At 43.7% G+C, this 67349-nt stretch overlaps 11 protein-coding genes, 1 long non-coding RNA gene and 3 other non-coding genes across 15 annotated transcripts in view; 8 read left to right on the top strand and 7 right to left on the bottom strand.

The window, feature by feature from the left end:
- Positions 1–4294, bottom strand: part of LOC146288050 (uncharacterized) — a 12916-nt gene extending 8622 nt beyond the window's left edge. Inside the window, exons 1-13 of the mRNA XM_084698736.1 lie at positions 4246–4294; positions 3876–4066; positions 3320–3385; positions 3162–3200; positions 2916–3066; positions 2636–2749; positions 2419–2475; positions 2260–2316; positions 2022–2123; positions 1808–1840; positions 1374–1400; positions 1226–1263; positions 990–1035 (exon numbers count right to left, since the gene is read on the bottom strand). Of these exons, the coding sequence (XP_084554862.1) occupies positions 990–1035; positions 1226–1263; positions 1374–1400; positions 1808–1840; positions 2022–2123; positions 2260–2316; positions 2419–2475; positions 2636–2749; positions 2916–3066; positions 3162–3200; positions 3320–3385; positions 3876–4066; positions 4246–4294 (970 nt within the window). The remainder of the gene's footprint in view (positions 1–989; positions 1036–1225; positions 1264–1373; positions 1401–1807; positions 1841–2021; positions 2124–2259; positions 2317–2418; positions 2476–2635; positions 2750–2915; positions 3067–3161; positions 3201–3319; positions 3386–3875; positions 4067–4245) is intronic.
- A 143-nt stretch (positions 4295–4437) lies between these two features.
- Positions 4438–5104, bottom strand: LOC146288049 (uncharacterized). The gene is made up of 3 exons (XR_014755219.1): positions 4872–5104; positions 4725–4757; positions 4438–4608 (listed from the first exon to the last, which is right to left on the bottom strand). It is a non-coding gene; the product is annotated as an uncharacterized LOC146288049 (long non-coding RNA).
- Positions 5105–5232: 128 nt separating this feature from the next.
- On the bottom strand, positions 5233–6757 carry LOC146288048 (uncharacterized; the record flags this gene model as incomplete). The annotated part of the gene is made up of 3 exons (XM_084698735.1): positions 6322–6757; positions 5609–6154; positions 5233–5366 (listed from the first exon to the last, which is right to left on the bottom strand). Coding segments are annotated over exons 1-3 (1116 nt in total), but the record flags the coding sequence as incomplete, so codon positions are not given.
- Positions 6758–8952: 2195 nt separating this feature from the next.
- LOC146288047 (uncharacterized) lies at positions 8953–16127 on the bottom strand. Its single transcript, XM_084698734.1, has 13 exons — positions 16052–16127; positions 13839–14090; positions 11556–11624; positions 11319–11384; positions 10994–11029; positions 10796–10819; positions 10491–10568; positions 10330–10377; positions 10145–10207; positions 10027–10071; positions 9842–9921; positions 9287–9406; positions 8953–9030 (listed from the first exon to the last, which is right to left on the bottom strand). The coding sequence occupies exons 1-13, from the start codon at positions 16125–16127 to the stop codon at positions 8953–8955; spliced, it is 1035 nt and encodes a 344-aa protein (XP_084554860.1).
- A 16604-nt stretch (positions 16128–32731) lies between these two features.
- On the top strand, positions 32732–34096 carry mrps17 (mitochondrial ribosomal protein S17). The gene is made up of 3 exons (XM_084698545.1): positions 32732–32824; positions 33180–33332; positions 33673–34096. The coding sequence occupies exons 2-3, from the start codon at positions 33210–33212 to the stop codon at positions 34012–34014; spliced, it is 465 nt and encodes a 154-aa protein (XP_084554671.1). The 5' UTR covers positions 32732–32824; positions 33180–33209; the 3' UTR covers positions 34015–34096.
- Positions 34097–34342: 246 nt separating this feature from the next.
- On the top strand, positions 34343–39088 carry LOC146288045 (protein NipSnap homolog 2-like). The gene is made up of 10 exons (XM_084698544.1): positions 34343–34490; positions 35312–35451; positions 35654–35699; positions 35814–35908; positions 36445–36515; positions 36795–36935; positions 37044–37075; positions 37629–37723; positions 37889–37972; positions 38095–39088. The coding sequence occupies exons 1-10, from the start codon at positions 34399–34401 to the stop codon at positions 38157–38159; spliced, it is 861 nt and encodes a 286-aa protein (XP_084554670.1). The 5' UTR covers positions 34343–34398; the 3' UTR covers positions 38160–39088.
- Positions 39089–39392: 304 nt separating this feature from the next.
- LOC146288041 (T-complex protein 1 subunit zeta-like) lies at positions 39393–44884 on the top strand. Its single transcript, XM_084698443.1, has 13 exons — positions 39393–39641; positions 40157–40220; positions 40816–40950; positions 41095–41268; positions 41719–41822; positions 41950–42220; positions 42633–42715; positions 43213–43309; positions 43411–43558; positions 43758–43891; positions 44113–44215; positions 44339–44411; positions 44552–44884. The coding sequence occupies exons 1-13, from the start codon at positions 39505–39507 to the stop codon at positions 44622–44624; spliced, it is 1596 nt and encodes a 531-aa protein (XP_084554569.1). The 5' UTR covers positions 39393–39504; the 3' UTR covers positions 44625–44884.
- Positions 40512–40649, top strand: LOC146288044 (small nucleolar RNA SNORA22). Its single transcript, XR_014758189.1, has one exon. It is a non-coding gene; the product is annotated as a small nucleolar RNA SNORA22 (small nucleolar RNA).
- LOC146288043 (small nucleolar RNA SNORA22) lies at positions 42343–42480 on the top strand. The gene has a single exon (XR_014758188.1). It is a non-coding gene; the product is annotated as a small nucleolar RNA SNORA22 (small nucleolar RNA).
- On the top strand, positions 42995–43125 carry LOC146288042 (small nucleolar RNA SNORA15). Its single transcript, XR_014758192.1, has one exon. It is a non-coding gene; the product is annotated as a small nucleolar RNA SNORA15 (small nucleolar RNA).
- Positions 44885–44930: 46 nt separating the features above from the next.
- On the top strand, positions 44931–47467 carry sumf2 (sulfatase modifying factor 2). Its single transcript, XM_084698444.1, has 9 exons — positions 44931–45268; positions 45401–45545; positions 45644–45758; positions 45874–45918; positions 46143–46293; positions 46409–46464; positions 46615–46699; positions 46893–47034; positions 47162–47467. The coding sequence occupies exons 1-9, from the start codon at positions 45052–45054 to the stop codon at positions 47265–47267; spliced, it is 1062 nt and encodes a 353-aa protein (XP_084554570.1). The 5' UTR covers positions 44931–45051; the 3' UTR covers positions 47268–47467.
- Positions 47468–48133: 666 nt separating this feature from the next.
- On the top strand, positions 48134–52342 carry bicdl2l (bicaudal-D-related protein 2-like). The gene is made up of 6 exons (XM_084698667.1): positions 48134–48780; positions 49186–49305; positions 49400–49558; positions 49724–49815; positions 49902–50022; positions 50491–52342. The coding sequence occupies exons 1-6, from the start codon at positions 48181–48183 to the stop codon at positions 50875–50877; spliced, it is 1479 nt and encodes a 492-aa protein (XP_084554793.1). The 5' UTR covers positions 48134–48180; the 3' UTR covers positions 50878–52342.
- Positions 52343–52474: 132 nt separating this feature from the next.
- Positions 52475–56266, bottom strand: abhd11 (abhydrolase domain containing 11). Its single transcript, XM_084698668.1, has 6 exons — positions 56023–56266; positions 55495–55630; positions 55164–55337; positions 54781–54951; positions 54370–54551; positions 52475–54199 (listed from the first exon to the last, which is right to left on the bottom strand). The coding sequence occupies exons 1-6, from the start codon at positions 56148–56150 to the stop codon at positions 54064–54066; spliced, it is 927 nt and encodes a 308-aa protein (XP_084554794.1). The 5' UTR covers positions 56151–56266; the 3' UTR covers positions 52475–54063.
- Positions 56267–59864: 3598 nt separating this feature from the next.
- On the bottom strand, positions 59865–62062 carry LOC146288037 (claudin-3-like). The gene has a single exon (XM_084697517.1). It carries the CDS (start codon positions 61943–61945, stop codon positions 61292–61294), a length of 654 nt encoding a protein of 217 aa, XP_084553643.1. The 5' UTR covers positions 61946–62062; the 3' UTR covers positions 59865–61291.
- A 1946-nt stretch (positions 62063–64008) lies between these two features.
- LOC146288036 (claudin-4-like) lies at positions 64009–65785 on the bottom strand. The gene has a single exon (XM_084697515.1). It carries the CDS (start codon positions 65490–65492, stop codon positions 64821–64823), a length of 672 nt encoding a protein of 223 aa, XP_084553641.1. The 5' UTR covers positions 65493–65785; the 3' UTR covers positions 64009–64820.
- Positions 65786–67349: the final 1564 nt, after the last annotated feature.

Genomic DNA, 67349 nt, shown 5'->3' with positions numbered 1-67349 from the left:
TATGTATTTTGTTATTCTGGTAAAGTGTTATAGTTTCTTTCTGAACAATCCGTCAGGGGCAGCATATGGTTAGTTTGGTCTTCATCATTGAAATTATTGATTAGTTTCTTGGTGCCAGCGGAAATAAGTCCCAATTTCACCAATATGTCTGAGACATTCAAACCACATGACCAGACTAATGTAATCAAATCAAAACATAGACCTTTTCACAGGGTTAGAGCACTGTTAGGACATTTTAGGATTCAATTAGAACTTTTAATGGTCCATATGCACTTTAGACAGGATAATGTTATCTTCGGAGTAATTTGTCTTAACACTTGCTCAAAATCATAATTAGTAAAAACCGTGCACCAAAGCAGACCATCAGCAAACCCAGCAGCAGTTTTTTTCACCACAAGGCCATTAGTAGAAGTCACTGCCCAGCCATACCACTATCATTTTATAGACTGGTCAGTCACACACTGTACCAGCGAATATTTTACCTCCTCCTCCATCTTTACCACCGGAACCGATACCGATACCGAGACCGACCCCGGTACCCCCGGAGTTTCCACCGGAGCCGTACCCAATACCAATGCCAATACCAGTACCCTCACCAACACCCGTACCAGATCCAAACCCCACACCAATCCCAATACCAGAGGAACCAGCAGAACCTGATGAAGAGACCAAATGTTTTATATCACTCAGGGATTCCATGTTATGTAGGTCTTAACTTTAGGCAGTTCAGTATCCAGATTTCAGTTGACATGTCTCTTGGCTATATAGTTATTTCATGCCAATATTAGTCTGTAGTCTCCGGTAATGTAACATGTCTACCCAACACTCCCCAGCACCAGACTGGCTTTGACCTGAGTTTGTTGCAAAAACACCATGGTCACAAGTCACACCACCAGATTATGTATCGCATAATGTGAAGGAGAGGTAGAGACACTGAACTGGGCATTGACACTGACACAAAACTGTGATGTTTTTATGCTCATTCTCACCTCCAGAGGGCACTCCTGCTCCAGCTGTAGAGCAGAGGAAGATTCCCTCAGGTGAGTAAGAAATATTTTAGAGAAACACACAAAATGTTAGATCACCTTTTGCATGCTCTACAAAATTACAAGTTAAATGTTATGATACTCACCAACACCAGTCCCAGCTGTGTATATTAAAGGGAAGGGAACATAGTTATGAAATAATAAATCAGCTTTTATGAACTCTTAAATCAGTAAACAACTGAAGACTTACCACTGGGTTGGACTACTCCAGCACCAACTAGAATCACACGTACAAAATTCATATTGTAACACAGTAAATATAACTTTAAATGCAGTCATAACATAATATATATTCATTTTACAATTATTATAAAAAACATCACTCACTTTCTGGTACTGGCACTCCAGTTCCACCTGTAAAATAACATTTACTTTTACATTAAACACCTTCAATGCAAAAAAAACGACAATAAATACATACCAACATTTGTACAAACATTTCTTGGTCATAATTTAGAGTCAAATCTTGAACTTGGTTCAACACTAAACTGATGGAGAACCTAAGATGGAAATGCTCCTGTTAAACCTACAGGGAAGTAAAAATGCTGTCAGAATAATTGCAGTACAAATAGTATGCCAGTGAGGGTTGCTTTTGAACAAGCTAACCAGACATAGACTGATGGTCAAGCTTCCTTTGCAGATGAGGTAAGGTGAGAGGTAGGGCCATTGAGATGTGATGGCAAGGAGAATAGAGTGGTGATGGTGAAGCAGAAAGATGTGATTTTCAAAAGATCAGGAATGTCAACCGCATGAAGCCACACCTGGAACAGGGGTCCCCCCAAGGTCGGTTTTGTCTTGAAAGCAAAGCACAAAGAAAATGACATAATGTGGATGATGCAGATGAAAGTGGCAAGGCTAGATACAGAAATAGTGAGCAGTATGAATGAACTAATTTGTTCTATGAGTGCTATTGCATGCCATTAGCTATTGTTCTTTAGACTGCTATGGACCTGAAGAGTTCATTTCCAGTCTTACCTGGTTTCCCACCAATGATGGGGATTCCAGTCCCACCAGGAGTGATTATGTCCAGTCTTCCTTCAATCCCTCCATCTATTGGTCCAGCTGTGATGCCAGTACCTACCATACACAAACCCATCAACAAACCGGACTTGGCCACTCAAAAGTAATGTTAACTGTTAAATCTTAATATACTGTATATATTTAAGTTAAGTTAAACTTATTTATGTTAAGTTAAACTATTTTATAAGCATACCGTCACCTCCGGAACTTCCAGATCCTTCTAGAACTCCCCCAGTGCCACCAGGCTCACCTTTAACAAAGGCAAATGCAGTGGAATGCATGGATACATAAATAATGGACTGTTGATTCAACTGCCATGCCTTCATCTGATGTAACATTTCCACGCCTGTACCTGCAGCTCCATCACCATCCTTGCCCCCTTTTCCAGTTCCAGCACCACCGGGGACACCTGGATGGAGCAGGATGGGAAGAGAGAGACTGGAAGTGAGAACATCTGCCTAAGCAGCAGATGAGATTACCAAAAAGCATCACCCATAGATACATTTGATATGTGGTTGCATCATCTGCTTCTTTTTAAATGTATTTGAAAGGCCCTGGATATGACTAACCTGCTCCTGCCCCGGTGCCTGCAGCTGTTGCTTTACCTCCTGTTACTCCTGGGGCAGGTGTGACTCCTGAACTTCCTGTGCCTCCTGTTCCACTACCCGTTCCACCCGACACTCCTTTGTAAAGACAAACAAAACAAATCCTCCACCTACTTCTTTTAAAATCAACTATATTCTGAAACTTTGCTTGCGGGTGCTCCACCAGGAACACACGAGAATAGTAAAATCATCAATGTTCTCTGTAAAGTCACGTTATTATCCCATGACCTACTCTATGCTGTACCCAAATTTCTTTTCGAGCATCTTACCCCCTGTTCCTGCCCCAGCTCCAGCACCAGCTCCTGTTCCTGCCCCAGCACCTGTTCCTGCCCCTGCACCAGCACCAGGCCCAGTCCCAGGCCCTGTTCCTGTTCCTCCAGTCCCACCTGGTTGACCTGTAGTCAAGAAAAATGAGAAAACATTTTACACATTACATTTAATGCATTTCTCGTAAATGAAAGGACCATCAAAAAAGGTAACCTATTCTTACCATATTTGGCTGCTTTAGATCCAGCTCCAGGGCCATATCCTGAGGATCACAGACTATCAGTGATTAAACAGTGAAAGCAGAATACAAACTTTACCAAGCACGTTGTTACAGCAATTTGTACCTGCTTCTGTCCCCCTCCCATTTCAGTACAGACTTACCCCCAGGTCCAGTTCCATAGCCCCCAGGTCCAGTTCCATAGCCCCCTGGTCTGACACCATATCCTCCTATGTTAGAAAATTAGCAATTGGACCATATTGTTAACATTTAATTTGTTTGTTAGATTTTTTTAATCTCACCTGTTCCATCACCATAGTCCCCTGGTTCCCCACCAATACATGTGTATGTGTTTGTGTGTGAATTAACTCTTAATATTGGACCAGTAACACCAATAAACTTGCCTCCTAGTCCAGCCCCAGCACCACCACCAGGCACCCCCCCAATCCCAAGGACACCGCCGCCACCTGGCACACCCCCTGCTCCACCCAAGGAAGAGGAGAGATGTCAGATGGGTGAGGTGCCAGGTGCACAGGTAAAACATTCGGATAGAGGGCATAATCATCAAGTTGATGGATCATGAATACTCATACCGTATTTAGCAGCTTTTGATCTCGGTCCGTATCCTTGAAATAATAAATAAAAATGTTTCTTTCATTAATAACAGCATTCTGAAAAACAAAGTTACATTGATCAGATCAGTCATTTAGATATTAGTACCTCCTGAGCCAGGTCCATATCCGGCCCCAGGTCCTGCCCCTGCCCCAGCCCCAGCTCCATATCCACCTCCTGGACCATAACCTGCTCCTGGACCTGCTCCAGTTCCATACCCGGCCCCAGGCACCCCTCCTCCGACACCTCCTGCCCCAGGGCCAAAGGGTGAGGCAGCACCTCCTCCAGGGACACCAAACCTGCCACCCAGACCACCACCAGGGGTTCCACCACCTCCACCGGGACCTGTGCGGACCACAATAGAGTGATTTACGTGTATAATGGAAATAAAATATGATTTAGGTTTAGAGATAAATGCTCAATAACAGGTTCACAACAAAATATAGTAACATTTGGAAATGGTGGAAAAATGTCTTACCGTATTTCTGAGACTTTGAACCACCAGGATATCCTATGGGATTGAGCATGCAACTAGTTAGCTAATACAAACACAGCTATCAGTTATTTGCCATTGCTAAATCCGTAGATAATATACCTCCAGCTCCAACACCTTGGCCAGGCACTCCTCCTCCTCCTCCAAGCCCAGACCCAAGTCCCACTCCCTGCCCAAGACCAGTCCCTGCTGCTCCTCCTGATCCATAACCAACACCTAATCCATATATACCATTGCCCTGACTACCAGGCACTCTTCCTTGTCCTAGTCCAGCACCTCCTCCTGGGAGTCCTCCACGTCCAGCACCCTGTCCACCACCTGGTACTCCAAGGGCACCACTAAGCATGCCTACCAGAGGAGGAACCATCATGGATAATCACAGAATACTGTATTATTTACTATCTAATATATATATGTGATGACAAATTCAGAATAGATGATAAAGAGTTTATATAATAACTTACCGTATTTTCTAGCTTTTGCATCTGCATCATATCCTGTGAAATATAACACGTATGTATTGATTGACATCAGTAAACATCTATATGACTGATAACAAATTCGTATTGCCTGCTATAGCTGTTATTTTAAAGTAGTTCCAGCTCCAATACCTGGTCTTGGCCCAGCACCTCCTGGTCCAGTTCCTACCCCACCAGGACCATAGCCAGCACCTGGTCCAGTTCCTGCTCCACCAGGACCATAGCCAGCACCTGGTCCAGTTCCTGCTCCACCAGGTCCATAGCCAGCACCTCCTGGTCCAGTTCCTGCTCCACCAGGACCATAACCAGCACCTCCTGGTCCAGTTCCTGCTCCACCAGGACCATAGCCAACACCTGGTCCAGCTCCTGCTCCACCAGGTCCATAGCCAGCACCTCCTGGTCCAGTTCCTGCTCCACCAGGACCATAGCCAGCACCTCCTGGTCCAGTTCCTGCTCCACCAGGACCATAGCCAGCACCTGGTCCAGTTCCTGCTCCACCAGGACCATAGCCGGTTCCGCCAGACACTCCTCCTTGGCCTAGTCCAGCCCCAGCACCTCCTCCTGGGAGTCCTCCACGTCCAGCACCCTGTCCACCACCTGGGACTCCAAGGGCACCACTAAGCATGCCTACCAGAGGAAGAAACATCAATGATGCCCATTTCAGCTTTATTCTTTTGTGTAATCCATGCTGTAATGTAAAACCTTTGAAGGGGGGTGAATGAGTTTACCATATTTACGAGCTTTGGCATCAGCATCATATCCTGTAACACGGAACATTAATTAGTTGACTGAAACCACCTAACTTTAACATAATTGGTCAGTTTACCATAACCCCTTAACATACCTCTACAGTCATTATGCTAAAGTACCTCCAGCTCCAGTTCCTGGTCTTGGCCCAGCACCTCCTGGTCCAGTTCCTGCTCCACCAGGACCATAGCCAGCACCTGGTCCAGTTCCTGCTCCACCAGGTCCATAGCCAGCACCTGGTCCAGTTCCTGCTCCACCAGGTCCATAGCCAGCACCTCCTGGTCCAGTTCCTGCTCCACCAGGACCATAGCCAGCACCTTGTCCAGCTCCTGCACCACCAGGTCCATAACCAGCACCTCCTGGTCCAGCTCCTGCACCACCAGGTCCATAGCCAGCACCTCCTGGTCTAGCTCCTGCTCCACCAGGACCATAGCCGGCACCTCCTGGTCCAGTTCCTGCTCCACCAGGACCATAGCCAGTTCGACCAGGCACTCCTCCTTGGCCTAGTCCAGCCCCAGCACCTCCTCCTGGGAGTCCTCCGCGTCCAGCACCCTGTCCACCACCTGGGACTCCAAGGGCACCACTAAGCATGCCTACCAGAGAAGGAAACATCAATGATGCCCATTTCAGCTTTATTCTTTGGTGTAATCCATGCTGTGAAGTAAAACCTTTGTAGGGGGATGAATGAGTTTACCATATTTACGAGCTTTGGCGTCTGCATCATATCCTGTAACACAGAACATGAATGAGTTGTGTGAAACCAACTAACTTTCAAATAACTGGTCAATTTAATATCACCCCCTATCATACTTCTACAGTAATTTTACTAAAGTACCTCCAGCTCCAGTTCCTGGTCTTGGGCCACCACCTCCCGGTCCAGTTCCTGCTCCACCAGGGCCATAGCCAACACCTCCTGGTCTGGTTCCTGGCCCACCAGGACCATAACCAGCACCTCCTGGTCCAGCTCCTGCACCACCAGGTCCATAGCCAGCACCTCCTGGTCCAGTTCCTGCTCCACCAGGTCCATAGCCAGCACCTCCTGGTCCAGTTCCTGCTCCACCAGGACCATAGCCAGCACCTCCTGGTCCAGTTCCTGCACCACCAGGTCCATAGCCAGCACCTCCTGGTCCAGTTCCTGCTCCACCAGGACCATAGCCGTTTCCGCCAGGCACTCCTCCTTGGCCTAGTCCAGCCCCAGCACCTCCTCCTGGGAGTCCTCCACGTCCAGCACCCTGTCCACCACCTGGGACTCCAAGGGCACCACTAAGCATGCCTACCAGAGGAAGAAACATCAATGATGCCCATTTCAGCATCATGCCTTGGTGTTGTCCATGCTGTGATGTAAAATCCTTAAAAGGGGATGAATGAGTTTACCATATTTACGAGCTTTGGCATCAGCATCATATCCTGTAACACAGAACATGAATGAGTTGACTGAAACCACCTAACTTCATCTTAATTGGTCAGTTTAACATTAACACCTAACATACCTCTACAGTAATTATGCTAAAGTACCTCCAGCTCCAGTTCCTGGTCTAGGCCCAGCACCTCCTGGTCCAGCTCCTGCTCCACCAGGTCCATAGCCAGCACCTGGTCCAGTTCCTGCTCCACCAGGACCATAGCCAGCACCTGGTCCCGTTCCTGCTCCACCAGGACCATAGCCAGCACCTGGTCCAGTTCCTGCTCCACCAGGTCCATAGCCAGCACCTCCTGGTCCAGCTCCTGCTCCACCAGGTCCATAGCCAGCACCTGGTCCAGTTCCTGCTCCACCAGGACCATAGCCAGCACCTGGTCCCGTTCCTGCTCCACCAGGACCATAGCCAGCACCTGGTCCAGCTCCTGCTCCACCAGGACCATAACCGGCACCTCCTGGTCCAGCTCCTGCTCCACCAGGACCATAGCCAGCACCTGGTCCAGCTCCTGCTCCACCAGGACCATAGCCAGCACCTGGTCCAGCTCCTGCTCCACCAGGACCATAACCGGCACCTCCTGGTCCAGCTCCTGCTCCACCAGGTCCATAGCCGGCACCTCCTGGTCCAGTTCCTGCTCCACCAGGACCATAGCCGGTTCCGCCAGACACTCCTCCTTGGCCTAGTCCAGCCCCAGCACCTCCTCCCGGGAGTCCTCCACGTCCAGCACCCTGTCCACCACCTGGGACTCCAAGGGCACCACTAAGCATGCCTACCAGAGAAGGAAACATCAATGATGCCCACTTCAGCATTATTGTTGGTGTAATCCATGCTGTAATGTAAAACCTTTGAAGGGGGATGAATGAGTTTACCATATTTACGAGCTTTGGCATCAGCATCATATCCTGTAACGCAGAACATTAATTAGTTGACTGAAACCATCTAACTTTAACATAATTGGTCAGTTTAACATAACCCCTTAACCTACCTCTATATTAATTATGCTAAAGTACCTCCAGCTCCAGTTCCTGGTCTTGGCCCACCACCTCCTGGTCCAGTTCCTGCACCACCAGGACCATAGCCAGCACCTCCTGGTCCAGTTCCTGCTCCACCAGGACCATAGCCAGCCCCTCCTGGTCCAGTTCCTGCTCCACCAGGACCATAGCCAGCACCTCCTGGTCCAGTTCCTGCTCCACCAGGACCATAGCCTGCACCTCCTGGTCCAGTTCCTGCTCCACCAGGACCATAGCCAGCACCTGGTCCAGCTCCTGCTCCACCAGGACCATAGCCAGCACCTCCTGGTCCAGTTCCTGCTCCACCAGGACCATAGCCAGTTCCGCCAGACACTCCTCCTTGGCCTAGTCCAGCCCCAGCACCTCCTCCTGGGAGTCCTCCACGTCCAGCACCCTGTCCACCACCTGGGACTCCAAGGGCACCACTAAGCATGCCTAAAAGAGGAAGAACCATCAAAGATGCTCATTTCAGCTTTATATCACAGTCTTATTAATGCAGCATAAGAAGGAGGTACTTACCATATTTACGAGCTTTTGCATCTCTATCATATCCTGTAACATAAAGTAGATTTTTAAAGTAGTGTATTGTTTCCCCAAAAATGACATCCTAATTTCCAATTCAAAATAAGATCTTATAATTCTGATAACCTAAAGTACCTGCACTACCAGCCCCTCCTGGTCCAGTTCCTGCTCCACCAGGACCAAAACCGGCACCTCCTGGTCCAGTTCCTGCTCCACCAGGACCATAGCCAGCACCTTGTCCAGTTCCTGCTCCACCAGGTCCATAGCCAGCACCTCCTGGTCCAGTTCCTGCTCCACCAGGACCATAGCCAGCACCTTGTCCAGTTCCTGCACCACCAGGCCCGTAGCCAGCACCACCAGGCCCAGTACCCACCCCTCCAGGACCATAGCCAACACCTCCAGGCCCAGTACCAGCCCCTCCAGGCCGGAAGCCAGCACCACCAGGCCCAGTACCCACCCCTCCAGGACCATAGCCAGCACCACCAGGACCAGTACCAGCTCCTCCAGGACCATAGCCACCCCCTAGTACTCCTCCAGTTCCAATCCCAGATGCAGGTACAACTCCTTGGCCAAGTCCGGTACCAGCACCTCCAGTTTGACCTGGAGCAATGGGAGGTAGTAAATACAGAACATAATGAATGTAAGTAATGTCAAGCTACTTTTAAAGGTAAAATATGGTAAAATAAATTACCATGTTTACGTGCTTTGGCACCAGCCCCATAGCCTGTAAGATATGAAGTGAAAAACAGTGATTGAAGAAGAATCTATCACATGAAATAAGTCTGGAATCTTTATAAAATGTAATTAAAATGTCATTAAAGATTCCGATAACTCCTGCAGTCACATGCATAGCCACCTGCTCCAGGCCCTCCTCCCGGAACTCCTCCTGCACCCCCAGGTCCTCCCTGTGTGCCGGCCCCAGCTCCAGCACCGGCTCCAAAACCAAGACCGCCTCCAGCTCCCCCAGGAACTCCACCTACACTGCCAAGGACGCCACCGGCTCCAGTCCCGTGACCTGGCCCACCTCCGGCTCCAGCCCCACCCCCACCTGGAAGGAAACGTAATGCTACGTTTATCTTTGAAGTCAGTCGTTTACAAGTTATCTGCTTGGATTTTGGCATTGGATTATATTAAATCTTGAAACTGCTAAGCGAGAGAACTACTAATCAACCTGGATTACTAAAGGTTATCATTGTCTTACTGTATTTAGCAGCAGCTTTGGCTGGAGACTTTGATTTACCCCCAGCTCCTATGGGAATGGATGGCATGAGAAGAGGCAGATAAGAAACGCAGAAGAGCAAAGAGAAAGAGGTCACACTACTGGGACATATATAGAGTATGGCCTTTTCATTACACTCTCTGTGACATAATATGAAATCCGTAGTGTTTAACATTTGATTATCTTGGGTACAGTACCTGACTTGGGTGATATGAGGGGGTATCCACGGAACACTCCTGGGAGCTGCTGTCCACCAAAACCGCCTCGGCCAGCTAAAGGCAAAAATATACATCTTATGAAACCAACACCAAAATTGAATAACCATCAACATTTATGTCAAGAATGTCAAGCAGTCCTTTTGATTTAGGCTCGCTGACCTCCACCTCCATTTCCAACTCCTCCCTGGCCAAGAGCTCCAGATCCTGGGAGGAGGGCAGACAGAGTCAGAGGGGACAAAGACTTGCAGTTGGTTAGTTCAGCCACTAGATGACTTACCAGTTTGGGGTCCAAGTCCAGATCCTGTGGCAACACCAGGCAGGACTCCACGACCTCCAAAACCTGAATAGGAGTCAGGGTGAGAGATTACACACTGCTTTGGCAGATGATGAACATCCCACTGTGTAGAGTAACTGTCACCAAAAAGATTCACCTAAATGCAATGTTTTTATTGTTTGACATACCTTGATCAGGCACAATTCCCCCTTGATAAAGTCCAGGTAATCCAACACCTGTATGAATAACAGACATTGTAGGACGTTCTACAGTGGAATAGCATGCTCTGCATCCTATAATCATGTTTTGTAATTCCATAATGAGTTGATTTCTGGGATTTGTAGTTTACCTGGGACTTTGGAGGCTTTTCCACTGCTTTTCCCTCCAGGTCCTCCCCCTGGCACTCCAGTCTGAGGCAACACTGGTGCTGTAGCAGAATCACAGTTTCTTTAAATGCCCCTTTATTAACAATAAATGTAACCTTAATATTACACTTTACATCATATTTTGAGAAATAGTTGATCGTGAACACCTAAATAAATAGTATTGTGAAGTCAAATGCTAGCAAGTATTTGATGTCACCCCTTTTGTCTTGATTTGTGTATTTACTGTTCACTGTGTGAGGGAATATTTTAACAAGGTTCTACCACTGACCTCCTGCTGGCACAACAGCTCCACCTGGGCCCACTCCACCAGCACCACCAGGTCCAACTCCACCAGCACCACCAGGTCCAATTCCACCAGCACCTCCAGGCCCAACTCCACCAGCACCACCAGGCCCAACTCCACCAGCACCTCCAGGCCCAACTCCACCAGCACCTCCAGGCCCAACTCCTCCAGCACCACCAGGACCTGTTCCAGTGCCTCCAGGCCCATATCCTCCTCCACCTCCAGGCCCATATCCTCCTCCACCTCCAGGCCCATATCCTCCTCCACCTCCAGGCCCAAATCCTCCTCCACCTCCAGGCCCATATCCTCCTCCACCTCCAGGCCCATATCCTGCTCCACCTCCAGGCCCATATCCGGTGCCTCCCAGTGATGTTCCTGCTCCTAATGCAAAAGAGTAAAATAAAATAATAGATACAAAAATACAAATCTAATAGCATTTAAAAATATATATTAGCACCTATATTATATCTATGAGTGTGGTCCCACCTACTGCATCCTAAGCCTGTACCTGTTTTGGGGGGTTTCTGGGCTCCAGGGTACTGACCCCCACCAGGTCCACCATATCCGCCATAACCTCCATAGCCGCCTGAGGTGAGACAGAAATTAACCAACAATTTGCAGAGTGTTTTTTTTATTTTTATCAATACCTCAGATTCAAGGAAAACGTTCTGACCTCCTGGTCCTAGACCTGCACCCTGACCTCCAGATACAACACCACCAGCACCCTGACCTCCAGATCCAACACCACCAGCTCCCAGGCCACCTGCTCCTCGTACTCCTCCACCCACACCCCCTGCTCCGAGGCCTCCATATCCTAATGAGAACATGGCATTTATTTATTGTTCTGAAATGTACTTTTCCTTTTAAACACCTTAAGAACATTTGACCTTCTACAGCATGTGAAGAACATCAGAAGCAATTTTTCAAGACATTAAAAGCTAATGCAGGAGGTTGATCAGCAGGACTGAACTGGGAAGAGTACAGTGTACCCTCTAGTGGCCTATCTGGTTATATTCCCAAAACTAGAAAATGGGCTTTATCTAATTTATTAATGAATTCAATCTGTCGTTTGGTGCTTTGACCCTTCAATACTGTAACACTTCAGTTCCCTGGCCGGGTTTATTGTGACACTAATATGTTCCCCGGGACTTTTTTACAAACCTGTTTGAAGTGTGGATGTTTGACTTTAAAACCTTTTAAAAGTCTCATTGGGCTGGGTTACGGTCAGGTCAGTAAATGTTTACCACACAACAGAGAGGGAATACAACTCTGCAAAGGCCCTTGAAACAGAGAACATAATAGAGACCAGGGAGAGGCCTTTGAAGACAAAGTGAGGCAATGTGCGCTGAGGTGAGGGATTCTGTGGTTTAACAATACCTCAATCTGTAGTTTTTGACTCTTTGACCACAGTGTTTCTGTTAGTACTCAGCTGTCCCATTACTTCACTTTGTACTCTATAGTCACTGGACGTCTATATTTGTATAGCAATAGTACCCATGCTCATTTGAATAGACACTCTAGTAGACACTGCAGATACAGAGGTAAGAGAGAACTTCACCAGTAATCAACCTTCTCTGGTAAAACATAGATGAGTGATGGAAGTCAACTTGAAATACACAGCATCTTGGTTGGCTTGCTTCAGTTAATGCTTCTTCAGGTAATGCAAAATGGATGTTTTGGTCTACATCATAGTGAAGCTGTGCAGCATAAACACAGACTGAGTGAATTAAGTGAAATGGGTGAATGATAAACTAAGGAGATTACAAGACTTGTGGTCAACTGGAAACTGTGACCTCTGTGTGTCTGCTTCCTGTGCTTACACAGTGACCCACTTTCTACATCAAGACGTAATGGGTGGAATCCAAAGGTTCCACAGAGCTGGGGCATAACCTCCAAGAAACACTCGGATAGCGTCACCAACATTCCTATGTGAGAGAGCCATATGTCATGGATTCAAAAACAGAGAAGGACAAAACTGATTACCCTCGGTCTGACGTGAAAACTTTCAATTCTTAATCAGGCTGTGCTGTCGTTATCTCTTATCTGTCTGTGTGTGTGTGTGTGTGTGTGAGTGTGTGTGGAAGTGTGTGTGGAAGTGTGTGAGTGAGTGAGTGAGTGTGAGTGTGTGTGTGTGTTTGTGTGTGTGTGTGTGTGTGTGTGTGTGTGCATGTGAGTTTTGTCAGTATGTGGCTCCTATAACAATAGAAATGCCGGAAATCAAATAATGGGTAAATCTTAGTAAGATGAATCCCAGAACCTTGAACAGTGGAACAATATTTTTAGTTTCCTATGAGAGGGGCATGGTCACTGAACTGAGTGCAGTGTGGAGGACTTCCACTTATTGTAAAGCACTAGGGACAGAGGATGCAGATTATTATGGTATGGTCTTTGTTGTTTGGACTTGGCTGCTAAGGCTTCCAGAATCAGACAGCACTTGAATTAGTACGTACATGATCTCTGATATACAAATTTGGAGCAGCAGCGATAGGGGGGCTCAATGGGGTGTGCAGTTAAGGACTATGCCTACCAATGTTGGCCTGTAATAGGGGATTTCTACAGAGGCATGTCCGGGGGTGACGTCAAACTGATTAGTTATGTTGAAGTGTGGTGGTTTAAGTTAACTCATTCATATTTGTGTTACAGGTGGTGAGTATGATGGAAGAATGTTTTAAGCATTTGCCTCCTCCTCCTAGACCTGCTCCGAATCCAACCCCGAGTCCTCCAGGACCTCCGACTCCAACACCATAGCCACCGCCTGGGAATTAAGATTCAAATATCAGTCTACGGTAGAATACAGACCAACTGATAGACTGAGAAATACAGTACATGCATTCAATGAAATTGAGTTCAATAATTTGGGTTAGTTTGACCTGTTTTTTGAGGTTTACCACCAGCTCCTGTAGAGAGAACAAGAACAATGCATAATGCTACCATAACTACATTTGTCTTACTCCTAGTCTCCTATATTCTTTCCTCTCTCCTTTTGTATGTCACATCTATGATCCATACTGTACGTTGATCTCCTCACCTGCTCCACCAGGCCCAAGACCAGTTCCATAGCTTCCTGGTCCAACGCCTCCTGGTCCAACTCCTCCTGGTCCAACGCTTCCAGGTCCAACGCCTCCTGGTCCAACTCCTCCTGGTCCAACTCCTCCTGCTCCTCCACCGGGGCCAAATCCAGTTCCTGCTCTACCACCTGGACCAAATCCAGCTCCTGGTCCTGTCCCAGCTCCTAATCCAGCTCCTGCTCCTCCCCCTGCACCTGCAGGTATGTACACACCTAGAACAAAGCAATACAACAACATCTGTAAAAATCATTTAAGACAGTATGTCTACAAATACACACACAGCACACACACAGTTATGTACTGTTATTGTGTAACAACAAGGTAAGATATTAGTGGAGAATCAACGACAGCTAATGTCTCTCTCTTAGTTTTTCATAAACCATGTTTTCCATATTAATTCCACAACCATTGCCTTATCTGCACATAAACATTGGTCTAATGTTGGACCATGTTTTCATTGTTCTGGACTCTTAAGGGATACCAGAACCATTGCAATCCTATGAGTCATCCATCAGAGCTAATGAAGCCTAGTTTTCCTTGTATTGCCTGTTGTGGAATTTAGAACACATGGTTTAGCTTGTTTGCATAAATAGCTAGAATGGTGCTGCCAAGAAAGTAGAATGGTACCATGCAAATAGTCACAACTGAGTTTTTTATGAACTGTCAAATGTAATTCATACATTATCTGCAGACCAGGATGGGGCTAAAGGTTGATGGATAACAGATAACCTTCTCTGTGGTGGGTTTCTTTGCAGCTGATAAGACTCACCCCTTCACCCAAAAGGAATGTTTATTTTGTTATAATTCTCACACTTTTCAGCATATATCGTATTTCACGAAGCACGATAGCCATAAATAGAGAACAACTATAAAAGGAAACATTTTAAGGAGTCCCACTCCCACATGTGAAGGAGACAGATTCATTGGGGAGCCCTTTAAATGGGGGTTACAGAACTGAAAATGTAAGCCATGTATGTTTGAGCCATTCAGAGTAAACTGCTTAGCCTGCACTACCTTTTCAGTCATTTGCCAATGAGATGGCAGAAACACAGACCTCCCAGTTGGACAGGAGAAGAAGAAAGAAGAAGAGTTTTAAAACTTGTTGGAGAAGCTATTTAATGTTATTTTGTAGGACACCATATATAGTAGACTGGCATTGGGCAAACAAGACCAACACAGAATGAACTCTAAACTAAGTTGTATTTAGAGTGTTACGAGTGTTAACACTGATGTTATTATAAACACTCTCCAACTGGTTCTATGTGTGTGAGAGTAAGAGTAGTAACAGCAAGCTTCCAATGACCTACAGGAGAATGAAGGCTCAGAAACCAAACAGCCAATCGGACTCCATCCCTTTGTTTCATGGGGATGGAGTCCTGGGTGATTCCAAATGATGTCACAAGCTGGAAGTGCATATCCAGTACCACTAGCATTATCTTACAAGGAGGGAACTTCATACAATTCTCCTAGGGCTATGTCATTTGTTTCTTTTATAAGCTTGTAAAACAAACAAAAGATGGATAGTTAATGGAATATATCAGACCATTATATACTAGATAAATACAGTACCTTGTTTACACGAGGTTTAATTTATTTATGTATATCTTATCTCTATATATTCTGTAAGTCTACTGTTTGCACGGTTGGCCTGAACCTCTGAAACTCTGCTTCATGTGCTTATAACTAAAAACTTGTACTTGGACTTATTGGAATTAATGATAGGTACAGTGAAGGCTTTGTGCCTCTACACAAATGTAACAAAACCAACAATAGACGTAGTACATTGAAGGAGCCAGTGTTGTGGTCTCCTTGGATCATCTCCATCACCACTACATCAGACCCCAGGTATAAAATATAAACTAGTGGATCATCCCTTGATGCCATGGCTTCAGAACATGCAGAGGGGAGAGCATCGAGACAACCTCAGCTCATAGCTGCACAGTTCTCTACTGCTAGACAACCAGGCAGGTTAATCCACCACTCCCAGACACCTGTGCTGGATGTGGCATCTCCCAGCAACCCCGTAAAATACAACATGCATAAAAATCTGTACACATACTATCTCAAGAGATGCTCAATGTTTTTGAGTTCTCTAGCCAAACCTGAGGTTCCATCAGGGCCATAGGTGTTGTGCAGCTAAGCATCGATGACCATAATAGTAATTATGTCTTACCTCCTTGCAATGAAGGCTTCCACAGACCGAGGAGCAGGAATCCACGTAGGAACGAGGCCACTGACCCTCTCGCCATCTCGCTCCCAAATGTCCCTCTCCTCTCCCAAGCCCAAGGTTTTATTCTCTGCAAGCCTATCAGGGCTCACCAAGGCCTTCAGGAAAGGAAGGAGGGCGAATGAATGAGGAAAAAAAGGAGAGATGCAAGACAGGACACTTGGTAATTGGCTGAGACAGAGAGAGAGAGAAAGAACACACATTCGGTTCAATGGATCACTTCATTTGACCAAGTGGGTTTTTCTCCCCCCCTGTGACTGGTGGGGCTGCTTTTATTTGGGTCACTCCTGCCAACAAAGCAAGGTTGGTTGCAAGAGAGAGAGAGAGAGAGATGGAGGGGGGGAAATGGAGAGAGGGGGAGAGAGAGAGACAGAAAAACAGAGAGAGAGAGAGAGAGAGAGAGAGAGAGAGAGAGAGAGAGAGAGAGAGAGAGAGAGAGAGATGGAGGGGGGGAAATGGAGGGAGGGGGAGAGAGAGAGACAGAAAAACAGAGAGAGAGAGAGAGAGAGAGAGAGAGAGAGATGGAGGGGGGGAAATGGAGGGAGGGGGAGAGAGAGAGACAGAAAAACAGAGAGAGAGAGAGAGAGAGAGAGAGAGAGAGAGTTGGGGGGACCCTTCATCTCATCCTACCCAATCAAAAAGGGGAAAGAATGGGCAGGGGAGTAAGGGAGAGAAGGGATGGAGAGAAAAAAAGAAAGAGAGAAAACTTAAATAAAAATAGAGGTAATTGTCTGCCAGATATTCTCATGGACTCTAAATGACGTAATTTTTAGTCCATGAAAAGAAGTAAGTGAACTGGCCCGATAAGGCAATTACATTTCTGTGTTTTAACGAAGTTTATACATCATGAAAACCTCCAAGAATGTGTACAATTATTCTCTTAATTTTAAAACACAGGTACACAGACCGTGAACTCTCACAGTGTCCTGGCCATTTTATCCACTCAGTGACGTGAGCGTGTATGTGTGTGTGTGTGTGTGTGTGTGTGACATGTGTGTCTGTGTGTGTGTGTGCAGATTGTGTGTCCAGTGAGTGTTTCTGTGCTGAGGGGGTGGAGGGTGTTTGGCTGGGCTCCACTCATCACAGAGTCCTTTCCTGAAGAGAACATGAAGTCATGTCACCAACCAGGGAAACTGAAACTTAAACCTGTTATTCATGAACAACCACATCATTAAAGAATTAAACATTTACCCGGCAGAAATAAATTAGCACCTATGACCATTATTGTGGGAATGTATTATTATACTGTGGTATATACTGTAATGTGACAGGGAATGAGAGATGAGAGATGAGATAAAGAGAGAGAGAGAGAGAGAGAGAGAGAGAGAGAGAGAGAGAGAGTGAGAGAAAGAGAGGGGGGGGCAGGAACTGTTTGATTTAAGAAATAGAGAGAGCAATTTAAGATTTAAGAAAGAGAGAGTGCAAAAGAGAGATGCACAAACTCACACAGACACACACACTAACACAGACACACACATAATTCAACCTAACAACAGTCATAACAAAAGGCATTACCTAGGTGATAACATTTCTTATGAGTCACCTGCCTGCAAAATACTTTTACTACCACAACCCCTGGGTCTTTGTTCATTACCTTGTATACACAAATATCCCTGCCTCCTCTGCTCTCCTTGGAGCTAGGTTTGAGCTCAGCTTCCTTAAAGGAGCACAAAGGGGTTTTCCTGGAAACTGCATGTGATTTTTTCAGCCATTTGTTATGGGGCTGAACCTCCAAATTGTGCCTTTTTCTCCTTGTTTGGGCTGGCTGGTTCTGTCTTGCAGGGCCTGGGTTTGGGTGCAGCGCAGGAACATTCTCTGGGTCTGGGGGTAAGAGGACTCGGAACAGACAAGCCAACAGCATTGCATTAAAAGAGAGGATGCTGAGAGAGTAAGAGAGAAGGAGAAAGCCGAACAGAGAGAGGGTGTGAGGGTAGTGAGGGTAGGGATTGTTAGATATTTTGGACCTCTTCAAATGATGCACCATTGGAATGCACTTTGTAAGTCCTTGTGTAAGATGGGGTGACGTTCAGCAGCATCTAGATCCAGATTCCAGTTCAAATAAAAATACAGCTTAGTCAAGTTTCCACATGAATGATATCAGTGTTCTGATGAACCCCCTGCCGCAGTGAACCACAGACCCAGACAGGGATTCAGTTAGAGGCCACGTGAAAGCAGCCTGGCTAGGGTTCAGTTTTTATGAGACGTGATCAGCTTCACTCTGTTGGCTCAGAGTTCTGTCTGAAACAACTTTATTAGCGTACGTGTGTGTGTGTTTGCATGTTTGTATGTTAAAGGCTGCAGTACCTGAACTCCTAAATTGGGCTGAATGCGTACTTTTTATTGCCCCCTAGTCAAATGCGGTCGCGTGACTTTTGTTCAGCTTTGATGCAGCAACATAGTTATGCAGTGAGATAAGACACAAGCAAAGCACCGAAAAGACAAGGGGGAAAAAAAACGAAAGAAAGAAAAATGAAAGAAGATATGTATGGAGAAGCGTATGTCTGTTACTCTCTGAGGGCGATAATGGCAGGAGTATGGAGAGATGCCAGTCAGGGAGAATAAACACAACACCCTGAGATGAAAAAGGAATCAGCAAGATTTGTCTGTCACTATGCTGGTAGTGTGTGCAGAAAACGAGTCTGTCCCACAGGGGCGTTGTAATTCATCATAATATGACAAGTCACACTGTGGGTGTATAGTCGTCTCAACAAGCTGCCAAGCACTGCTCGGATGCACACGTGAGCCAGTCACTTCTCTCTCTCTGACAGCAGGAGTGTAAACTGCCTCGCACAGAGACACACCCCAAACACAGAACTCAGACAGATCTCTGAAACTCACACACTTGGACACAAAAATTCCACCTGGCCTAATACCTTTTTGATTGGCCCAAGGTCACTGAAAGCAGTACATGTCTTCTACAACAACCGGCAAAGTTGTAATTTTCTTTGCATGTTGTATTAGACATCCTGTTGTACCACTGTCTTGTGAGTTTCATTTGGCACATCAGAGCCAACGTTGTTCCTGTTGCACTGTGTCTTTGTTGAATGGAAGCATCTGCTAAACAAATACAATTGAATGTATAATATATAAAACAAACACTTGCACATACATTTCCTGAAAGTTGCAGTACAAAACCCTCCACCACCTGTCCAGGCCCACTCCCACATTTGTCTGCAACCATCCACACCCACATTAGACAGACAGACACACACAGTGCCCAGTGCCCAGAGCATTGCCAGCTCAGAAATGCGTATCGGTACTATGAATAAAGTTGCCGACTGAGCAGTGCCTGTTTTAAGTTTACCTAACGTCTACCTACCGTTTACCGAATGTCTGCTTCCCCATATATGGCCGTATACTGTGCCCTGCTCACCCCCTCCAGACTGGTAAATTGCTCCAGAAAGTAAGGGAGTGAGGCAAAGAGAGAAAAACCCCAAACACACACACACACAAATACACACACACACCCACGTACACACAGATAAGTTGGCTTTAGCACTGGTATTTGTCAGACTGAAGGTCTGGGTAGGATTGGCTTTCACAGCTGACCCCTGCCAAAGCATTACACACCCCTAAACTCCTCCTCCTCCATCACCTCCTCCACCCCTGAACTCCTGTCCTCCACCATCACCATCTTCACCACCTCCTATACCCCTAAACTCCCCATCTACTCCTAAACTACCTACACCACACCCTTAACCCTTGTGCTGCCTTCGGGTCACAATGACCCAAAGGTTCACAACGACCCATCGTTGTGCTGCGAAAACTTAACCCAATACAAAAACAAATAAAAAGCATTTTCTTTTAACCTTAGCGCTGTGGGGGGTGTGAGACAGCCCGACAGTTAAAAGAAAATGCTTCACTTAATTTTTGTATGAGGTAAAGTTGTCGCAACATGTGGGGGGGTCACAATGACTGAAGGTTCGCAATGACCCGAAAATAACAGGGTTAAACTCCTCTCCTCCTCCATCAACTCCCCCCATTCACCCCGCCATCTGTTTTAACTGTGCTGGCTGTCCCATTCAATTTCCATCCATGTACTGTACATATGTGGTATCAAAACTTTGTCCAAGGTACAATCCCACTGCCATTATTCAGACTGCAAACACATAGTAAGAAAGTATTTGTTAGTAACCCATGTTAAGGCTTAACAGCAGACTGTCAACAGATGCCGCTCCTTCAGTGGAGTGTGACTGGGCCAGATAAATGTGAGAAGTGGAGTGAGCACAGCGTTTGATTCATTAGACTGCAACGATAACACAGATGTGACTGCTGGGAGGTTGGTGCTCTGTGTGGCTGTGGGCGAGGCAGGACTGAGGGTGGAGACAGACGTGGGAATCTTCTCAGAATACCTGGAGGAGTGCTGTTGTGAACAGGTGGACCAGTGGAGATCATCAACTGCTGTGGGAACTCTAGAAGATGTCTTTGATTTAAACGAAAAATATACTGACTGAGGTCGCCGTGAAGCGGTCTGTTTTATACTGTACATTTGCAGGACGGAAATGTTTAGTGATGGGTGAATAATGCTGTAACCCGCTGTCATAAGACAGGTTGTTTTAGAGAAACACTTATCTAAAATAGCATGTTTAAGCATCGTCACAGTAAAGGGCAAGTATCGCTGCAGTCACACTAAACACAGCTAAAAAGTGTGACATCCCATGAGCTACACGACATGATGTCGTCCGTTGCTAACGGTCCCCTTCCCATGACTCATAACGACCCTCTGGGTGGAGAGGACAGACCGCTCCCATGGGGGTCGAAACAACACCAAAACAAGAGCAGGGCCTTGTGCAAACAGTACAGCACCATGGAGTACGGAAAGGATCATCCATCAAACTGCTGAGAAAAAAACAAGTGAAGTGAGCGATGTGGGAAAGAGCTGTGTGAAGAGAGTGTGTGGCTGTACTGGGAATGGTCGACGTGTGTGTGTGTGCTTCTCTGGATCTTGTCTCTGTGTTCTTCAATTGTAGAAGTGGTTGTCATCATCAATGGCAATATTGTCTCGGCCCCCCTTGTTTGAGGCCCCTGTAGAGGTCCCAGTGAGTGAGGCATGCCTGCCTGTAATGTTTGAAGGTGCTATCAGTAAGAGAATATGCCTTTGCTCTTTGAGAAGTCACCAGCATGGCTTATGTATCTTTTAAATCTAGAGAAATAGATGGTGGTCTATAAAACTGGTTGGCATTCTCCATGTGGAAACTGAATGGTATTTATATGAGGAGCTGACCATGTTTCAGGACAACAAAATGGCGGCACACTCCACTGAACAGTAAGATTACTACAGAAGTACAGTTATCAGAAGATTAGGTAGTATTATTTAAACAGAAACCCATGTGGTCCTACTACTGACTTCTGATTGCTCCCCGGCATGTGTGCGTGTGCTTGCATCCATACATCTGTCAAGTGAATCTTGCTCATTTCAGATACTTCCACTACAAAAGAAAGAGACAATCTCTGATTTTAGAAAGGGGAATGTCAGAGTCACACATGCTCTGCAGGTCATTGAGCACAGCCTAAATCTAAGGTGGTTTCTGTGTGATGTCAGGGATCAGGTTTCAGACACCAAGACAGTCAAACTAGTCAGTCGACTCCCTGCCAAGTGTTTCCTTCGATTGAGGGAGAAAAAGGACTTAGCAATGAGACCTGTATGTGGTAACCATGTATGTCTTTTGCCTTACCCAGTTTCAGATGTTTCGTGTTCTTCAAGAAGACTATAAATTCGAGGATGAGGTCAACACTGCGGCGGCTTCTTTTGGCAGAACACACAAGCACACAGACACCACACAGTCCTCAACACACAAGCACACAGACACCACACAGTCCTCAACACACAAGCACACAGACACCACACAGTCCTCAACACACAAGCACACAGACACCACACAGTCCTCTCCCTTCTCTGCTTTGTAGACTCGAGTTGTGAATTATGACAACGTCCAGTGTCTCTGTGATTTGTTTCACAACAACATGCTCTCAGGAGGAACAGATATTCAGTAAACAGACTCATCACTGACATCTGAACTATAATCGAATTTATTCAAAAGGAAACATCGGTTGAGAAATATTGTTGGTTACACCCCTGCTTAATCCAATGAGGTTCAAAGACTATTTTATAGTTCATAATTTTTCCCATTGTTGTGGAATGGTTATCAAATGTTGAGATGGAGATGTTATCAAAGCTCACAGGAGACGTGGTACATCTAATTGACCTGATGATGAGTCTTAACCTCTGTGTCAGGATGTCCATTCATAAAGGCCTGAAGAGGCCACTGCAAGTTGAACCCTTCTGTTCCTCACCTGAAATGTTCCTTCTCAACGTTTTTGGAAAGGAAAGAAAAAGGTGCTGTGTTCTCTTAATTTATTCAACAACAACAAAATATTTTTCTTTCCTTTTCAAAAACTTTGAGCTGGAAAATTTTGAGTGAGGAACAGAAGGATTCAATTTAACCCTGATTACAAATACATTTCTGAAATACATTTCTGGCATGCATATTTATCATTGCGGCATGATCATCATCAACCAAGTGATCTACCTTTACGCAGTTTACACAAACAGTCCAAAGCACTGCATCTGTGTACAACTCTAACCAAAACCTGGCCTGAACCCAGATTTCCCCCAACCTCCAAGCCCAGGTGCAGAAACGTTCCTGAGCAGAAACAAAAGAATGAGAGTGCAGCACTTGGAATCCAATATCATGGAGGGAACCCAAACCCATGTTCAGCTCATCGACACATCCCCAGTCACCTAGTCATACAGGGGTGAGGCATGAAAGAGGCATTAAACAATCCCTGACTGATTCATTCCTTCCTCCAGCCCCCCATCATGCAATCTGAAGTCATTCTGCAGTCGTTCCCCCCAACTGCCCAGAGCAGGGGAACCCAGCAAAGGGAAGGCGGGATGAGACGATCTCTGTCAGCACTACAACATCAGGGACGCAACACACAGATGGATGCAATTTAGGCTCGGTAATCGTCTTGTTCCCCTCCTGACATCAACCGAGGACAATTAGACACCCATCTCATCCACCTTGTGTCCGATCAGATATCGTCTAACCTGCCTGGAGTACGTGCTCAAACCTTCTGCCTGATACAATTTACACCACTTGCTTTCAGTGGGTTTCTATTCTAAGCCCACTGATTGGTCACAGTCTGAGAGATGAGAGTAGTGAGGTAAGGGTGAGTGAATGGAATTTCAAGACCTATGTTCTCCATATTGATGGAACGCACACGTTCTAAGTGTAGGCTTAATATTGCTATGTCTTGATATTTCCATAGGCACGCTTATGTTGTGTGTGTGTGTGTGTGTGTGCATATGTGTACGTGTGTGTGTGAAAACGAGTGAATGAGTGAATGCATGAGTGAGGAGGACAGACAGAGAGAGGCCCCCCCTTCAACGGGAGAGTTTTACAATCTCCTTTGGCTTTATTATTTAAACACCAACAGATATTCCAGCAAATTAATTACTTTTCTAACCCAATCTCTGTTGTCCCTGGAGGAGGCCTGTGTTAATGTTTCATTAAAGGAGGGATGGAGATGGAAGCCAGCCAGTCAGATAAGAGCAGCATTGGAACCTACTCTTCACTCTGAGTCAACAATGACCTGGTCTGGGCTAATAACAGCTTGCTGGTGCAACGCCGAAGGAACACACGCGCACACAAAACATGATGTCTGACTCACGCCTCTGACTCACATTGAGCAAATACACATCCAAATTACCTCCGCACATTATCACCTTTGATCACTTTATGCACAGTGATGTCAATTACGGTCATCCTTCAGGCCTATTGGTCAGCTCTTCTTCAGTGGGCCGGACAAAACCTGTGCTGTTCCCTGTTAATGAACATCCAGAGTGTGTATTTGGTGAACCTGCCTGTTGTAAAACTTATTTTGAACCTGCGTTGTTAGCGCTGGGCTTGTGAGAGGTATCCATGTTGTGGCCTCGCTGCACTGGATCCTGATGTTGGCCAGTTGTTCCACGTGCCCAGCAGCAATGCAAACTGGGAGGAGCTCGGAAACACTGGCCATGTGTCCTTTGGTGTCACTCCCTTATCGCCGTGATTGATGTCATCAGAATGGGACAGCCACAGTAAGCAGGTGGCTCAGTCTGCAACTGAGGACAAAATACAGTTGCCCAAATGTTTATCAGTAGCTGACCACACACAAATTCAGCCAAGATACATATCATTCATAAAACAGCTTGTTTGAACTGAGACATTGTTGTTGGCCCTCTGTTTCGACTTCAGCTTAGCTATGTTGCACTACTGTGAGAAAGAAATGTGACTTTACCCTTAAGGGCCATCAAACCCATGTTAACAAATAGATCATGTTGAACAAATAGAATAGTAGGGCTGAGATGCAAATCAAATATGATGAGAGGTGTGTGGAGTTCCTAATGGTTCTGTTGTAACATAACTCAACCTCGGGTTTATACATTTACGTTCCTTAATGAGCTAATTACTGTACCATGCTGGAGACAGCCAGACAGCCAGACAGGCCAGGCCTGAAACAGTTACAGTAAGTTACTGTGTGTGCGCGTCAGCAGGCAGGACACCGCTGAGCTGTGCAATGACTGCACGTAAACACGGCTGTTTCCATGACGATGCACGAAGCCCGATGTGTGGAATGGAGAGGGGAGCGTGTTGTCTCTGCGTTTGTTGTGTTTTCCTAAGTGTCTGTGAACAGACAGAGACTCCTGAGAACCAGGCACAAACAGAAAGATGGATGGAGAGAAAAAACAAGCAGGGACACAGACCAGTCTGTGTATGTGTGGGGCATGGACCAGTGGAACAGTCTCTTTGGAATTCACCCACTGACTCAGTGGGGATGAGACGATCAACATAGCCAGGCTGGGTGAAACACTACAGGTGGTTCTGGGGCAGCTGCACTTCCTAAGGGCGTTGTTGTCATCTAAGCCAACATGAAATACTATAAAGCAAACTGTTAAAGTATGAATAACAATGGAAATGCCAAGGATTTTGTTGGTAGAAGTACCTTGGTGTGGCCATCTCTTGATACAAACTGAATAAAAACATCCCACTTTCATTTCCCAACCCAGTTAAAACGACAGGATGAAACGACAAAGCACTTTGAATCATGACCAAACTCTATGTACAATCCTATATCCAAGTAAGTGTGTGCTCGGGCATGCGTGTCAATGCATCTGTGTGAGTCGTAAACATATCAGTATTGTCAGCGCATGCCACAGTCATGAGCACACTACATCTGATCCAGGCCACTGAATCACTGCACAAACAAAACAGGAGAATTTAATCGCTCCATGAAGAGAGGGAGAGAGAAAAGATTGGGCTGAGGTGTCAGTCTGAATTCTGGCAGCTGTGTGCAGCTCTGCAAGTGGTGCATACCTGCATTCCTAACTCCTGACCATACGTAGAATCAGACCCTATCAGACAGCCAGGATATAAACATTGAGTTTAGACACTTTGGCAACAGAAACCGTGAGCTAAAGGCTGGAACCATGAACAACGATGTTTTGCGAAAGAAAAAAAAGGGGTGAGGTTACTGTAATCTTTATATAGACTCATGCAGCTCTCTGGTGTGACATATCATTTATCAAACTGAGAGGAGACTCAACCTCTTCACATGCTGGAGGCCAAGTCAACTCTCAGACATACGTCTCACACCCACCAGGGTGCTGTGCTGCCTGTGTCAAAAGTTGTTAAGAGTCGCTGTCTGTGTTACCAGATCTTCATTAGAATGCAGTTAAAATGTAGTTTGTACGTTACATGCATATGAACGTGCTCAAAACTACTCAAACTGTTGAGGTTTGATAGGAAGAATTGAACGGCATCTGTTGTTAATACTGGAAGATAATGCTGGGTGGGGTGAATGTCATTCACCCTCAGTTTGCAGCCAGTCAAGGGTGATTTGAAATCAAATCATGATTCAATTCTCTCACCAGTGATAAGTAGCATAACCATACATGATTGGAATAATGGGGTCAATTTCCTTGCAGATTGCCTCAAGAAATAGAGCACCATTAATCTCTATTCCTGCCACAAACAGTGGAACAAGAGCCAATTTCACCATTTTAGATCATCAAGTTTTATGGGGTCTAATTCAGAAATGGAAGACTTGGTTGTAAGCTGCGTAATCACACCCAGACAACACCCGCAAATCTCCCCCTTAACAATTCACTTGATTTATGCTACAACCACCTCCCCATATCAGTCCATTTGAAAGCACATTCACTACAAATCACTGAAGGACAATCAGGCTCACAGTTCAAAGACTTTATGATACTTCCACAGTCCTTCCCACTCGCTTTGTGGCTGTGTGCCAAGCCCTGGTGCTGTTAACCTTCTGTCACGTGTGACACCACCCAACTGTCTGAGCGTAATTAGGACTTATTACCTTTCTAATAGTCGCCGCGATAACCATTTGTCACCGTGGTTCTAACCCTTTGTGCTGCCTTCGGGTCATTGTGACCCACCATCGTGGAGCAAAGGCAGAATGCAGATGTCTGTTCCGCAGATTTCGCCAGGGTTGGTGGAGTAGGCTAGCATTTAAGTTTCTTTCCAGCCTGCTCTGTGAGATAGAGCTCAGCCCAGAGTTTCCTTATCTGTGGACGGCACAGGCCTCAGCTTCAGCCATGACATCAGTGCGCTGGGGCGGAAAACGTCTATGGTATTCTACCACCATCATTGTTTTAATTGTGACATCATGACATCACAGTCAATCTGTCAGGGTGAGTTCACACTACTGGGGTTTCCAATGCTGGTGATGCTGCCTCCTGACACACTTACATGGTCACACACACACACACACACACACAGAATAAAAGTATGGAAATCATACATCCGTGCATAAAAATATAAGAGAGAGAGAGAGAGAGAGAGAGAGAGAGAGAGAGAGAGAGAGAGAGAGAGAGAGAGAGAGAGAGAGAGAGGGGGAGAGAGAGAGAGAGAGAACAGATAGAAATGTATTCATCCAATGATGGGAACTCTTTTCAACTGGACACAAAAAACAGACACCATCTTAGATTAATAAACACTCACAAATCATGTACCTTTTCCAACCAACTGTGCACACAGGCTCACTGTCACACACACACACACACACACACACACAGACACCATTGGGAAAATACCAGAGAAAACACAGGCAGATCCACTCTTAGTCCACTGACAAACTGTCTGCCGGTGCCTGTTTGAAGGACTGCTTTACCATACCTGTTCTGAGCTTTACCCTACATTTCTCATGGCGTCAGGGGTATGGGAGAACACGTCAATGCTGAGGTCGTCCCCTGGTCTGTGGTTACGGCCCGGTCAGCATGTCAGCAGCCCTGTCAGTCTGTCTGGGCCCACAGACAGCGCCGAGGATCCAGGGGGCTCCCCGATACGCTTTATCTACTGTCTGCCTCGCTCTCTCTGCTCCCGACTCACCGGAACCAACCCTGGCCTCAAGGCAAGTGTGTGTGTGCGATTGTGTGTGTGTGTGTGTGTGTTGATTTGTTCATGTCCATTCAGTTGCTAGCCTTCAGGAAAAATACACAAGCGTAGTATGAACAAATATCCTTTGGCTTTAATTGTCGGCTTTGTTGCACGTGAGACTTTAATTTTGTTAAGAGGAAAATTGTCAGAAATATTGTCATGAGAGGACACATTCACTTTTGTTTCTTTACTTCAATTTTTGGAAATGGGAGGTCTGTGCCATGCTCTGCTGAAACACATTTCTGAAACATAGTCCAACATCCTTAACTAAGAACCAAGGGATTAAATGTGCATCAGTTCTTTAGATGACCAAATGCAAACCATACAATGAGCACAGAGAGGATTTATGGTCGCAGGATGGGTTCACATGCGCTTCCTTCCAAAGAGCTGCAGCTGCAATAGGCTATCCTCTGTCTGCCACAGGCATTGGCAAGGACATCAGTTCAACCACCGCATGAAGGCCCATTATCAATCCTGATGCAGGACAGTGACGCCCCATTTGGTGGGGAGTATTGTGTTACAACCAGGCAAGTACAAGGCAAGGTCAGGGGGCTGGCAACAAAGAAAGGAAGGGATGATGTCACTGCCCAGGGAATATCAGAAAACCCTTGCAATGTAGACGTTTAATTTATAGCACATTAACCAAAGCAATACCATATTGTTACCTCTGACCTTTGGTGAGAAGTTGCAGTGGCGTGCATCCGCAAGAAGGCATAAGGTATGAAACATGATCATGACATATGTAAGCTCCAGTTACCCTTTTCCTGTGTCTCTCATTGACAGTCAGAACACGTAAATGTATCTTATTACCAGAGTAGGAAAGACAAAAATGAATTAAAAAAAAACACTTTATATGCAAACAACAATAAACTTGGCTGACTGTCTAGAACATTTTGGGTGTTGGCTGTGCCCCTGTGTTGGTAGAAGGGGCTGGTCTTGTGTTTAGGTAAACAGTGGGTCTCTGTAGGCCTTGCAAAAACTCCCAAAGAGAGGAGATGGAGGGGGGAGCAGTGGGGGTCAGAGCAGTGTATGTGGGAGGTGGGTTAGGGTGGGGCATAGGGGATTGGATTAATGGAGCACAAGCGTGTCACCCTACAGTGACTCCTGAAGTATGACCTAGATGAGAAGGCTATATTATTCAAAACATCATTGGATGATTTATGTCCTTGTTCCCAAGGGCCCACTTTTACAAAGTGATGTCATAATTGTGCACCTGTCAGGAACACAGACCCAAGCCTGTGTAATTGCACCTGTGGGCACCGACATAAACAGGACATGGTGACACATTCAGAAACATGCAAATAAAGGTAAAACAGTCACTATTCATGAGTATTATTAAGTGTGGCAACAAGCAGTGTCCCAAGTGGTCAGGTAAGTACACACTCCAAAAATGGTTGATGTGATGGAAGGGCAAGGAAAATATATAATGTCATTAATTTTTACAATGTTGCAGTTGAGAAATGAGACACATAGTTGAAGTCTAAATAACCTATGTCTGGGTAAGGAGATATTCTGGCGAATGGAAAGCTTTGAGGTTGGCAGGTTGAAGAAACTGCAAATGCAGAAAATCTATACTCTTGCCACAGTTATGAATTGCCTTGCAACTTGACATAAACATCCAACCAAGAGTTTGATACCAATATCTTCATTGCCTGTAAAATGACCTTTTTCAACTCACTTAATGTGCAGTGTGCAAACTCTCTCACAACGAGACACGTGCCACTGTGGCCCAGTGTCTCCAGGTCTGAGCAGTGAGGTTAAACCAACACCTCGGTTGCACTAACACTTGAGGGAATGAGAGACAACAGCGACAGGTCCCCCGGTTGAATGGACTGAGATAGCGATCTCTCTAATCATCACCGGCTCTGTTTTAAATGGCTCTGAAGCCCACGGGGGAACACATTCATTAACCTCTCAGTCAATCCACCGTGAAAACACCGTGAAAACAAACACATGCTAAGCTGTCATTCCACATGACTCACTGCCCTTTCACACCAACCATGTATGTTAGAGCTGCTGGGCTATTTCCTGTCTGTCGAGACTCGCCCTTCCACAGGCCTATTTGCCGCCACTGGGTTATCGGTTACGTTCAACTTTTAACCTTGGACCTTGGAGCCTGTCTGAAGGAGGGTGTTGCCTTCGTCATGGGTACAATCTTGGCCTAAATTCACTGAGTTGAAGTGGATGACGTAACCTTACTGTACCTGCTAGCCGTTAGTCATTAGCAAATGCTTGAAACCAAGGGACACACAAATCTAGTTGATCTATAAATTACATCAGAAAATCAAGAATAAGTACTTGGGATCCTCTGTTTGTGAGTGTTCAAAGCTAGTCGTTGCAACATCCAACCACACGTCACATGCACTTGAATCTTGTTTGCTCTAATGGCAACCATAACAGCGCCATGCTTCTTAACATCCTTTTTTATTTTGCTCAGTTGAGTTAGTAAGTGCTGTAATCTGTTTATTTCACTTAGGCTTCACTGTGCGAATGGGGTGTGCCGTCTCTGGTCAGGCTGAACTTGTCCTTCTGTAAACAAGAAGACAAGACTTGGACAAAACCCTAAATCTGGCTAGTGAATTCTAGGCATGAAGACCAACAGAGTGGTGTGAGCGTTTGTTGAACTCTATTTATAGATGATTCATCCAAGCAACTAATCAAGACAGTTCCTTTCAACTGGTACTATTGGATTTAGATTTTTCAAAGCAAAAATTGGATAACCCTGATCCAGATACAAATCTTTCAAGTATACCAAATCCGGATTACCAGTGCTCTACATTAAATAACATCTACATGTCACAATGTGGGCTTCCAACTATGGTAAGAACAGCAGGTAGAATAGCCAGCGTGGGGGTCACTACAGTGTTTTTTCAGATACAGAACAAAACAATAAAACAAAAATAAACATTCCCTTCAATTTAAAATTTATTTAAAACAGTTAGACCCCTCATTTGTCTTACAACAAATAAATACAAATAAACAAAAATGTACTGTCTATTATTCTCAAATACATGGTGGATATTTTTAACACATGTTTTAAATCATAAAAAGGCTGAATGTCCAATGATTAACAAAATAAAGAGCATTCAGAGTTCTTCTTCATTTGTGGATAGACCAGCTTTTTGAAGCCCGGCTTTGAGAAGGCGGATCTCAAGTCTGGCTTTGGTTTGCTGTATTTGGGTTAGAGTGATTTGTTCCTTTGCCAGTCGAATCTGTGCGTCTGCTTTTTGAGTTTCTCGTTTAAAAAGTGACTTATAGATATCAAGTTTTTTGGGGGGCAAAGAACGCTTCCAGACTGTTTTCTGAGCTACGGTGGCAATGACTATTGGCTCTACTAGTGAGGATCCACCTTCTTCCTCAATAGCAGGACTGAGATCAAGAATAAAGTTTTCTTCTGCATTAGGAGGAACTGGCTCGCTTTCCTCTATAATCATGGGCACACCATCCCCCACAACACCTTGAATCCCTTGCAGAGCTTGAAAGTTTTCATCTCCGATAATGTCAAGAACCACGTCTGAGTAATTACCTCTCCTAATGGTCTTGTTGCCTGTTTGGATGTTTTTTGCTTCCTTCGTTGCTCTGGCCTTCAGATTTTTCCATCTAAATTTCACTTGCTCCGTGGTCCTCTTCTGACCAAACCCCACGTCATTCACATTCTGGGTGATTTTCTCCCAAATTTCTTTTTTCTTTTTGTTAGTTCCCTCTCCACCCTTAGTAGAATCAAAACGTCCTACTATTGAGGCATAATAGCACCTAACACCCTCCATTAATGCATTGGTTTCTGCAGCTGTGAAATTTGGTCCTTTTGAGTCCATGGTCCACTTCTTCGTGCTACGTTTATGATGCACCCAAGCCTGTTTAACACCCAGACCAACCTTCAGTGTTCTCTCAAAATGAGGGACTGACTGGACATGCAAGTAATGCCATTGTTCAAAACTCCTCTGATGATTGAGTCATTGTAATACTTCATGAATACACCCTGAATCCACCTTTCTTTTGGGATAAGGATAATCCTTATTTTCTGGGTCAAAGGAATCCCAGTCCTACTAAAATGTTTTAAACAACACTCAATGAGGATTTGATCCAGATCAAAATCAAGGCTGGATAAAGTGATCTAATCCGATTTCAGAATCCTTTTATTAATTTGAAAACCCCATTTTCAAGATTTGATCCAATCCCAAAATCCGATCAGATTACTTCTGAACAACTGTACCAGATGTTTGCCTTAACATCTAACAGAAAATGTCATACACCAGTCCATGGTTGAGCAAACCAACTATACTATCGACCACAAAAAAGGCAATATTTTTGCCGGTATGCAATCATTTGTTTTAACTGTACCTCTGTGTTGTGTCACAGCATATCGGCCTTTCCTGGCTTTATGTGAGACTGAGCTGATATCATGAATGTCAGCTCCCTCCTGCATGAAAGCATGCATATAACATATGATCTTATCCTTGGGTAAATAAGAAACAGGGAAGGCTAGACCCTGTTCCATATGTAAGCATACACTGAAACTTACTTATGATACGTAGGATTGTACCTGAACTCCAATGCTGTATTCCAGTATGTATTGTGTTGTGTTTGCTTAACTGAGAGTGCAATTAATGATGCTGTGGGTGTGTAAATAGTCCTTTACACTATGGAGTGTTTTCTGTTGGCTGTTTCTGCGAGTATGTCAAAGTTGCCAATGATTGGACTGCCTTACATGGGAAACAAGAGAGAATCAGGCCTGTTCTCCCCCTGAATGCGTCTGATTAAGCCCAGATTGTTCTGTGGTTGGTTCTGACAGACTGCCAATTCCCACTCAGGGACAGAGTATTTACTTGGGTCTATGCATACATTTACAGTTTTCCACTCACCTGTTTTCCGTTGGAAATCAGAAGACATGCTTTTGATTCCAAATTACTGCTTTGATTGCAAGCTATTGGGTCAGATGTTGGTAATTATAATAGCCAAACTTAAAATGTATATATTTAAACTCAAGAAGCAGACAAATTCAAAAAGTCATAAAAGTTAGCATTTAGATTAGTTAAAGTGTAGGATACATGAACGACCAGTACTGTACACCAATCTAGTATTGCACACAAATTGAACAACGCCAAACACTAGTCACTTACACACACACCAAACTGGCAGTACGTAACCAGGTTTTATGTCCCTCCTTTGAACCCGTATTTTGAAATACGTCATCAAAACAAGTCGCTCTCGCATGGATGGGGAGTCCGCGTTGAAGAGTGTCTGACCTTCAGTTGATCAGTTATTAAATACAGTAGGTGATATTGTTTTGTAGATATTTACAAGTATCTTTCATATTTTACTCTGTTATGTAATTTTCAGCATAGTTGTAAATGCAAAATTATTTTAAATGTCTCACCTAACCCTGTAAACTAGCTAGCTAGAGCTAGCTCTTAGCTAATACAGTAACTACCGGTAGGCTTTATTAGGCTAAATACAGTTTTTGTGCAAATAGTTAGGGAGCTTAATGTGAGATTTATTTGAAATGTCATTTATTCGGTCATTCTCTGATCTGTACTATATGAAACAGACAGTATATCACCTTGCACCTTGACTGTCAAACACGAAACATTATCTAATAACATAAAACATGTTTGTTTCCACACTAGGTTCATTCATACTTTGATAACAGACTCAACATGTCGGTGAATAAGGCATCGGTCCATGCCAAATGGATCATTGGCAAAGTTGTCGGCACCAAAATGCAGAAGACAGCCAAAGTTCGAGTGACTCGAATGGTGCTGGATCCATACCTTCTTAAGGTAACTCCCAGACTGGGATAGTAGGCTACAGCAGCATGGTTTAGTGAATGTCTCAAATTTGTTGAAATCAAACGTTTAGATTACATTATGCCTAGCCCTGACTCTTGAACAAGTTTGAGTTTGTTCAATTTTATCTGTGTTTTACTTTGTCAGTAAAAGTATTGTACAGTTCAACTGTTCACTTTTTCATCCAGCCAGTGACTTATAAAAAAAAGGTGTAAAAGTTATACAAATAAATGAAAGATATAGGCAGCCAATTTAAGCTTTCCAGATATGTTTTATAGACATTGATAGTATAGACATTGATAACACAATGTTGTCTTTCCACTCCATTCTACAGTTCTACAACAAGAAGAAGACCTACTTCGCTCACGATGTCTTGCAGCAGTGCACTGTGGGTGACATAGTTCTTTTGAAGGCCCTAACAGAACGCAGGTCCAAGCATGTGAAACATGAACTGGCAGAGATTGTGCATAAAGTAGGGAAAGGAGTGGACCCTCTGACTGGGAAGAGGGTTGCAGGAACAGATTTCTTGGAGCCCCTAAGCAACCCCACACAGCGCCTTGAGCAAGAAACAACGCTAACGGAGAAATTACAGGAGCTTAACATCTCTGCCGCCTCTTCAGACAAAACCTCTGCTTGTACAAAACCAGTCTCTTCTTCTGCATCAACAACAGTCTAACGTTCAACTAATTTTTGAAATATGTATTTGGTGTTGTGAATATTTTGTTATCATGCTATTTCCGATTAAATTCAGTGTGCTACTTCAGTGTCTTGATGTTAAATAAAAAATGGAAAGTGACAACAGTAACGTGAAATATTGAGTACAGCCACTACATTCAACACTGGCAAACTGAAGTAAGCCTAAGACTGTTTCATATGCATGTTATTTAGTAAAATAAAATTATGGAGGCACATTGGTCACCCTGGCCAATATAGATTAATGGAGTTCTGTTTTAGATTTTTGTTGTAGGATGTACTGCCACCTGGTGGATACAGAGGTAATATGTTTTCCGCTACTTTTGACAGCTCTGGTACAGTTTGTCAACGCGCATTCAGGGGAAAGATGGCGACCCGAGTCCTTCACAGTGTAGGCAGTGGGCTGAAACAGACTAAAAACGGGGTCTGGACAAACGGACAAGTCTCACTTATTGCCAGGTTAGACTGCCCGATTTATTGCTGACATAATCATAATAGTGGACGTAATTATATATGCGTATTTATTCTTGGCAAACTTTGTTGTAAGCTAACTAGCCTAGCTTTCCCCAGGCGTTTTACTGCTAGCTAGTACTACTACCTATGATTTGGTGTCATTGACTTGGGCAATCGTACATTTATTTGCTTGAACTTAAAATATAACTGCTACTTCACAGTCATGCACCAAAGTGCATTTAAAGAGACGTTTAACTAGTTTTCTTTATTTCGTTTTCTAGTTTTTGTATTTTTAAGCAAATTTGCAACTACTTAGCAAGAGAGGCATGACACACTGACCATAGCTAAGCTAGCCCTTGATGACAACAGTACTAGCTAATTCACTGTATGCTGTGTAAGAGCATTGGATTTGCGATTGAATGAACGTCTGGCTCAAGGTCACAATAAGCAGTGTTATTTTGTGTCTCACGCACCCTCTTTTATGATTCAGTTAGAAGTGCAGCACTAGGCAACGATATGTTGTCACACACCATTAAAACTGTCTTGTAATATAGCTATAGGCTAGCGAATCCAATGCAGACTTTAGTTCTGGTATATACCAGATCAGTTGGCAAACTGCCAAAATTACCTACTTTAGCTACCAGTTATATCTGCTCTCGAGCACTGTTGGAACATGGAATTAAAAATAAGCTTGTTGTGTTCCTTTATATCGACAATAACTTTTGTTTTGAGTTGCGTACTAAATGGCTTAATTAGTTACGTCACCATTGCAATCCTTCAAATCACAGTACTATCTCTGTTCATCTTCCCTTCCCAACTGCATATAGGAATCTCTCAGCATCCACCAATAAAAACAGTGAGGACAGCTGGTTCAAGTCTCTGTTTGTTCGAAAGGTGGATCCCAGAAAGGATCCCCACTCTCACCTGCTGGCTAAGAAGGAAGACAGCAACCTCTATAAGATACAATGTATGTATTCTTATGACTAATACGTACAAATGCCCACACTTAAATCTTAGGCTCTTATGTGAACTGTGCAAGATTACAATGTCTGGATTGTGTTTTTTAGGCAGGATTAAAATGGATTAAAATATGTCTGACGTTCTTTCCAGGTCTTTGCCACGCAATCTGTTAGATACTGTATAACGTGAAAAGCATTTCTCTCTTACAGTTCATAATGTCAAGCCTGAGTGCCTTGACGCTTACAACAAACTTTGGTAAGATGTTGCATCCTGCCATCTTTAGTAAGAAATCAGTTGAATTACTTTGTTTGAATTAAACCTATATTAATTACAGTCTGCTTTTTTTTAAATTAATGTTTGTGTTTCTAGTGATGATGTCCTGCCCTCCATCACTGCTGACTCTCACTACCCATGTGAGCTGGTGGGTACCTGGAACACATGGTATGGAGAACAAGACCAGGCCGGTAAGAACACACAGGCACACAGTTGTCTCACAATGACCCGAAGGTTCACAACATTTGTTTAAATTTTTACATTTTTGTCATTTAGCAGACGCTCTTATCCAGAGCGACTTAAAGTAAGTACAGGGACATTCCCCCGAGGCAAGTCGGGTGAAGTGCCTTTCCCAAGGACACAACGTCATTTTCACGTTCGGGAATCGAACCGGCAACCTTCTGATTACTAGCCCGATTTCCTAACCATTCAGCCATCTGACCCCATTACACCGACCCATCGTTGTGCTGCAACAACTTTACCCAATACAAAAACAAAAAGTATTTTCTTTTAACCTTTGCGCTGTGGGGGTGGGAGACAGCCCGACGGTTAAAAGAAAATCCTTTATTTTGTATGAGGTAAAGTTGTCGCAACACGTGGGGGGGTCACAATGACTGAAGGGTCTCAATGACCTGAAGATAACACAAGGGTTAATAAATAGCTAGACTTGCAGAATCCATGTTCCATCTCCTCTCTTTTTTTTGTTCTCATTTCCCCTTGGTGCCAGTTCACCTATGGAGATATCGGGGAGGCTACCCTGCCCTAACGGAGTGTATGAACAAACTCAGGCAGAATAAGGTATGGTATGAATCTGCTATTGAGCAACAGTTTGAGAGGATTGCAATTTATTATCTCAAGAATCTTGGAGCCTGATGCTATTTCAATTAATATTTGCTGATCTGTGGTCATTTTTCAAGCCCTCTGTGACATCTATTGTAAAAATTATGCAAAAAAAAAGTTGATTTGCTTCATGCAAAGTTGATTGAGTGCACATTATAAATGAATCTTAGTATGTGCAGTTTATGCCCATGTGAAAGTTCACTGCCTTCTTTGTATTGTTTAATCGCCTTGCTTTAGGAGTTCATGGAGTATAGAAAGGAGCGAGGGAAGATGCTCCTGTCCCGGAAGAACCAGCTGCTGCTGGAGTTCAGCTTCTGGAACGAGCCTATACCCCGTCCTGGACCCAACATCTACGAGCTCCGCACCTACCAACTCAGAGTGAGTCTCTCCTCAGTGTCTTAATATCTCTGTGTCTCTGACTAGTTGACTACTGAATACTTAATGTACTTGCTTATCAGTCTCACCTATTCCTGCTCCCTTTTTCAGCCAGGAACCATGATTGAATGGGGAAACTACTGGTAAGGCAGGTCTTTTCTCATTTAAATTATTTAGGTGTTTTGTGTTATTTTATAATATGCCACCTAAGGATATACAGAACTCTTTTATATAATCATTGCTTTTACAGATTGTAGTAGCTGAATTATGAGATTATACGGTACACCTTTCCTGTACCCCCGTCTGCATGTCTCAAGCATGAGTGATAAGAGATGATTGAATACAAAAAATATATTTGACCAATATATATATATATATTATATGTACTGGAAAATGTCTGCTGTAATTTGACAATTCAAACCAGATTCTGGATAGAAAGACTTAATGTCATACGAATTTCTGGGGAGATTAACTGTAATCAGAGAGGAGCAGTGAATTTATGATAATCCTTTTCATAAATCTGAGTCATCAATTCAAATAAAATGTGTATTTTAGTTTTTATATTTTAACAGTGTGTATATATATTAATGGAGTATACATTCTTAATTGATCTTTGAATAGCTACGATTGTGTTTCTTGACAGCAACAATTCAGTTGAGTCCTGGTCATGCAAAGCCAGTGCTGTGTGTTCCACAGGGCTCGTGCCATAGAGTTCCGTCAGCAGGACCAGGAAGCTGTGGGAGGCTTCTTCTCTCAGATCGGTAGCCTCTACATGGTACACCACCTCTGGGGTAAGACTAACACGTTTAGATGGATTGGTTTGATTGATTTATATTTCATTCTTCCTCTAGGGGAAAAAAATTCCCAATACAAATCGTATTTTTTTTTGTAATATCTTAAATGCTGCTGATTTGATGCACTGGAAAATACTTACATGTGAATGTTGCATTCATTAGCTTACAAAGATCTCCAGTCAAGAGAAGACACCAGAAATGCAGCCTGGCAACATGAAGGCTGGGATGAAGTTGTTTATTACACTGGTAAGCTTTGTATCTTACTAATTTTCTTTCTTGCGTACTTGGTCCTTTATTGTTGTTCCCAATTACATTAATTCCCTCTTCTAAGTGTAAGGAAAGAGTAATTTATGTTCATTGTATTTTAGTTCCTCTGATCCAGCACATGGAGTCAAGAATAATGATCCCAATGAAGACTTCTCTTCTGAAGTAGAATGCCACCACAGCTATTTCCACCCTGATCCGAAGAGAACGTAACCAACCTTCAGAGTGTGCACTGCCAGGGATTTCAGCGTTGACATCAACATGCTTGCCACTTTATCTCTGTCTGGGTTTTTTTTCACCCTTTAATTTCTGTATTAACCTAACACAATTCAAATCAAAAGGTCAAACAAATTGTCAATACGATTATGTTATAAGTTACTGCTAATGATTTGTTACTGGTCCTGACACTCCATATGTTGCGCTTGAATCAACATCATTCTTTTTCTCTCTTTTTCTCAGCTGTCTACATCACCCAGATGGATGGTTAGTTGTATTAGGTGAACTAGGTTGGAAATTGAGATGAAATTCTGTTTTATGTATGTATTGTTTCCCCTCCCCCAGTGGTCTCCAGCACTAGTCCTGTTTCCTTCACAGGCAAAGTTCCTGCTGTGTCGGTTAGTCTTAAGTCAAAGTCTGACATTAACTGGCTTTCATTCCAAAAAAAGTGTGACATTTTAGCCTATGCAACTGTAAAACAGGCTGGAGCCTCTTCTGTGATTCTGTGAAAGTGTATCGGGGTTATTGAAAAATGACCAGAATCAATTGGTTGTATAAGATAAATACAATATGGTAGCCTACCAGCAAGACCCTGATTGGATTGGCTTTATTGTTGAGACTTATCCCTATATATACCTATCAGGTTACACCTCTTCATGCCAACCAACACATCAACCAATCAGGTGACCCATGCTGTTACAAGGATGATTCCTTAGAGATGGTCAGTAGATAAGGTTGAAGAGTTTGAGAATGTGATTTCATAATGTGTAAATGACGAGTGGGTTTCTGAAACCTATGCTCTTCCAGAAAGGTTTCTGAATGTAATAAATATGAAATGCAGTGCTTTAGTTGTACATATTGAATAAATTTTGATTAAATCAAGTGCTCTGTCATATTTTGGTCATCAATGTAATGAACTGTAAAAACTGAAAAAAATGAATTTCTGATTTCAAAACTAATTAGACCATTAGAATTAATGATCAATTACCAATATTGAAGAATACATGAAGATGCGTATATGTATTGATAATGGTTTAAAAGCTATTTTCGTAGAAATGCATTAGTTTCTCACCAGAACATCTATGGCAAAGATTTGCGTGATTGACAACAACAGTAACCAATGACGTTTGTATTTAATGTGCTGAGCTGTCCAATCCTGGCTCTCGCAGGAAATGTCGAAGACACACTTTCGAGGCTTCTGGAAACTCGCTCCTTTCCGCTAGCGTCCGAAGCCAACCTCGCTGTCTTGTCTCCCGGCAAGCAGTAGACTTTCCCTTAACTGGCTGTGTTTTATCACCATGACTGCCGTGAAAGCGCTGAACCCAAAAGCCGAGGTGGCGAGGGCCCAGGCCGCCTTGGCCGTGAATATTAGTGCTGCCCGGGGACTTCAGGATGTGTTGAAGAGTAATCTGGGACCAAAGGGGACCATGAAAATGTGAGCCCCACCGAGTGCGCATGCAGAGCCTTTTGTTGAGCACGCGTGCTACTTTGAAGCTAACTGGCTAACGTTAGCCTTCTGTTATACAGAAGTAGACAGTTCTACATTTATATTGAAAGCTTGTACGTGATATTGTATTTGTTTGTAAAGGAACACTTTCAAATCCGTGATATAAACATAACAGCAAGGTACATTTAAGACAAAGGCCTATCTACTAATTAACATCCTAGATGGCTAATGGGCTAATCGTACTAGCCAGCTAACCGGATAACCGACATCCCCACATGGTTACCCTGTCATGATCTGTGCAGTCTCTGCTGCTTTTCATGCTAGATAGCCTGTAGACAATGGGTAGACGATGCTTAATGTACCTATTGGCAAATTGGACATAAAATATTTGACTCTTAACCCTGTTCTCACTATATATCCTGTTGTGTGGATGTGAATGTTATAAATATTGGTTAGCTAACCTAGCTAGACATAAATCATGACTCCCCTGTCCCTTCCTGCAGGCTCGTGTCTGGTGCCGGGGACATCAAGCTGACAAAAGACGGCAATGTCTTGTTGCACGAAATGGTAAGTTAAGGATGATTTTAAGCATGTAGGTGTTTTGGAGTAGTTAGTGCTATTATCCCCATTGCAGCTTCTAAAGTTTATTGAAGTGGCTAATCTGGAATTGACCACACCCTAGTATCAACTACACAAGATCTACACAATCGCCGGATTAACTGTAAAGGATAATCTAATTGATAACAGTTCCTGTTTATATATACTGTAGAATATTAATAGAAAATAGATTTTTTTAAACGTTGCAGGAATTTCGCACCACTTGGTTAGCTTTGTTAGTTGGATTATCTTAATTGTCTAATGCACAGAGAACACCCACGGATGCTTGTGTAGCTCTCCCTGGTCTCGTGTATCTGTGCTACAGTGAAGTCTGGTCTGTACCTCTGCATTGGGAAAGCTGCCTCCTTTCCTACTTGTATTCAGCGGACCAGTACAAGAAAATCCCTTATTATAATTAATGTGTATTTCATGAGATTCAAAAAATAACTACACTGTGATCCGCAAGTTGCACACAACTCTTTGTTTGATTGGTTGTTTTTACTCAGTGTAAAACTACTGTTGTTCCTCCACTCTTACATTTTTGGGTCTTTTCCTGTTTCTTCAGCAAATTCAGCACCCGACAGCATCACTGATCGCCAAGGTGGCCACAGCGCAGGATGACATCACAGGAGATGGGACCACCTCCAATGTCCTAATCATTGGGGAGCTCTTGAAACAGGCTGACCTGTATGTGTCAGAGGTGAGGGGATCAATCAAGGCTTTTTTTCCTTTTCATAATTAAATACTTGATAGCTCTCCATGTTATACAAATAAAGAGTACTTAAGATATTTGGGGACAAATCAGTAAACTAGATCATTTTATGTCCAATCTTTGTTTTCAAAGGGCCTCCACCCCAGAATTATAGCCGAGGGCTTTGAGGCAGCGAAGGAGAAGGCCTTGGAGGTGCTAGAGGAGATGAAGGTGACACGGGAGATGGACAGAGAAACACTCATCCACGTAGCACGCACCTCCCTCAGAACCAAGGTCCACAAAGAGCTTGCCGACCTACTCACCGAGGTAAGACTGGGGAGTCAGATGGCTGAGCGGTGAGGGAATCGGGGTAGTAATCAGAAGGTTCCTGGTTCGATTTCCGGTCGTGCAAAATGACGTTGTGTCCTTGGGCAAGGCACTTCACTCTACATGCCTCAGAGGAATGTCCCTGTACTTACTGTAAGTCACTCTGGATAAGTCTGCTAAATGACTAAAATGTAAATATAAGACTGGCAAATCTAAGACTGGTTCGGAAGCTTGTAAGACAGTTTCAGAAGCTTAAGGGGGTGATGGGTCACCAGCCGAACTGAAAGTTCTACACGGCTGCTTCTGACTATCCCTGTGGATGAGGATCATGGGGATGGTTTAACAAGCATATCATTCATGGATTGAAAGAAAATTACGTTTCTTGGTGCTGACTATTGTTTTAGCGTGGTTAAATGTGGGTGCTGATTGGTGTTTGATGGTTGTTTTCAGGCTGTAGTAGATGCTGTGCTGGCCATCGCTAAACCCAACGAGCCCATCGACCTGTTCATGGTGGAGATCATGGAAATGAGGCACAAGACAGACAGTGACACACAGTAGGTCTCCCTCCCCTCACACAAGCACTTTGTTACTCTTTTTATTTTCCCCTCTATATGACAGTCAGTTAAGGAAGCACGGTCCACTACAGCATGTGTCTGTTTCCTCCATGTTGTCTCTCTCCAGGCTAATCAGGGGACTGGTGCTGGACCACGGGGCCAGGCACCCAGACATGAAGAAACGTGTGGAGGACGCCTACGTGCTCACCTGCAACGTGTCCCTGGAGTACGAGAAGACCGAGGTCAACTCCGGCTTCTTCTACAAGAGCGCGGACGAGAGGGACAAGCTGGTGTCGGCTGAGAGGAAGTTCATCGAGGAGCGCGTGCAGAAGATCATCGCTCTGAAGAACGCTGTGTGTCCCAACGGGGAGAAGAGCTTTGTCGTCATAAACCAGAAGGTAGGGAGAGAGAGAAGCTGAAGGTTCTGAATGTCGTCAAGGACGGACCACGTTGTGAAACTGCGACAGATCTCCTTGATTAGTTGTTAATTGTCGGACAGCTTGGAAAAGCTTGATCGTCCTAGCACAGAGAACACCCACGGATGCTTGTGTAGCTCTCCCTGGTCTCATGTATCTGTGCTACAGTGAAGTCTGGTCTGTACCTCTGCATTGGGAAAGCTGCCTCCTCTCCTACATGTATTCAGCGGACCAGTACAATCTCTCACCACGTCACATATGTATCGAATGTGGTTCAATGACACGACTGGCTCAGAGCTGTAAATGTCCACTTTGTGTTGTATTACAGTGGGTTTAGTGGGGATTTCTCTCCTCTGTGTTGTTCCCAAGACTCATGACTGTTTTTGTCTTGCAGGGAATTGATCCCTACTCCCTGGATACTTTGGCCAAGGAAGGCATTGTAGCACTGCGCAGAGCCAAGAGGAGGAACATGGAGAGGTAAAGCTGTCCGTCAAAATAATTATATGTAAACGAACAACCAGTTACTTACTACTGGAAAAACCTGCATACTCATAACCAGTGACAAACGTGGTAAAGGCTCTGTTCAGCCTTGCCTTCACATGGTTTCCTTTATCAGGCATTACTGAACTGTGTCCGCTATGCGGCTATGACAATGTATTTATTTGTATTCGTCCTGTCAAACCTGAAGAGCTCTCCTCTGTGACTGTGCCGAGGCTTCTGTGTTTGTCCGTTATCTGTGTTTGTGTTGTAGGGTTGGCATGGAGAATTCTGTGTTACTCTGCCCGTAGTACATACAGTCAGACACCATGCAAAAGCACTTCTCACTCTCTCTATAACCAGCAGTGGGAGCCCAATCTTGCACTGTTTCTATGAGAATGAGTACAATCTTGCGCTGTTGGGAAGGTAACAATGTGTAGATATTTAGAAGTCCAAAGGTTTTACGCTATAGATTTCGATTTTGTTTCCTTCTCCAGACTCACTCTGGCCTGTGGAGGTATTCCTATGAACTCTGTGGACGACCTCACTCCTGAATGCCTAGGCCACGCAGGCCTGGTGTACGAACACACACTGGTGAGTGTGGTGGCCTTTAATCTGCCCTTCAGGTGACTTGAATCCCAGTGCCTAAGGTGCAGGGTCGGTTGTATTTAATGTATACCGTGACGTCTTCACAGGGAGAGGAGAAGTTCACATTCATTGAGAAGTGTGGGAACCCTCGCTCAGTGACCCTGCTGGTGAAGGGCCCCAACAAGCACACCCTCACACAGATCAAAGATGCTGTCAGGGACGGCCTGAGAGCAGTCAAGAACGCCATTGAGGATGGTAGGAGACTGATGCTAACAGACTGATTCTGTTTTATATTTATTTTAATAAATGTCACTTGGCACACTGACATGGTGACGTTTAAACCAATGTGTGCCTATATAACAATTCTCAGGGGAATGGAGATGGCTGTGTGTCTGTGAGAGATGTTGATGGGCTGTGTAGGTGTCGTCTTCATCCTTCTGTTCTCCCTCTGTAGGAAGTGTGGTGCCTGGAGCAGGTGCCTTTGAGGTGGCTGTGGCTGATGCTTTGGTGAAGCACAAGTCCAAGGTGAAGGGAAGGGCCCAGTTGGGAGTGCAGGCCTTTGCAGATGCTCTTCTCATTATCCCCAAGGTAAGACATGCCAGTGTCTGCTACTAACTTAAGGCATCCAAGTAGTTTTGTGTTCTGGGAGAAAAAGCCCTTGATTTGGACTGAATTCTCTCGATTGTCATTCTTTTGTCTTTACCTCAATCGCCCTTCTAATAAATGATTGTTGGAACACTTTGGCAAATCAGAACGCATTCATTTTTTTTTTACATTAATTTCCTCTTCTGTTGTCCTCCCTCTCTCAGGTTCTGGCCCAGAACTCGGGCTATGACGCCCAGGAGACCTTGGTGAAGCTGCAGACTGAGTACAAGGAGTCCGGACAGCTGGTAGGAGTGGATCTCAGCTCAGGTCAGTCACACAGGTCGACCCTTTACTGTACGGTTGTTTACAGGGGGGGGCGGGGGGCGGCTGGGCCTGGGTTATCGGCAGGTTCTCACTGGTTTAATGTTTGACTTGATTCTCTCTTCTCAGGTGAGCCCATGGTGGCTGGTGAGGCAGGTGTTTGGGACAACTACAGTGTCAAGAAACAGCTTCTGCATTCATGGTAAGGTTGAGGACTTGCTTAACTGTATGAACTAAGTGTAGTGATAGTTGTTGGGTGGTTTTGTTTTTTCCCCTCCTAATGATAGAAATACAATTGAACTCATTTTCATTTTACTCAATTCACTCGTTTTCTTTCTCCAGCACGGTAATTGCCAGTAACATCCTGTTGGTTGATGAGATCATGAGGGCTGGAATGTCTTCTCTAAAGGGTTGAAGGTCAATGGAAGATCCCTTCTGATTTCTCTCCCTAAATGCAACTCTCAACATGGAAAATAGCCCTGTCCAACAGATTTCACTGTACTGTAATGATCATCATTATTTGTCAAAGAAACCATTGTAAACCCCTGAATTATCCCTCCAAACTATTGTTTTATTTATGAGATTTGTTTGAAGCACTGAACTGCACCACTCAGTTTTGTTTGTACCACTCAGTTTTGTTTGTACCCATTAAAAGTTCTCTTGGCTGAATTCCTATTTGATGTGGAAAGCGTAATTTTCACAAATTTAGAAATGATATATTCATCTAATGTGAGTGCTTGAATGATCAGATTTGGGAAAGATGGAACGAAAAGGAACTAGGCGTTGTATAGTCGCATTTCCACGGAACAGTTTTCAGTCGGACCGCAACTTCCTGTCCCTCAATGAAACCTTGTATAGCCTACAGTCTGAAACCGCTAGTCAGAACGCTAGTCAAAAAGGTCAATGTTGTAAGAACGTTCTGTGCCAGCTATATAGAAAAGTCGACAAAATATTTAGCAAGTTTTGTGCCGAATGCACACCACCCGAACACGTATTTGTACCCAATGGATGTCACAGTCGCATTAATGTGGCTGTCCGCCACAACGTATTGTATAGCAGGTGAGGATACGTTAATATACACCCTGGACATACTATCTGTCATTAGCATATTATCTGTCATACAAACGTCATTAGCTTGCAAGTCAGGAGTTGCAAAATTCGTCCAATCAGTGATTCGAACTCTTCATGCAGGTGATGAAGGGGTCCACATTCCAGGAGGTAAAATGACCATGGGTACGAACGCAGCCGACGGCAGAGATGGAGAGTCGCCAACGAAAGAAGTCGTTGTCGGAACTTTCAGCATAGATAAATACCCTGTAACAAACGCTGACTTCAGGTCAGATAAACAGAACAGCATGCGAATGATTTTGTATGATGCCTCATTGGGGGCAACAAGACGTATAGCATAATTTGTCTTTCAATATCTATCAACAGAGAGTTTGTCAGGGCACAGAAGTACAAAACAGAAGCTGAGACCTTTGGCTGGAGTTTTGTGTTTCAGGACTTTGTGTCAGACGAGCTGAAGAGTAAGGTTACTGAAAAAATTGAGGTGTGTTAACATAACATAGACGTTGCACGTCCAAAACATCTCAATCTTTTATTTGCCTCAAAGCTTTTCCTCAAACTGAATTAATTCGTTTTTAAAAACTCTTCCCACATCCCAGTCTGCACCTTGGTGGCTGCCAGTGGAGCGAGTGTTTTGGAGACAGGTAAAGTCAAGACGGCGGCATCTCGGCTTCTCCGCCGATTTACTTTTGAACTTTATGAACTTGGACTACAATGTGTGTGTCACACTGCGCACATGATACATAAATCACTTGATCACTTGACGAATGATGATTCAAGTCAAGCCGTAAGCCCTATTGTACGGTCATATGGCTCTGCCCCATCACCTCAAGCTGGCTCTGTCCACTGACTGTTGCTCCTTGCCCAGCCTGCAGGGCCTGGTTCTGGGATCCGGGACCATCTGGACTCCCCAGTGGTTCAGATAAGCTGGAATGATGCACTGGCCTTCTGCCACTGGAAAGGGAAGAGACTTCCAACAGAAGAGGAGTGGGAATGGGCTGCACGCGGGGGCCTGCAAGGTGAGGCGGATTGATGATGATTCTGTGGTGATTCAACGTCATGTCAAGCTGTTGGGAGAGGGTTTGTGACTGATCCGTCATTTTTAAAAAACCTTCTTCCATCCTCTTCTACAAGGACGGACATATCCATGGGGAAACAAGTTCCAGCCCAACCGGACCAATTTATGGCAGGTCAGATTAATAATAATCACCCTCCTTAAATGAACAAGAATAATGGAATGTCTACATCCCTCATCACATTTTCTATGTATTCTGTGTCACCTGACCTGGAATCAGCCTAATTTTATATAGTAAGGTCACCTGATGTGTACTGTATATTAGGGGCTGTTCCCTGATGGAGACAAGGCAGAGGATGGGTACCATGGTCTGTCTCCAGTCACTGCATTCCCACCTCAGAACAGCTATGGTAACAATGCACCTATCAACCTCCTGCACAATGTCCTATTAACGCATGCAGAGCTATCTTTAAAAGTCAAAAAGCATAGATGATTGTATTGATAGTTAAAGGTAGCTCTGTTAGATTTAGCTACATACATGTTTGACTGTGATGTGTGTAGTTCCGCTGGAGGTTTTGGTTCTAAGTGTGTGTCTTCTTCAAGGGTTGTATGACATGATGGGAAATGCATGGGAGTGGACAGCCACGCCCTTTCCTGGAGCTCGACCAATGTATGTCCTCCGAGGCGCTTCCTGGATTGATACTTCAGATGGATCAGCCAATCACAAAGCTCGAATCACCACCAGGTACTGTGCATGATTGGACCCTATTTGGATTCCTTGGTGCTGGTTGTTTTTTAATTGAATATCTACTTTGGATCTGCCCTGAAGTGGGATGTTGCTCACGGCAACATGATGGTTGTGTTTCATCCAGGATGGGGAACACCCCAGATTCAGCCTCTGATAATCTGGGCTTCAGGTGTGCTGCCAGCCAGGACCAGAAACCAGGCAAAAAGAAGAAGATGAAAACAGAGCTTTGATAGGACAGGATTTAACATGGATAATAAGGATGTCAAATTGATTAAAATATACATGTAGAAAACAACTGCAGTTTTGGCGTTCACGGTGATGGATGCAGGGAGGGATGTAAACCTTTCTCCTGTGGAGACCTGAGGTAAAAAAATAAATACACATTTTCTATTACTGTGACATAAAGAATAATAAAATATGCTCTTGTTTTTTTGCTGTACAACTTTTTTTGTCTGTACAATATAGCATTACACCCCTCCCTACCTCCATACACAAGTACTTCAGACATGCAACAGAGCTATTGTATTTGGGGATGAGTGGTTTTGAGCTGGTTTTGTTTGTTTTTGGGCAGAGAGTGAATGAACCTCCTGTGATAAGTGGGGATGAAAGAGAGGGAGTGGAGCTCTGTCTCTGACCTTGTTCTACTGTTGACTCTGTCATGACTGGATTGCTTCTAAGCATTGCACTGTGTGGATTCACCCAGATAGAGAGGGGCCAATGGGATTAGAGGATTGGAGTTCAGACAGGTGGCAGACGTCACACCTGCATAATCTTTCACTTGTGTTAAGGGATCAAAGGTTTACCTCCCTCACAACTGCCCTCAAGCTCTGACATGTTTACGCATCTGTATCCAGGCTCCGCTGTCTCCGTAGCGATAGTTAAAAATGAGGAACAAAAGTGTTTTAGGTTCAGCCCCCATGACATCACGCTGTGACATCACCAGACGTGAGTCCAGAGTCGCGAGTCTCTTTAAGATCAGGAAAAACAAGTTGGGAGACATTCTATTGCTTTGCAATCCCTCCCTGTTTTCTACCTTCCCCCTTTTTCTTTCACTCCCACATATGTTTTCACTGAAAGTACTCAGTCCTCTCCTGTGTGTCTTGTTAGTGTGTGTCAAGTGGGAGCTAGAGAACCTTTGAGGCCATGGAAGAGTCTGTATCTTTTTCAGTCCTTAACCAGAGGCTGAGACCACAGCTCACCGCTATGGAGCGACTCTGCTACCCACTGGAGGACCAACCTCACACATCTGTCTCGATCAGAGGCAGTCCAACCACAAGACCTACGATGCATCTTGAGCCACAGGTCAATGAAAGCCTAACGGTGACACAAGAAGAAGACAACCCTGAGCAAGAGGAAGAAGAAGAAGAGAAAGAGGAAGTGGACTCAGATGAATCAACTCCTCAGGACGTCTGTGCTGAATCATTAACTGTGGCCAGTGACTGTCGGCCCTGTCCGAAAATAGAGTGCCTGGAATCAAATGATTCAACCACAGTCACTGACTGCTGTGTCCCCACACTGACCATGGAGGGAGATTGTCATGTCGGTCTGCTCGGTGCCATGGAGGCAGAGGGTCCAGACGGTATAATGACAGTCAGGGAGGGAGATGGTTGTGATCCAGGAGAGGCTGACAGGGAAGGGGAGAGCTTGTCCCATATGAGCTACATAGAGAGAGCCTTACCGGACCTGATCAGCAGTGGCAGACCTCTTACCCGACGGAGGACTCTTGGACCCGTCTCAGACACAGTAAGAGAAGAGTTGGTTTTTCATAAGGATGACAAACTGCCAAGGGAAGCGCATGTTTGCTCCCTGAACAAACCAGTATTCTTTGTTGGGTTTGGGTTTACATATTTATCTAATGCAGAACATGCATGTGTGCTTAAACTATGTGTGCTTAATCTACTAAATGGTCTTGATCTGTGATCGAAAATATAGTGTTTATACGTCTTTCTTTGTCAGTGAAACTTGGCTGTCTGTGCCTTCGGGTATGAATGTTAAGAGACAATGGGATTTATATTAGCTGAGTCAGTGCTGTCTAGATGTTTACACTGATTATTTCAGGAATCTTGTGTAGCAGGACGTGTGTTTTATACTTTGTTCAAGTGGAATGTTGTTTGATGCACTGGTTTGAATAGTTGTGTGTGGGTGTAGTTGAAGGAGGTGCGTCGGGAGGTGGAGTTGTCTCGTAGACGCAGCCTGAGACTGAAGGCTCAGGTAGACAAACTACAGGAGAACAAAGATGGACCTCGGTGGGGCCAACACAAAGAAAAGGTAACACGCACACACACAGACACACAAAAAAAAACTAAACAATCCATGGAAGTTTTCATTCCATCATTTTAAAATGTTCTGTCTGTGTCTATAGGTCACTGAGGAGATTCTGTCTGTTCTGAGGTTGCTGCTTCCTCTAACAGAAACTGAGTACATGCCAGTAGAACCCTTGGATCAGGAGAACCGCCTTGACTCTGCACTGATCAAGTTACAGAATGTAGCACGCAAGTTAGCAATCAACCACACCGCACAGGTGAGGAGTAAGCGATACACATGCACTCAGTAACCCATAAACCTTAAGAAAAGTTCAGAGTTCTTCTTCTGTACCCTGCACCACACTTAGCGATTGAGATGAAAATATTCCTTCGACTTGTTGAAATGAACACCATCAGAACCCTTGCAACCATTATTTTCTCAGGATTCCAAAAGTGGGTCACGGAAGGGCAAAGGTGTTGAAGACAGCTCTGTATTCCAGCAGGCTCTAAGGGACAGAGATGAAGCCATGGAAAAGTGAGTCAACACACACATACACAAACGGTGGCAGGTTCTCTTGTAACAGAAAACAAATAATCTGTGATTGTGATTTTGATGAACAGGAAGAAGGCCATGGAGGCAGAACTTCTGCGCAGTAAGACAGAGATGATGTCACTTAACAACCATCTCTTGGAGGAAGTACAGAAAAGACTGGAGATGTCCCTGGAACTAGAAGCCTGGAAGGTACTTGTTGTGAGGATGTCCAATGAGAAAGAATCAATGTCAGAGGAAAACTAAGACTATCAAAAAAAGGTTTGACCATATGTTTTATTAGTGAAAGGATCATAAACATGTGGGTCTCAGCAGGTGTGAGAATGTGGAGTAAAGAAAAAACATAAGTAGTATCTGCAACTATTTTCCGAAACACTCTCACACAATCACATCTGTGTTTTAATTGACTGACAAAAGTAGTGTACTGTGCACTGAGGCAGAACAATAGTAGCTTAAAACCCTGGAGGTCGGAGTGGCCATCTGGCAATGGGCTATGTGAACCTAGTGAATAATAATACTGTCCACTTTGTTGGGTAGATTTGTCTTTGTTTCATCATTATAACATCATCCTCAAAACTGACTCAAACGAACCCATACTTGTATTAGTGCCATGTTTTAACCATGTTTGGTTACTGACAGTTTGTGTTGTCTGTGTTTTAGGAGGATGTCCAGATAATCCTCCACCACCATCTCCAGAGCCAGCAACAGGCAGAGGAATGCCAGAAGAAGCCCTCTCGTTCAGGGCTACTGAGAAGGACCAACAAACAGCCCATCCAGAGACCAGCCAGTATCTCTGTCTCCAACCCACCTCCAACAACCCGCATGGTTTTCTCCTCCAACCCTACCCCTTCAACCCCTGTCCATACCCGCTCCCCTAAACCTGTCCCCGTGCCCACCCCCTCCCCAGCACCCACGACCAAATGGAAAAAAATCTGGAGTCGGGGGAAGAATGATCGTCCTTGCGACCAGAGTGACAGACAGGAGTCTCAGCATTCCAAAGGCAGCAGCAGAGAGAATGAAGGATTCCATAATGTAGCGCTGGACTGAGATAATACATGACGTGCATTTATAAGAAACAGGGTTCCTGCAGGTTTAAGTAAGTCAAATTTAAGACCTTTTTAAGACATTTAAGACCATAAAGACTGAAATTGAAGACCTACACGATGCATTACCCCAAAAATATTCAAATCAAAGAAATTCTGAAACAATATTGTTATTTAAATGAATTCTGTCATTGAAAAAGCAATTAACAGATAAAGCAATCACATTAGTAACCTAATATTTTTTCATTCAGCAATAAGTACTAGGGGTAGGGGAAAAATCAATTCACATATGAATCGCGATTCAGTCTTCAACAATTCAAGAGAGAAGACTACCCTGTGGTGTAGTGGGTTGAGAACAAGGGCCTACACCAAAACAACTTGGGTTCAAAACCAGCACAGAGTGTAGTGCCAAACATCCGTGGGCCCAGATCCCTGTAACCGCAGCGCACCCCCCAACTGTCCAAATCCCCTCTCCCAACTGTCTTTCTAGGTACCCAACTGTCCAACCAGTAAAGGCTCAACCAAGAGTCTAAAAATAAATGTACCTATTATCAGTTTTATTTATAAGTCGAGTTTTATTTACAAGTCCAAGAGCAAAAATTGAGCTGTAAGAAGATTCTTCAGCCAGATTTGAACACAAGACCCCTCCCATAGTAGCCCACGTCCCAAACCACTGAGCTATCAGGGATCATACCAATCTCCACTCAACATTTACATTTGCCATTGAACTATCTAGTTGTAACAACCTGCAGAGTTGGGCTGTCAGAAAACCAGAAGCAAGCAAAGCTCCCCTGTTAACTCACTGGGTTAGTGTACATGCTGTTTCAGACATGCTGGGGCAGTAGCACAACAGCCTGGGTTCAATTCCAAATGACCTTAAAAGTTACTTTGTGGTCATGTGAGATGTGGTCATGGCTGTTTCATTCAAATGAATGGGTCGTTATCTAGCTCTGCAGAAGCCTGCTTATGACCATTCATTTGAGTCAGGTGTGTTGGAGCAGGGAAACATCTAAAACATGCAGGACAGGTGTTCCCTGAGGACCAGGGCTGGGAACCACTGGAGTAGGCTATTTGGTTGGCCTGCACTTTGGGGCTAAGGGCCATCTTCAGTGAAAAGATGAGTTTATTTTAAGGTCAAGACAAGTTCATTTTAAAATGTTTATTATACATCAGTTATACATTCTATACAATTTCCATATACTGTATATCTCAATTATTCACACATATAATATATGCATTTCACACAACTAAATAACATTGTCAAGTTTGTGTTTGCCATTTTCCAAACAAAAAGTTGTTACCTGTTGCAAGGTTTTAAGAGCCAATTTACTCCATCACTAAATCAATGTTTTGGAGCTGTGCATTAATCAAACCAAAGAAGAAAAGGCATGCTCACAGAGGGAAAACGGTACACACTTCTGAGTTTAGCGTTTGTAAATTTCAACACAAATAAAATCTTCATACAATCACCAGTTGTTTCCCCACCTCACATTCTTTTCCAACATCAAGGCAATAACAATACTGATCTGGGACCTGTTTCTAAAGCTATTTTTGACCTTCCTAACCACATGTGCAATACGATGAAACTGATTGGAGGTCAGTAGTTATGATGGGCAGGAGGCTGCGTAGCTACTTAATCTACCCATTTCATTATAAATAGGGGTTATCTGATATAGGGGTTTTCTGACATCCATAGTAGATCGCTGATTTCAAAAGACAGTGCTATAAAATGATCAATACAAGTCTAGCACACACATACACCAAAACCCTTGTAGAGTAGCATCTCTGTAATATAATATACACAACTGGCAACATAGTTGCCATTCTCAATGCTGCTGGCTATTAAGAGTAAACTGTTATCGAAACGCTTAGAAGATAAAAGAGCTCAAGACGAGAAAGAGGCACACACATTTACAACATACACTGCTTACTCAGTAACAGACATATGGCAGTATCACTTTTCCAACTGTACTTTTCCCACACATTTCACAGAGGAACACAGGAGATGAAAACAGACAACATTAAAAAATATTATTAGATACATTATATGTTTTTTGCAGCACATCATTTGATGAATATTCATAAAGTATATAACTTTTTATGTTATATTAAGAGTTAGCTCCGATTCTAAAGTATTAAAAAATAATGTCGCACTAAAACACAGATTAGATTGCAAACAACAAAGACTATACAGTTACAACTACAATGGCTGCTTGAGATTAAAGTGTAGTGTACAGTATAGCCAGAGTATTGATTATCGTAACCTGGGATGTTTAAGACATCTACTGAATACAGTATCTGTAAACTTAGCCTTAATTTGTGTTTGCAGAAAAAGTTAGCTAGCCATCTTGTTGACATCACATTGTAAAAGTGCAAGCACATCTGCGAAAACACAAAGTTGAGGGCAATCTTTTTTTTTTTTTTTTTTAAGTAGTTGACAACGATACTGTGATGAATTCCAGACCGAAGACTAAAAGTGCTTCCAAACAACATCATAATAAAATAAATTGGTTACTCTATGAACAATGGTGTCTGGAGAGATGCTTGCGTTGCTGAATCTTTCCATCGCAAACCCAGTGCTGCTTACTTGATACCCATCTGACTCCTCCCTAAGCACTGTGCTATTATCCGGTAGTATGGTTTAGGAATGTTCTTGTTCCCATCTACTGCCAATATCCCTTATAACTCATACCTGAAAGGAGCTCAGACAGAACAGCTGGACCAAGACTACCTACATCAGAATTGACCAAAAGCCATTCTTCTGTGCTGATATGAATTGATTTGAGATACAGTACGCTATTGTGCAACAATGGGAGGCTCTTTGGATTAGTAAATAGCCCAAAATATTTCCCTTATCCTAAAACTGCAACTCTAGGCATCTATCAACCTATCTACGTAAAATGTTTCTGACCATCTATTCAATCCATATAAATACCAAAATCTACCTAATCTATCTACCTAAACTATGTACCTATCTAACTAAAATGCAATTAGTAAGTGCATTAACAGACATTTGTACACTGTATCCTTGAGAGTATTAATAAGAATGCAGGTAGGACTGACTGCACTGACAGGGTGAGGTTGGTCCTGGATTAGCATTTAGCACTCTCTGTCTCTTGTTGGTGATGCCAAACCCCCTGACTGTCTGTTTGCTGTGGTTGAGCGTAGCTGTGGGGTTCCGTAATAGGAGCTAGGACTGCAGGAAGGATATGATGGAACTGATGAAGTCTAGAGGTTTGTCAGCATGGATCCAGTGGCTGGCATCAGGGATGTACTGTATATCTGCACAAGGGAACAACCTCTGGATCTCTGGATAGTCATCGGAGCTGGGAAGGGGGTGGATGGTAGGGTGATAGCACAGGGGATAGTGAAAGATAAATACAATTGATAAGTGATAAGATGTACGACAAAGCACATAGTGTCCGTGACAACCATTTCATGAGATCAACCAACATTTATTTGATAGTTAATACCAGCAGTTGTCTGGGAGGTTTACCTGATGTAAGCAGAGCTGGCTCCACCCAAAAAAAGAGTGGGACCCTCGTAGGTGTTAGGAAAGTCCGGAAAGCTCATGATGTCATCAAGGTGCGCCGAGATGGCATCCAAGTTGACCCTCCATGCATAGTGACCATTCTGCTCCACTAGATTGGTCAACAAGAACTGACGCACTGAGTGCTCCTGTGAAGCATTCAGAACACAGTAAATCCAGTCTGTTAATATGACATCACTGCTACATGTGTACTTTGACCTTTTGCGCTGGGTCTGGAAAAAGTATGTAGAGGGATTATGAAAATCTACAGAACTCAGATGCGTAGAGGTGCACCCCACACAGTGCCAAACTCTCTTTTAGACCTGTGAGCCCTCGAAGGTTAAGGGGAAGGGAGAACAACCGCATGGTAGATCTGACCTTGACCAGTTTGCGTAGCTGGTCCTCAGCCATACGTCTAGCAGTGGAGCGAGGGATGTCACTGGAGATCTTCACATCTTTCATGGCTTGAATGTAGGAGCGGAAGTTGGTGCGTGTGGTGGTCTGAGCTGGGCTGATGTCCACCACCACCAACCTCTCCACTAAACTTGGCTGGACAGAGACAAGGAAGGGGACCGGAAAGGAAAAAGATTGGGAGGACAGAGGAAGGGGGGTGAGTTAGAATAAGTGAGAGATAAAGAAGGTGCTTAGCTGACGGATAAAAATAAAAAAAACACACACAAAAAAAAACACTCTAATCAAAGTCATCCATTAATGTGATGAATGTAACATCAGGAATGCCATTTATCACTGGGGGTATTCACCTGCGACAGAGCGGTCGTCATGGCTACCTTGCCTCCCATGCTGTGTCCAATTAGGACACACTTCCCAATGTGCAGCTGGGCAAGCAGGTGTTTCAGGTCACTAGTCATTGCCTCGTAGGTCAACTCTGGGTTGTGCGTGCTGGTACCATGGTTACGGGCATCCACCGTCAGCACCTAACTGGACAAAGGACAGTTAGAACACTAGGGATGGGGGGGGAGAGGGAGGAGACCATGTGACATGGAGAAATCGTAAAGTTATCACTTGGAGCTACTCCTATGACTTAAGGTCTTGATAGATCCTCTAAGACAGTCTCCCACCAATCAGCGTTACCTTCCTGCCTGTCCGTTGCACAAGGGATTTGGCAATTGAGTGGAAGTTAGATTTGCTGCCAAACAGACCGTGTAGGAACACAAGAGGTGTGTTCTCTCCTTTCCCGTCAAACACGTCATAGGTCAGGTTGACAGGGCTGGAAAAGAAATTACTTATCATCATAAGTACTGCAAGGTTCTCACATAGGGCAGTAGTCCTAGGCAATGACAGCACACAATATGACAAGTATCTGATTGCACTGATTGATATATTTGACTGGCTAACTGATTTTGGCTAGCACGCTAGCTAGTCAGCCAATCAAGTTCAACACGCTGTTTATCTTGCAGTACTAGAAAGACACCAAAAGTAATTAACATCACATCAAAATTGTGCTACTTTCCTATATCTAGCTAAATATAGTTGCTGTTATTGTCATCATTGGCTCGTCTGGATAGCTAGCTGCGTTGCTGAGCTATTAGCGTGAGCATGTAGAGGGCATTAGCCATCTATATAATCTAGCAGCGTTAGCTAGTGTGCTTGCTAGCTTACCAGTTGGAAGCAACTGAACGAGACATCAGAGGCACGCCACCAAAGATGTCTCGCTGTCCCGTTACAAACCGACATGATGTCCGTCCGTTGAGAAGTCCTCTCTGAATTATGCGACACAAAACACTCATGACAGGTCGTGATAGATAAATTGATTGATTGACAACATATGTTTCAAATTCCGCTGCAGTATATTCTAGCTAGCCGCTTTCACAGTGGAGGAGAGCGAGCTTGTGCAGCTAATGAAACCAGGTTGCCAGGTTTCAATATTATCCCCCTGTGTATCATAAAAACGAGTCTGCTTTCAGATTTCCTGGAATTGATCTTCTCAGATACTGTGTAAATTGTCCATTGTAAATGGTTTTATCTATTTGTGTAGTGCAATTTTCTGTGACAAGATCATGACAAGATAAACATTAATGTTGTCGAAAGTCTCTTTCACACATAAGCACACAAACGTATTTAGACTTAAATTGTTATTATGATGATGATGATGATGATGATTATTATTATTATTATTATTATTAATGCTTTCATACGTTTACAACAATAGCAGGAGAGACAAAAAATGAAGAGTTTAAACATATTTCAATACACTTTTGGCTGCAGCTTACGTTTAAACCTAACGAACCCTTACATGAATGAATCTCTAAACATTGCCACAAAAAAGCAGCAAATTAATCAAATGTCATAACATAAAAGACATGTCGTAACTACAAAAAAACGAAAAAATACTAAGTTGAATGCTGGGAATTGTATCATCTTTAACAAATGTGCAGAATGTACAAAATACATCAACATCACTAGGGGTTCTTTACAACAAGCAGCCATCCTACTTTGCGTCATGAAGCCATAGTCGTTACTTCCTCCTTGTTCCAACTTAAAAATAGTTTCAAGAGCAGTCTGCTCAAATCACTAGGTGGAGCCAAATACCAAATCCCACATGTTCATCAAAAAGTGGTAAGCGATGTCAGCGATCAAAAAGAAAAGTATTTGAAGAAAATAATCTTCTAACTCTGTTGTGTACTGTGTACAATACCATTGACTGACCTTAGACTATTGAACAATGTATTTGAAGATCTCTATGTTGTTTTGCAAAGAAATATTTATTATAGGAGAGAGGCACATCATTTGTTTAAACCTGATTGTAAGTGCCTAGAATCAATGTGTGGGGTAGAGTCCTAGTAATAAGGATAGGAAAGAGAGAGATTGAGACTGGGAGAGTGTGTGTGAGAGAATGACAAAAAATTAGACTTGATCACTTTATAAATGATCAAATTTCTCACTTTAGTCAATGAGGCTAGTCACTAGTATTTCTAACACAAATTGAAGTTTGTGAAATGTAATTTTAGTTGGTCATTTATTTGGGTAAAACCAAACTAAAACATGTCCAATGAATGGTTTTGTCTTTCTCAACAGTGCTCATTTATGTCTGTTTACAAATCAATGTGTCATTTAGTCATAAAAAGCTCAAATCTCTTGGAACAACCTGATAAGGAAGTGATTACAGGGTGGTGGGATAGGAAGAGGACAGTTCTCATGTCCATGGAAAATCAGTGTGTCAGTGTGAATATTCAACACTGCAGACTTGCTTTCAATGCCAGTCCTCAGGGCATAAGCAAACTAAACGGCTGCTTAGGGCCCCCATGGCTACCAAAGGGCCACGGGGGCACATTACAAGAGCACATTAAATTACAGTTTAATGTAATTTATTTTTATTTTTGATAAAAAGCTCCTTAGAGGGGCCCACAAATTAATTCTGCTTAAGGCCCTATAAAGGCTTGGGCCGGCCCTGCCAGTCCTTCCTTGTTGTGTACTCTTGAGACCTTAGAATAACCTGTAAGAGTTTTATCTGGTCTCTTTCTGGATGGATTAAAAACGTTTAAAAAAAACCTTGGAACCATGCTGACTGGTGGAGAAATTGTTGCTCACCCTACGTACTAATAATGTGCAGTAGTATGCAAACAAACACATTAGTTGGTTTGAATAACTCTTCTGTATGGTTTAGTTTAGGGTCAGACAGTATCTCTCCTGAGATCGTTAAACGTTATCTACAAGTTCAGTCCAGAAGTACATACCACTTTACGGGTATGTGTTTGTGTACTTATCTGTTTTTGTAAGCTACTACATCCCTGTTAGTACAGTAATGACTATGTATGACTGCCAGGAGTGTGTCTGATGAGACCTCTATCTGAAGATCTTTAGTTGAACAGTGAGGCTTCTCTTCATCACGACCACTATGAGAAGATGTTACCTAAGATAAGCCACCTTGCTTTTATAAATTCCAGATTGTGATCTCATATCTGACACGTTTACAATTGTAAGGCACCTGAGGTGTTGGCATCTCACAACCACGCAATCGTAGAAGTAAACAATTCTCTGGTGGCCTTAGGTGAATGCGGGTCATTTGGATTATTAGACTAGTGTCCATATCAGTGGCTTGTTGGACTTTGCCTACTATTGAGCACCTTCTTATTGTGAAATCTGTCAGGCCAGCCAAAGGAAACTTGTGAGAAAATGTATTTTTCTTTACATTTATTTTATATTTATATATAAAAAAATATATACATATATATATATTTATTTGTTTAACTTATGGCAAAGATAAGTTGTCCATCTGCTTTCAAATTCAGTTTTCCGGGATTTAATGCTGTGGTGATTAATAAGTATACAGAAAACAATGAAAAACATAAAGTGGGTGATGTCACAGTTTCCGTTTCTTATCCCTTTCTCCCATAGAGGGAGGAGAGCCTCTATGACCCCCTCAGGTGTAAGATAAAGGTGTGGCAGTTCCTGGAACAGGGCTCCCATGGTGACCGTGTGTGTTCCATTGCAACCCATGGCAACTGACATTCATGAATACAGGAAATTCATATATTATATTAAGAGCAAGCTTGAGGCCAGTTTGTGTGTGTGTAGAATTAAAGTGAAGGAGTGTAATTGGAAGATATGGTTCCTCTCTGAGGTATTTCCGGATGAACATGAGGCAATAGAACATGTTCCCTGAGCCAACTTTACCAATATTGAATTTACATGGACATGGATTTGTGGGAATGCCAGTTTCGGAAACAACCACTATCTGAACCCATGTGGTTAAGTAAGTCAATGACGCCACAATCACAACCCCAGAGAATCCTATGAGGGACAAAAACATCTTGTGCACCGTACACCAGTATGTTACTTCATCTGTGTAGTACTTTGGGGTCAGATGGCTGAGCGGTTAGAGAATCGGGCTATTAATCAGAAAGTTACCGGTCCGATTCCTGGCCGTGTAAAATGACTTTGTGTCCTTGGGCAAGGCACTTCACCCTACTTGCCTCGGGGAGAATGTCCCTGTACTTACTGTAAGTCGCTCTGGATAAGAGCGTCTGCTAAATTACTAAAACATAATGTCAATGTGCTTTCTATGTACAGTAAACATTCTTTCCTCATGCTCTGCTTTACATAGGGAAGTTTAAACAAAATGACTCATCAGTACACAAAGGAGATACTCTGAAGCGGTATCACTTCTACAGAATATTTCTGAGGAAATGTGTGCATGACCTGCAGGTGTGTACATATTCTTTTATGTCCTGTTATCAGATTATGCAGTCAATCATGTGCATTCTTGTATTCCTTCCAAACTAAGCTTCTATGTTGTAGTGTTTGTATGTAACTCCTCCATATTCACTGTCATGTAGACGTTGAACTGCCAATACTGTACTTTGTTTTGAATGTTACTAGTTTTTGTTGTCTTGACTGCAAATCCAAGCCAGATCTAAATATGCTCTCTCAGAACAACCCACACCCCAACCACTCCATATCATCAGAAAACACTTCACACTAACAAAAAAAAGCGTTGACCTTTAAATCTTTATTGTGATCTGGCTTGAAATAAAGACAACTGAATTGTGAACTATTGTATAACAAACCATAACAAATGTATTGTAAAGGAGAGAAATTGAAATGGTAGTAATCCAATAAATAGTCAAAAGTGTTCATTTTGCTTTTTTGTACATTAAAAGTGTGAATGTGTAACATAAAATACAATGACACACACATGCCCACATACACGTACATTAGAAATACACCACACACACACACACAAATCCACACACAGATACACACACCTTCCAAAGACACACACATCCTACAAAGACACGCACATCATACAAAGACAACCATACATATTCAAATGCACCTGTGAGGTACTATTGTAACTACCACTCCTCATTACCAAACAATTCCTTTGGTTCCATTGTTTGTGAGAAGTCTGGACTACCCCCTGAATTACTCAAATTACTGTAGTAACAGACTACTATACAATGGCAGTAGTCATCTATTCACAACTTATGGTGCACAAAAGCCCAACACAATTTACAGAAAAATGTATTACAAAAAAACAGGAAAATGTGCTTCACAGACAGTACAGCCCATTTGCATTTTAAAGTAAAAACAAAAGAAAGTAAAATAATACCATCACCATAAAAACACATTCAGTGCTTCACACAGCACATACTGCAGCCAGTTCCTAAGTAGAAGAGTGAAACTGCAAAGAGGAAGAGGCATCTACAATGTCATGACCTGAGGCTTATCATCTTCAGTTTCTGTCCCTGCAGAATCTATCCTAACCAAATACATACAACCAAATACATGCAAAGTACACAAATGGGTGCAGGTACACACACAATACACACACATGTACACGCACACAATCACATAACCAAATCCATGTAAAAAAAAATACAAAGTAGTGCTTCCTTACCATTATCAGCAAGACAGCAGAGTTTTAACTGAAAACATTTGTGAAACATCGTATCATCCTGCCAAAAGCTACTAACGACACAGAATAAGCTCAAACATATGTCATGACTTAATACAACTTTGGGGTAATAATAGTTTCTTCTCATATGTACATAAAACTAAAGGTTGAAGGCTTTTAACTAAAGCAACAAAAGTTTTTCTCTTTTTTCTCCTGTTTTTCACAATAGAGATGAATTAGAGTGCAATCCTTATGATTATACAAGAAGCCTTTGCATTACAGCTTCTACTAAAACAAATGTATAGCATTTGACACTACAACATTGACAATGAACATGCATGCACTCCCGAGGAAAAGCCAAGCAATTAACCCAATACTCATCCCTTCATATCGGAGTCTAGTCTGGACCTTTCAGCCCTGTCTTCTCAGACAGCAAATGCATGTGCAGTATAGAAATGCCTTTGTTTCCATCTTCTCCGCATCTTCTTTCCTTCCCAACATCAGGCTGGTGGGGGTGAAGCTGCCTTTCCTTCAGACGTAGTCCTTTCTGTCGTATCCCACCGCTCCCCCGCTCACGGTGCGGGGGGCAGAGTAGCCCATCCGTGGGGGCTTGTACCTCTTCTCACTGGGAGGGCAGGAGGTGCACAGCAGGGCCCCCCCGATCAGGAGCAGGGCGGCGGACCCCCAGCCGATGTAGAGAGACGCCCCCAGCTCCCTTCTCTGGCCGTCAATCAAGAGGGGGTTGTAGAAGTCACGGATGACAGAGCTGGCGGACCAGGAAACAGGAATGAGGATCAGGATCCCGGCCAGGATGAAGAAAATCCCAGAGATGATCATCACTTTAGCTTTGGAGGCCTCGTCTTCGATGCAGTTGGTACACTTGGCCCCAACTATGGAGATGAGGACCCCAAGAACCCCGAGGATGATGGAGACGACAGTCATGGCTCTGGCTGCCTGCAGGTCCTGGGGCAAGGCCAGCATGGAGTCGTAGATCTTACACTGCATCTGGCCTGTACTCTGAGTCACACAGTTCATCCACAGGCCTTCCCAGATCACTTGGGCGGTGATGATGTTGGATCCAATGAAGGCTGTGACCCTCCACATAGGCAGGGCACAGACCACGATGGCAATGATGAATCCTATGACTCCCAGGGCGATGCCCACAATCTCCAAGCCCATCGACATCCTGTGTGGCTGGTTGTGTTTCCTTCACCAGCTCTTAATAAACTGAAATGTGAATTTAGATAGGATTTTGTACCAGCTCCTTTGTATCACCCTGAGGTCTAGTATTGTTTCCTTCTTCCCGATGTCTAAGTAGGGAGTGGTGTTGCTCGGTGATGCTGCCACGGAAACAAAGATCCTTTATTGCCGTGGGAGGTGAGGGAGGAGTTCCCAGATGATGATGTCAGAACAGGTATCTTGTGGATCTTCACAAAACAACACCTGCCCACAGTGGCTTACAGGGTTAAGTGAAGTAGGGGGATGGGGTGAAAGGGAAAGAGAGGAGAGGAGGAGGGAGGTTGAGTTTCACTGATGACATGACGCTATGATGATTTCAACCAGGAACAGAGGGAGACTGGGCTGAGCAGGCAAGGGTCTACAACTGGACACTAATATGTTTAGTATAGGAACTGCAGCCTTGACGTAACCTGATGTACAGCAATTCCCATAATATACACACACACCTGTGTTCAGTTTCTGACACCACCTGCTAAGTCCAAGGTGGCCCCTTAGCACACTCCCACCCCCCGGCAAACAATGGTGGGGATGGAGAGGCTTTGTTTTCTCCCAGAGGCTGTAAACCAGACAGCCCCCATGCCCCCTCCTTCTTGCATGCCCCTAGCAAGAAACAAGAGACAAACAGAAGCTTTAAGAGCAGGCCACTGTGATATGGTCAACAGTTTGTAGCCCTTTCTACATAGTTGGGTCTGTGACTACCTGTCACACACACACACACACAAACTGTTATAAGTTTCAAGGACACACATCCATGAACCTTACACCGAGACCCATTCTCTTGTGGTCGTAATGAAGTTTGTTTGGACCTATGCTTCCTGGTAATCAGGACCTTTAACAAGGGATTGGTGAAGGGAAAACCTGAATAACTGCTCCCAGTGCAAATATGACCAGAGCTCACATGTCGCTCTGACTCCTTTAGCACACAGACTATTCAATCAGCTCAGTTTCGGTCGCATCCTACCTGTTAAAATGTGCACCTACACAAGCCCCTTAGGTTATGAATATCCATAATAACTGTGAGATGGCCCTTAAAACTGTAACTTGACAAACAAATTAAAATATTGTTTTTGCAGTTCAGATCCACACTTAAGGGTACTGCTTTATCAGTAAGGGTACTAATACAATTGTACTCCAAAGAGTTTTCAGAGAGTTTCCTAACAGGGACAAATTAATGACGTCTTTGAAACCTTCTCCTCCTGAGATGAAGACCATACAGAGACTTGGCACCTGCCCAACCACAGAGGAGCTGCTTGAAATTTCAAATGAGGAAGATGTTATCAGCATCCATACCAGCCAATCTGTCATCGGGCTGCTCTGACCAGCTGGCCCTGATCTCAAATGAACCCAGAACTTTCTACTCAATAAGAATAACAACTTTTCCTGTCTTTTTTTTGTTCACAGAAATAATCCTCTGACGTAATACCAACTGGAAATCTACCCACCACCGAAACGGTGCAGCTCTGTATGCAATTTTTTTTGAATTGATGCATTAAAATCCGTGTTTTCCTTCCATTCTTTTCAGCTGTTCTGCTTTTTTACTTCAGTTGTTTGAGTTCCTCAGGAACCCTAACCCTATTTATGTCATGAAAATAGAAGAAAACAATTCCACTAGTTAACTACAACAGTATTCAATGGGCAAACCATTTTTCATAATTATGCTGTAATTCAGCTGATTTTACCAGCCTCTGATGTTGATAGCTACTAGGCCACTGTGTGCTAAACCAGGTTTACTTAATGTGTTTTCTTTCCAAGCCGTTGTTTGTCAGTGTCAATTTGAAGGATATTTTTCTCCCTCTAGAAAGTAAAATTTCATAAGATAGTATTTTTCAATACACTGTATATATACTGTATATACACTGCAGATATACTGTATATTTACTGAATATATACTGTAAAACAAGCTAGTGTAAGCAGAATTGACTTTTTTGGGGAAAACAACATGAATTAATTACGCGACAATTACACGTGTATTTTACTAAATGTTTATTATAAACACTGATCAGACACTGTTTTAATCCATCAATGGTACATTTTTTTAAGTTGCATACATCATCTAAAACTCTGGAAATCAGGTATATGCAGTATTATACAATGACAATATAGTGAAAAGAAAACGTCATCAAAGCAATGTCAATACAGTTCAAACTTTGAAATAAAACGTTTGCAACACCTGGTAGTAAAACTGATTTGTTATCTACAACAAACTGATACTCCCAAACCAAACAGTTCTGGTCAGATGCACTTTGCCCCTCATATTCTTGGGATGCTTCACCGACAGTCTGACCTTACAATGATGCACCAAAATACATCAAAGCAATTAGTGTTATCCATTGTAAAAAAAAAAAAAGCAGACATTGAGAACACTTTAGTCACAATAATACGTTGTCTTTTTTTACAAGGTGAATTGCGTCAGAGTGTGTCAAGTAGCTGCATAAGAATGATGCACAAACTAAACTAAATGATACACCATATATACAGCACCATAAAAGGCCTCAGTTTAAGATGCATCCAATTTATCAACTAAATTTAAATTAAAAGTATAGCATAGGTGTCACACAGGACTGCTCATATATTCATGTATATGGCACCAAACATATTTCACAAAGCATGAGAGAAAATATGTTTCTCATTTAAAAGGGCAGTTAAACAGACTGTGAATGAGAGTAAACCTGATTCAGAGTTTTTGGTTAGCATCCTGTCCTATTCCTCTCGTCATTGGGGGTAGAAACCTGCCTTTCTATTCTTAGTTCAGCCCAAATGCGTACTGTGATCTCTGCTTGGTCCATCTGCATATCCCTATCCTGTCCAATGGGAGACCTTCTCACACATAGTCTCTCCTGTTGTATGAGCTGGGGGCCACTGACCTGGCAACTCCGGAATATGCCATCCGACTCTGGGGGGGTATGGTGTATCTGGTGGGTTTATTCTCCTGGGGAGGACAACTGCAACAGAGGATGGACCCCCCGACCAGTAGCAATGCGGCTGCTGCCCACCCCAAATACAATGCGGCGCCGATCTCCATTTTCTGCGACGAGTGAATGATGGGGCTGTAGAACTCGCTGATGATGGTATGGGCAGACCAGGACACAGGGACCAGTTGAGACAGAGCGGCCAGAATGAAGGCAACGCCGGACGCCAACATCACCCTGGCTTTCACACTTTCCTCCTCAATACAGTTGGTGCACTTGGCCGCCACCATGGCAACCAAGAGAGCCAACACCCCCACAATGATGGAGACCACCGAGAGAGCTCTGGCTGCCTGCAGGTCCTGGGGCAAGGCCAACATGGAGTCGTAGATCTTACACTGCATCTGGCCCGTACTCTGGACCACGCAACTCATCCACAGACCCTCCCAGTAGACCTGAGCGGTGACAATGTTGGCCCCTATGAAAGCGGAGACCCGCCACATTGGCAGAGCGCAGCTGACCACGCTCAGCACCCAGCCCAGCACTGACAAGAGGACACCGACCAGCTCCAGAGCGAACGACGCCATGGCACACTCTCACGAACGGCTCTCGGGATGGCCTGCTACTTCTCTTCTCTCGGCCTCTGGGTCAGCAGCACCTCTTCCTAGTTGTTCTTTGGTCTCCTCGATGATCCTTTCCTGTCCTTTTTCGGCTTCCCACTCCGGATAAGCGTCCTTCCTTCTCTCACTCGAACCTGTTCTCTGTCAGTTGCTTGCCCGCACGCCCCTCCTCACATCTTTCTCTTTCCCTTCTCTTCTTGTACAGTGTAGCACTTCGCTTGACAGTGTTGTCGGGCTCCCTGTGTGTTCGTGCTCACTTGAAGATATCCTTTTCACTCTTATCTTTATGCTTTCTATTGCAAAGTCGTCATGCCCACCTACAAGGGATGACATCAGACGCTGCAGTAGGCCAATCAGGTGTGTCCTGGGCATCGTCCTCATTTGTAGCCGGTGTGTGTTTGAGTGTGTAAAAGTGTGGGTGTTTGAGAGAGCGATAGCGAGACAGAGAAATGGGTGTGAATCTCTCATATGAAAAAGGTTTTATGGTTTAGTGTTAGGTTCATAGTAGCGCAGGCAGGCTCTCTCCTTTTTTTATTGGTGTTGCAGGGTAATGAATGGCTAAGGCAGGCCTTGTTGTGTGGTTGATTGGTAACCATGTGTGGAGCAGCAGTGTGTGGGGGGGGGGGGGTGGTGCTCACAGATACAATGAATTAGTGTGGACATGGGTGTTTGTGTACAAAAGTATGTAACTGACTTTTTAAGGGAAAGCGGAGTTTGCACATATGAAATGTTCAGTTCAAGGTTAGTTTCACATGCATTCTGAGGAGACACCAATGGTCTCCAGTGGTGGCCGGTCACGGTCTGTGTGCTGGGGCCTGTGGTAACACATAAACTGGTTGAAATCAAACCAATCCACATCCGCACCTTAATCAGTTTTTACTGTATTTTGTACATAACCTATTTAAACATAAGTGAAATCTCTCTTCTCAAAAACATGTACTTTATTCAGTTCTCATGTATCTAATTCAAGGGTGGGTTTGTGTAGTTGTTTCTATCAAGGTCGAGATTAATGTTTGAAGAAGTGGGGGGCGGAGCGGAGAGGGGTGAAGAGGCGGAGGGGTGGGTGTTGAGGAATGGACAGGTGGGGTGTGGAGGAGGCTTGAGGGCTGGTGGGAGGAGTGACTGAGTGTTACATTTATACCGGTGTTTAGGCAGGTCAAAATTGGAACAGCCAACTATCCAATGAGTTATGACTGTTGGCATAATCATTACTATGGCAACTCTGTTGGCCTATTACCTGGAGCAGAGAGAACATGACGTTTTAGTCTGGAACAGGCCCTCAGCACTGCTTGTCCAGAGACTAGCACAAATTGTACAGTAAATACCCACCCAAATACAAACCAATTTGATTTATGAGGACCCAAAATGCTGACCAACTTGCTATCAAAATAGTTGTTTTGGTCTTCCATGTCCAGTGAAGTTAAAAAAAACCTGCGCTATCATAATTCAAATCCAATGCACTTCTTATCTTATTTGCACATACACGTTATCACATTTTGACACAGCAATGGACAAGCAAATAAACTATTTAATCATGTAAACATAACATGTTATTAATCATTGATCATCTCAGATATTGAATGTGGTTTGGTTAAGTTTCAATCAGTTAAGCATAATAGAATATTATCAATTCCCCTTAATTGTTTGACCAATAAAATAAGATGGGGGTTTTTAACCCTCTTCAAAATAATATAGACATGATATAAATATATTTCACTTCTGAAAATAAGACAAAGGTTGTTATTTTACTGTTTAACTCAGTAATAAAGATAGCCGAAGGAAAAGTGCTGGAAATTCAATGGAATTATCAATGTTGTATCCATC

This window comes from Hypomesus nipponensis, chromosome 5, assembly GCF_054491055.1.
Source record: "Hypomesus nipponensis isolate SF chromosome 5, ASM5449105v1, whole genome shotgun sequence".
NCBI lineage: Eukaryota > Metazoa > Chordata > Actinopteri > Osmeriformes > Osmeridae > Hypomesus > Hypomesus nipponensis.
Note: the sequence above shows the minus strand (reverse complement) of the source record. Positions and strands in the feature narration are given on the sequence as shown.

Coding starts and splice junctions, on each gene's coding strand:
- LOC146288047 (XM_084698734.1), bottom strand. CDS start 16,127: ATGGCGAGAGGGTCAGTGGCCTCGTTCCTACGTGGATTCCTGCTCCTC. Junction 10,569..10,795: donor AGCTGTTGTGCCAGCAGGAG/GTCAGTGGTAGA, acceptor ATTCTGCTACAG/CACCAGTGTTGCCTCAGACT. Junction 10,072..10,144: donor TGGACTTGGACCCCAAACTG/GTAAGTCATCTA, acceptor CCCTCCTCCCAG/GATCTGGAGCTCTTGGCCAG.
- mrps17 (XM_084698545.1), top strand. CDS start 33,210: ATGTCGGTGAATAAGGCATCGGTCCATGCCAAATGGATCATTGGCAAA. Junction 33,333..33,672: donor TGGATCCATACCTTCTTAAG/GTAACTCCCAGA, acceptor TCCATTCTACAG/TTCTACAACAAGAAGAAGAC.
- LOC146288045 (XM_084698544.1), top strand. CDS start 34,399: ATGGCGACCCGAGTCCTTCACAGTGTAGGCAGTGGGCTGAAACAGACT. Junction 37,076..37,628: donor ATTGAATGGGGAAACTACTG/GTAAGGCAGGTC, acceptor TGTGTTCCACAG/GGCTCGTGCCATAGAGTTCC. Junction 37,973..38,094: donor TGAAGTTGTTTATTACACTG/GTAAGCTTTGTA, acceptor ATTGTATTTTAG/TTCCTCTGATCCAGCACATG.
- LOC146288041 (XM_084698443.1), top strand. CDS start 39,505: ATGACTGCCGTGAAAGCGCTGAACCCAAAAGCCGAGGTGGCGAGGGCC. Junction 40,951..41,094: donor CTGACCTGTATGTGTCAGAG/GTGAGGGGATCA, acceptor TTGTTTTCAAAG/GGCCTCCACCCCAGAATTAT. Junction 43,559..43,757: donor CAAGAACGCCATTGAGGATG/GTAGGAGACTGA, acceptor CTCCCTCTGTAG/GAAGTGTGGTGCCTGGAGCA.
- sumf2 (XM_084698444.1), top strand. CDS start 45,052: ATGAAACCTTGTATAGCCTACAGTCTGAAACCGCTAGTCAGAACGCTA. Junction 45,919..46,142: donor AGCGAGTGTTTTGGAGACAG/GTAAAGTCAAGA, acceptor CTCCTTGCCCAG/CCTGCAGGGCCTGGTTCTGG. Junction 46,465..46,614: donor ACCGGACCAATTTATGGCAG/GTCAGATTAATA, acceptor ACTGTATATTAG/GGGCTGTTCCCTGATGGAGA.
- bicdl2l (XM_084698667.1), top strand. CDS start 48,181: ATGGAAGAGTCTGTATCTTTTTCAGTCCTTAACCAGAGGCTGAGACCA. Junction 48,781..49,185: donor TTGGACCCGTCTCAGACACA/GTAAGAGAAGAG, acceptor GTGTGGGTGTAG/TTGAAGGAGGTGCGTCGGGA. Junction 50,023..50,490: donor TGGAACTAGAAGCCTGGAAG/GTACTTGTTGTG, acceptor TCTGTGTTTTAG/GAGGATGTCCAGATAATCCT.
- abhd11 (XM_084698668.1), bottom strand. CDS start 56,150: ATGAGTGTTTTGTGTCGCATAATTCAGAGAGGACTTCTCAACGGACGG. Junction 55,631..56,022: donor CGTTCAGTTGCTTCCAACTG/GTAAGCTAGCAA, acceptor TTTCTTTTCCAG/CCCTGTCAACCTGACCTATG. Junction 55,338..55,494: donor TGCAACGGACAGGCAGGAAG/GTAACGCTGATT, acceptor TTGTCCAGTTAG/GTGCTGACGGTGGATGCCCG.
- LOC146288037 (XM_084697517.1), bottom strand. CDS start 61,945: ATGTCGATGGGCTTGGAGATTGTGGGCATCGCCCTGGGAGTCATAGGA.
- LOC146288036 (XM_084697515.1), bottom strand. CDS start 65,492: ATGGCGTCGTTCGCTCTGGAGCTGGTCGGTGTCCTCTTGTCAGTGCTG.